Source organism: Mustela nigripes, chromosome 8 (assembly GCF_022355385.1).
Source record: "Mustela nigripes isolate SB6536 chromosome 8, MUSNIG.SB6536, whole genome shotgun sequence".
In the NCBI taxonomy this organism is placed as follows: domain Eukaryota; kingdom Metazoa; phylum Chordata; class Mammalia; order Carnivora; family Mustelidae; genus Mustela; species Mustela nigripes.
In genome coordinates this window covers 75,842,124-75,913,939 of record NC_081564.1, presented here as the reverse complement: position 1 = coordinate 75,913,939, position 71,816 = coordinate 75,842,124, and the positions used below count along the sequence as shown (strand labels likewise).

The window sequence follows — 71,816 nt, the reverse complement described above, 5'->3', positions numbered from 1 at the left end:
CGAGGCACGGCGGGGAAGGGTGCTTGGGCGGGGCCGGGAGCGCTTTGACACAATGGAAGCATTGTGTTTTAATCTTGGTGGTAATCATAGGGATGTAAAAATGTTTCAAAAAGTCATTGAAATACCCCCCCCCCTTTTTTTTTTTTTTTTAGATTTTTATTTATTTATTTGAGAGAGAGACGGAAAGAGAGAATGAGCAGTAAGGAAGGGCAGAGGCAGAGGCAGAGGGAGAAGCAGACTCCCTGCTGAGCAGGAAGCCTGATACGGGGCTTGATCCCAGGACGCGGAGATCAGGACCTGAGCCGAAAGCAGACGTTTAACCGACTGAGCCACCCAGGTACCCCCAGAAAGGTATCTTTTTAATGAATGCATTTTTATTGTGCATAAACTGTACCATAATAGAGCGGACTTATTTAAAAATTGGGGCTTGACTGAGTCCAGGTTTTCCACTATTAGCTGTAGGATTTTTTTTTTTCACTTAATCTCTCTGCGGGCTAACTTTGAAGAATTCTGAATTCCAGCTACTGAGGAAGCATGTTCTTAAAACTGAAAAACAGCAGGTTCAAACCATCCCACAGTCTTACAGTCCCTTCCCCTGCTCAGACTCTCTCTCTCTCTCTGTCAAGTAAATAAATAAAATCTTTTTTAAAAAATGTAAAAACTGTACCAAGAACAGGAGTGACAGTTCAGCCCTACAGGTAACACAAAATGATTAGTCCAAAGAGGCTTTAGGCTTAATCACCACCGGTGGTCACTCACAATGGCCAAGTAGAAAGACAATACAGTTTTTTTTTAAGATTTTATTTATTTATTTGACAGAGAGGGACACAGCAAGAGAGGGATCACAAGCAAGGGGGAGAGGGTGAGGGAGAAGCAGGTTTCCTGCAGAGCAGGGAGCCTGATGTGGGGCTCGATCCCGGGACCCTGAGATCATGACCAGAGGCAAAGGCAGACGCTTAATGACTGAGACACCCAGGTGCCCAAGACCATATACTTTAAAGTTTTAATACTAACATTAGCCCACCCAGAGCCGGCTTATTGGCATGATATTATGACAGCCTTTAGCCAGCACACTTACGCTCACAGCTGCCTTTTGATCTTTTTATTCTGTGTCATTCTGCACCAAGAGAAGGAGGAGGAAGTTGACAGTGAGAAAAAGGGAAGACAAGAGAATAAAAAGGCAACAGCCACAGAAAATAGCATATTTTCTTCCTACTTTCGTGGTCAGAATAACTTTTTATCATTGCCAAAAGGAAAGGCGACTGCATTTGTATTTCACACCTATAAATGTGCAAGGAACATCGGCTATAAAAAGCTCGCTCGGTGCTCCGGCTCCGGCAGGGCGTGTAGCCTTCACTTCCTCTTTCCTCCGAGGTTCATTAAGGCACAGAACAGAGGCCTGGAGAAGCCATCCTGACAAAAGCAAAATGAAAACCCAGACAATTCTTATAAAATGTGAATTTTCTCTGAGTGCAAGATCTTTAGCCTCTTAACGTGTGTTATATCCATCCGCTCTATCAAACTCTGTACAAGTGTGATTTCATTCTGGAAAAAAAAAGAGAGAGAGAGAGACAGAGAGACATTTCCACCCTCCTTAAATTAAAAAAAAAAAAAAAAGCTATTTGAAGTCATTGCAATAGCAAATGATTTATTTGTACTTGAAAAGTCTTTATATGATGTGTATGTATTCGCGAGGAAGTTGAAAAACTTCCTCTCTCTCAAGTGGTTAAAAGGAAAACCACAGGGTCCAAATACTTTGTGACTTTTTAAGTTGGAAGATTAAAGACTTTCTGGTATGAGGAATTTGAGAAGCAAGACAGAGGATCACAGGGAAAGGGAGGGAAAAATGAAACAGGAGGAAACCAGAGAAGGACACGAACTGTCAGAGACTCTTAGCTCAGGAAACAAACTGAAGGTTGGGGAGGGGAGGGGGGGCAGGAGGGATGGGGTGGGGGGGTGATGGACAATGGGGAGAAAAAAATAGTTAAATAATAGGAAAAAAAATAAACATAACCTTTTAAACCCCGCCAGAAAAAGACTGCTTCTGAAAGTTGACGTCAGTCCTCAAAGATTAAGAATCATTTTCATGATTTTTTTAAAGACTGTAGTTATTTATTTGACAGAGAGACACATGAGAGAGGGAACACAGGCAAGGGGAGTGGGAGAGGGAGAAGCAGGCTTCCCACCGAGCAGGGAGGGAGTCTGATGCGGGGCTCGATCCCAGGACCCTGGGATCAGGACCTGAGCTGAAGGAGGACACTTAACCACTGAGCCACCCAGGCGCCCCTCTTGATTTTTATTTTTACCAGCAGAGGATCAAAGTGCCTTTTGCACATTATGGTGGAAAGAAGAAACCATGTTCTCAATATGTTCAAAGTCACAGAACTTCTCTACCAGGATGCAATCTGAAACACGATGGTTATCTCCTTATTGCCCAGTGTTCTTCCAGGAATAACAAAACGGGAGCAAATAAGACAGTTTAAATGTCTACGTTCCTCCTGGTTTTGATTGTTGTGTCCTGAGTTTCTACACTTAGCCTTGTCCCCTGAGGCCTTACTTCATCTGAGTCCCCTTCAAAGTCTCCCTCCATTCTGTCATCCACCACACACACCCTCTGGGCTCACTTCTTGTCTGGGACACGCAGGATGAGTTGTGCCGTGGAGGTTCTCCCCGCAGCGGGCTCCTGAATGGAGCTCCGGAGTGGATGGAGCCTGAGGAACAGGAAGCAGAATGACTGATTCCACACTTCCATACTCCAGCAGATGCACTAGAGGGAAGAGACATAAAACACATCGACGAAGCTCAAATATTTCCTAGGTACAAGCCACCAGTCAGAGACTGATGTATGTGGACAGCTCTATTCAATAATCACAAACACACATTAGGAGGGTTTAATCCTATTAGTCATTCTATTTTAAGTTAACATCCAGTTTAGTTTAAAATGTGGTTTGGGGGCACCTGGGTGGCTCAGTGAGTTAAAGCCTCTGCCTTCGGCTCAGGTCATGATCCCGGGGTCCGGGGATCGAGCCCCACATCGGGCTCTCTGCTCAGCAGGGAGCCTGCTTCCTTCCCTCTCTCTCTGCCTGCCTCTCTGCCTACCTGTGATTTCTGTCTGTAACAAAAAAAAACAAAAAAAAAATCTTTAAAATGTGGTTTGGGGGGCACCTGACTGCCTCAGTCAGTGGAATGTGCAGGTCTTGGCCTCAGGATTATGAGTTCGAGCCCCACACTGGGTGTCAAGATCGCTTAAACAAATAAACTTTTTTTAAAAAGAGAGAGAAAAGAAAAAAATAATAAGATATACTCTTGTCTGTGCTGACTTTGGTAATACGTATACTAAAATCGGAATGATACAGGTAAGATTAGCATGGCCCCTAGGCAAGAATGACTCACAAATTCTATATTTATGTTAATATATATTTTAACATATATAATTTAATATAGTATTTATTATTTAATATATTATTTATTATACATATATCAGACATATTTTTGAATTTTTATTATATATAATATGGAATATTATTCAGCCATAAAAAAGAATGAAATCTTGCCATTTGCAATGGCTGGAATGGAGATAGAAAGCATTACACTAAGCAAAATGAATCAGTCAGAGAAAGACAAATACCATACGATTTCACTCATATGTGGAACTTAAGAAATAAAACAAATGAGCAAAGGAAAAAAGAGAGAGAGAGAGAGTGAGACAAACCAAGAAACAGACTTTCAACTCTAGAGAACAAACTGATGGTCACCAGCGGGGAGTGTGTGGGGGATGGGTGGAACAGGTGATGGGGATGAAGGAGGCACTTGTCGCGATGAGCACCAGGTGTTGTATGGGAGCACTGAACCACTCTATTGTACACTGCATATTAATTAACTGGAATTAAAATAAAAACTTCAAAAGCCGAAAAAGATAGCTTTGTTTGAAAGAGAAGATGAAGTCACAGGCAGGTCTGAATGAAATCTCACCCAGTGGAATTCAGGGTAGCTAATGACATGGCACAGACGAGACACTCGGTAAATATTTCTGAATGAATAAATGAATGATTCAGAAAGGAAAACAGAACTAAGAGACAAACGGCCTTATGAGCAAATTCTCACGTTGGAGAAAGGGACAAGGGTTAGGGAAGCTGCCTGTTAGACCATGTTCGTGGTTGAGAATATCTTCTGTAACAAAAATAAATAACTCTCTCCAAATTAGTCAATAACTTCAATAAAGTTCATTTCAAATTTCATTAAGTTTTTGTGTGGAACTTGGCAGGCCAATGTTAAATTTCATCTGAAGGAAGAAAGGTCCAAGAAATCAAAACTTTTTTTGTGAAAAATGTCCTCGCTAAAAATGTCCTTGCTAAATATCACTATACAGGAAACTACTAAATCACTGCATGTTAATTACAGTGGAATTAAAATAAAAACCTCGCTTAAAAATATCATTATCAAGTATAATGATTAAGTCATTAAGATTTTGACACGGTAAAGACAAAAGGACAGTTAAAACATATTAGAAAGTAAATATGGAAACCTGCTCTATCCCTGAGCTAACAATATAAATCAGTGAGGAAGGATTAATTATTCAATAAATAGTTTGAGGTCAATTGATTAGCCATATGAAAAAAGATAATGTAGGCGCTAAACTCACACCAGATCTAAAAGTCCATTTTAGGAGTATTAAAACCCTAAATATGAAAAACAAAGTTTTTTTAGTTTCAGGAAAAAAATGCAGGAGAATAGCTTTTTTGAATTGTGATATTCGGGAAAGAAGTCTTGTTTAAGATACAAGAAGCATAAACAGTTAAGGGGAAGAATCAATTGGTTTAATGTCATCAAACCTTAAAACCTCTGCATGAAAACGGACACCATTAAAAAGTGAGAATAGGGGCGCCTGGGTGGCTCAGTGGGTTAAAGCCTCTGCCTTCACCTCAGGTCATGATCTCAGGGTCCTGGAATCGAGCCCCGCATCAGGCTCTCTGCTCAGCAGGGAGCCTGCTTCCCTTCCTCTCTCTCTCTGCCTAATGGTGATCTCTGTCTGTCAAATGAATAAATAAAATATTTTTTTTAAAGTGAGAATAACTAAAACCTCTAAATTGCATACTTTTTAAAGGGCTATTTGTATGGCATGCAAATTATATCTGAATAAAGCTAACCTTCAGAAAGTTGAAAGATGGGGTGCCTGGGTGGTTCAGTCGCTAAGTGTCTGCCTTTGGCTCAGGTCGTGATCCCAGGGTCCTGGGATCCAGCCCCGCATCGGGTTCCCTGCTCAGCAGGAAGTCTGCTTCTCCCTCTCCCTCTCCCCCTGCTTATGTTCCCTCTCTCACTGTGTCTCTATCAAATGAATGAATAAAATCTTATTTTTAAAAAAAGTTAAAAGACTTGAAACAATGAATACTTACTGCTTCCCACCCACAAAAATTGACAAAAATTTTAAAGACTCACAATACCAAGTGTATGCATAGATGCGGAGTCCACTGTCGGAATAAACCTAGGGAGGGTATAAAGTGTTACAACCACCTTGAAAAGAAATTGGTCAACTGTGGGGAGCCATCCAGCAGATGCAAGAAGTCACGTAGATGGATGTGCCCGTGGATTGAGGAAATGAGGATGATTGGTTGAGGAGAATGTGGGCGCGCTCGTGATCAGCGCATGAACAGCACTAGGAGCCAAGAGATATATGCATGATCACTGCTAGAGAACAAAAGAATCTTGCATGGTTACATAAGAGCGCACGAGGGCACTGCATGCACGGCATTCTGATTGGGCAGGAAGGGGGGCGTACGCACGTGAATATATACTGCTGTAAGTGCTTGGTGCAGCGCGGCCGCCATTAGCATTAGTACATTAGCATTAGTAATAAAAGAAGTTTGCCACTCACCTCGTCTGCGGGTCGTTCTTGCGGGCCGAGAGCGACAACTGGTGCCGAAACCCGGGACCTCCCACCTTTAAACGCAGAACGAAGGTCGAGGTAAGAGCAACGATAAGGTAAAGTGTGCAAGTGCACTGCACCCATTTCTGTCAGTTGGCAGGCCTGTCTAGCGACAGGGAAGTTCCCTGAAGACGATCGGACGTAAGGGTGTTTATGAAGTTCTTCAGGGACGATAAGAAGTTCCCCGTAGACGATGAGATGTTAGGGTGTTTGTGAAGTTCTACGGGGACGATAAGGTTTAACAGGAAAGCTCTCCGTAGACGATAAGACGTTAGGAGTTTGTGAAGTTCTACGGAGACAATAAGGGAAGTTTCCTCGGAATGGGGAACGAGATCTCTAGGTGTAAGATGGAGAGTCCGCTGAAGGACGTTCTCAAGGCCAATGGTACCCCGTTAAAGACGAAAACGGCTCATACCTTTTTAAGAGAAGTGGCTGAAGTAGCTCCTTGGTTCATAGATGAAGGGCTCTTAAATATGCCTCAGTGGGAGCACTTAGGAGAAGATTTGAAATGCTGCCCATCGGTGACCCCAGGAACTCTTGCTGTTTGGTCATTGGTAAAGGTATGCCTACAGTCCACTAGAGAGCCCTTGAAACAGGCGGTACAACAGGGAGGAAAGGTTCTGGAACAAGTAAGGGAGGAATCTCGTAAGGGGTCCTCTAAGGATTCTGACCCCGGGAGTGAGAGCTCGGAAGGACTTTCAGATAGTGAGTTGCAAGAGAAAGGGGAGAAGGAAGTCGGTGAGAAGAAGAAATCTTACAGTTTTCAGGCCCTTCAGGATTTAGAAATCATACGACAACAGTTTGAGAGCAAGGAGACGGGGTTACAGAAGGTGTTGGAGGAGTTAAAAATGCAGAGGGAGGTCATGATGCAGCTGAAGGCCGAAGTGCAGGCTGAAGCGGCGGCGCAGCCAGAATTGAAAGCGGGAGTCACTGATAAGGCGCAGCTGGAATTGGAGGCGGATGTTACGCCGCCTCCGCTTTCAAACCCCTCAGCGCCGCCCTGTGAGTGGCCCCCCCCCCTATCGGCCCAGCTGCGCCAAGACGTGTCATTGTTCAGAGTGTAAGGCACAAAGCTGGAGAGAAGTCCTTGGCCCGGGAAAAGGCTTTTTTCCAGTGTTAGAAGATCAGAATCAGCAGAGGTAACACCAGCCACTAGATTTTAAGTTGGTAAAACAGCTTAAGGAGGCAGTCAGTGCCTATGGACCTCAGGCCGCCTTTACAGTTTCCTTGGTGGAGTCACTGGGGGCATTATTCCTTATACCAGAAGATTGGGCCAATCTTACTAGAGCAGTCTTAAGTGGAGGACAATATTTAGAGTGGAAGATTCAAAATCAAGACAACTGTCAGGATACAGCACGGAGAAATGCAGCTGCAGGTAACCCGCAGTGGGACCTGGACATGCTCACAGGTGCAGGGCCATATCTTGGGGCCCAGGCTTAAAGTGTTTATCCTCCTGCGGTATACCAGCAGACTAGCCTTAACAGCAGCATCTCCGTCTGCCCACGGGTCCTGTCCCCGTGCTTTAATAAACCACCATTTTGCACCAAAGATGTCTTAAGAATTCTTTCTTTAGTCGTCAGCTCTGAACCTCACCCCACCGAACCTGACTTAGGTTCTAGAACTTCATCATTTTTGGCGAGCCAGCCAGGAGATTCATGAGTCTTTACATTTGGACTCTGAGCTTCGGTGCAAAATTGGTGAGTACTTTCTCTCCTTTTCCTTTACGCTCATTCCAGGGCTTTTCAAGGAGTATGGGCTTATTGGAACACTTGCATGTCAATTGCTCAGGCTGTAATCCTCTAGCCCGTGGCTACTCTACGGGGAGGAGAACGTCTGCCTTTTGGCTGTAAGCTAGTACCCTGGCCGGAATGGCAATAAGACCCAGAAACTTGATGGCCTCTCTTTATTCCTGTTCTTATAGAAAGTTGTCTCTCTTGGGCACGGGACAGCCACCTAAGTCACCAGGACGGCTGCCAATCTCAAGACTCCCGTGTGAGGTTTCCTCCTGATTGATCTAATGTGATCCCCTCCACATCCTGGTCTAGCCACTTCTGGCCGCGAGACCTCCACTGGGAGCCGGCCGAAACCAGTACCCGATTGAATTAAAACGCAACCGGGGACCGTTTCCTAGGGAAGTTGGCTGTAAGGACCACATGTGCTGGAATGTCGCTTAGACCATGATGGATTTCAGTCTTTACTGTTTCTCGTCAGTGTCGTCTGCAAACCACTTAAAGCTATGAAATTGGGTAATTGCCAAACTTTTCTAGTATTTCCATGGGTTAAAATGGCAAAACACTATCCAGTCTTCAGGACAGACAATGAGCATGGCATGGCACAGCATTTTGGTCCATTCACCAGGCACCCATCAGCAGCCTAGGATGCGATGGGGAAGTGGAGGGACGCCGGCACCCCTCCAGGGCCTTTTATGGCAGGAATGTCCTCCCAGGGAAGGCAGGATGGTGATCAATAGCGATATCTTGAGGGACGCCTCTGGTCGCTTTTGACACACAGGAACCTCTGACATATCCTGCGTGGGACGCTACCCAGGAGTCAGGGGGGATTTGGTAATGGACCTTCTTTACTTTTCTGGAAGCATGGCCTCAGTAGGCTTCCTCAGTTCCCAAGGACTCTACCTTGGGGTGCCTTTTAACCCACTGGAAATAATTTGGATTGCAAAACTTAGGAAAGGACTGAGCTCCTGTAACACTGCATGGCCTCAATGGGATCTATCAGTTAGATCTCCTCTTCAGGAAGCAGGGCAAATGGACCTAAGATACCTTCACCGCTCATACCTAGGCCTTCATTGCTCTGCACCAGGACCCCAAGTAAGGGGCTTTTGCGGAATGTGTTTGCCCAAATGAGTCAGCTAGTAAACTTTCTCCGGACATATTGGATGGTAATTACGTAAATAAGCCTTCTTCTAGTAAACCCAGGTTGCTGGGCCATCCCTAGCAAAGGGGACTCTGGCGTTATTCCTGTTTCTCCTAATAGATGTGGGGGCTTCTCCCTCACTCACTTCCCGTGTTAATGGCTATAACTGGAGCCAACTGGGGTTAGTCTAACTCGAGACAGAGACCATAAGGAATATTCCCAAGCAGCTGCCGAAACTCTCTTTGTTTCGGGGAAGTTTCCCTGTGTTCTCTGGCCGACTTGGACTGCTTAACCCCTCCCCCCTTGCTGGTGGGAAAGCATGGCGTCTGCTCCTCTGTTGGGGCTTAGGAGCTCCAAAACCGGGAATCCTTTCTCTGCCTCCTGGCAGCACTTTGTTTCTTCTGTTTCCCCCTTCTCCTGTTTCTGTGCACCAGCGTGCGTGCAGCCTGCATGACTAGCCTCTAGATCATGCACCATGGCTCCTTCTCTCTTCACTGTCAAGGAGCAAGAAGAACACCCCCTAATTGGATTTTACAAAAATACACCCCTCATATGGCCTAAATCCTGCCGATCAGAGCCATTGGTTGATGCCCTCACGGTGTTTACAGATGGTAGTAAATCTGGAACTGGTGCCTACGTGGTAGAAGGAGAGGTAGTTCCAGTTGTTGTGCCATCAACCTCAGCTCAAAGAACAGAATTGTTGGTAATTATGTGTGTTTTACACAGGTTTCAAAATCAGCCCATCAATATTATTTCAGACAGTAAATATGCAGTTGTAGCTACCAGATCTGTTGAGACTGCCATTATCTCAGCCAGTCAATCAGAAATTTCCTCCCTGCTGATTGAATTACAAGACCTCATTCTTTCTCGTGGTGCCCCTTTTTATATCGGACATCTTAGAGCACACTCAGACCCTCAGACCTCCCAGGGCCTATAACTGAAGGGAACCATATAGCTGACATGGCCGCACGCTTTCATGTCTGTAGCGCCTTGGAGGATGCGAGAACTTATCATAAAAGGTGGCATGTCAATGCCCAAACTTTAAAAATGCGCTTTAACATCTCAAGAGCTGATGCACGAGACATCGTGAAGTCTTGTGGTAATTGTGTAACACATTTGCCTATGCCCTCCCTAGGGGTAAATCCCAAAGGGCTCTTACCTAACCATCTATGGCAAATGGATGTAACACATGTCCCTTCCTTCGGACAACAAAGATACGTCCATTTAAGTGTAGACACTTGCTCGGGGATTGTTAGCGCGACCCCCTTACGAGGGGAAAATGTCAAAAATGTGATGTCCCATTGCCTGCGCAGCTTTGCCTGCTGGGGAGTACCAAAACATTTAAAAACAGACAATGCCCCTGCTTATACTTCTGCAAGCTTTCGCAGCTTTATGGCCTGCTACAATATCCAACATGTTACAGGTATACCATATAATCCCCGAGGCCAGGGCATAGTGGAACGCACGCACCTGACCTTTAAAACTACCTTGCAAAGAATTCAAAAAGGGGGAATTGGAGAAGAGTATTGTACACCCAATGACCTCACCAATTTGGTTACCTTTATTTTAAATTTTCTCACGGTTGACAAGGACGGCACTTCGGCCGCGGAACGTCATTGGGGCCAACAGAAAATGCAGCAGTCAATGGTGAAATGGAAAGATGTCCTTACTGGCTTATGGAAGGGACCTGACCCGGTGCTTAGGTGGCACCGAGGTTCCCTCTGTGTTTTCCCACAGGATGCGCCTGCTCCACTCTGGGTGCCGGAACGCCTCACCAGGCTGGTGGCCGTGGAACCTGTGGAGGATGCTGGTGATGATGATGATAGCGACGACGACTGTCCTGCAGCCTGTTCCCATGAAGGCGGAGCCAGTTCAACTGTGGCCGAGACAAGAGACTGCCCAGCTTCAGCCCCTTTTTCAAATAGCTCAGCATAGAGTGCATTTTTCTCACCCGAACTCATGTTTGCTACTGATGCTTATCTTAATGCAACAGGTGTTGGCAGCCCAGGGCTCATTATATTGGGCATACGTCCCCGATCCACCCCTATAGCTCATAACAACTTATCCTTAGCAGTTAACTGTTGCTCAGCTTGCTGAAAACTTTGTAAGCTCCTTGTTTTCTCACTTCCCTTCCCTGACGCACGCATGATATGTTGTAGGAACAATTATAGGAGTGTTAGTGGTAATTGTTCTTTTCATGTGCTTCTTGCCCTGTGCAATTAAAATCATACTCGCAGAGGTTTATAAGTTAAGAGCCATTATACGTAACCATCAGCTAATCAACCGCAGTAAGCTCAGAGAGCGGCCTTAAACGCCGCTCAAGTATCTCTTGGCTCCTCCTCCTTAAGCTGTTATGACAATCAATCTCTTTCCTCAAAACTAGGCAGGCATAAGAGCCTTGATGATTCCGGCTCAAATACTCCTTCTAAAATGCATCTGCAGAATTGTATGACAACAACGGCTACAGCAGCAGGCTTAGGTCTAAGCCATGATGGCTCTAGAGGCTGGTACCCCCCCCCCAGATATGGCTAGTACGCTGGGTCGGTAGCCAAAGACGGGTAAGACTGATCCCTCACCATAGCAACCTAAGACAGGGGCTCCTCGGCCAGGGGGAGTACCCGATGACGGGTAAGCATGTGTGCTGAGGATTGGCAACCTAAGACAGGCACGATCCCTGCCATATAAACAATAAAAAAGGGGGAGCTGTGGGGAGCCATCCAGCAGATGCAAGGAGTCACGTAGATGGATGTGCCCGTGGATTGAGGAAATGAGGATGATTGGTTGAGGAGAATGTGGGCGCGCTCGTGATCGGCGCGTGAACAGCACTAGGAGCCAAGAGATATATGCATGATCACTGCTAGAGAACAAAAGAATCCTGCACGGTTACATAAGAGCGCACGAGGGCACTGCATGCACGGCATTCTGATTGGGCAGGAAGGGGGGCGTACGCACGTGAATATATACTGCTGTAAGTGCTTGGTGCGGGCGGCCGCCATTAGCATTAGTACATTAGCATTAGTAATAAAAGAAGTTTGCCACTCACCTCGTCTGCGGGTCGTTCTTGCGGGCCGAGAGCGACAGTCAACTTCCACCGTATGCAAAATGCTGGGACCCTAACACCCAGAAAGCTCATTTCCACATGTATATGCTATAGAAACTTGAGCCCATGTGACCTACAAAGCGAATACAACACATTCACAGCAGCATCGTTTTAACACCAACAAACTTCATAATCATCTAATCGATCACTAAAAGGGAAATGTTTAGATTTTGAAAATTCATGAGGGAACTGCTGTACAGCGGGTCAAGATGAATGAACAAAGCTGCACGAATCACGGAATCATTGTGGAGAAAATAAGTCGTTACCTCTGGAGAGGGCTGGAGGGGAAAAAAATCTGAAAGATACAAAGGAACACAAACAGAGCTCCAACTTTATCTCTAAAATGTTTTATTTTGTATTTCCAAAATCTAAAAAATCCAAAATAAATATAAATTTTTAAAATGTTGTTTTTAAGATCCGGGTCATGTTACTGGATTGTTATTATGTCATTTTCATGTTTTTTATATTTGGAATAATTTCACAGGAAATAAAATGCCCTTGCGGCGTGTAACAAACATGATTCTGAAATTATAGCAAATCATACTTTTGGTATGAGAGCATCAACTCTATCTGTATACTTCATCATCAAAAAATTTTAAATTAAAGGGATAATAGTAGACAGTTTCAGTTATGTAGGATGGATAAGTTCTAAAAATCTGCTGTACAGAATTGTATCTATCGTTAACAGTACTATATTGTGGATTTTAAAATTTATCAAGGAAGTGGATCTCATTTTGAGTGTTCTTTTTTTTTTTTTTTTTTCCATTTTGAGTGTTCTTATAATAACAATAGATAGGGACGCCCAGGTGGTTTAGTCGGTTAAGTGTCTGTCTTCTGCTCAGGTCATGATCCCAGGGTCCTGGGATCGAGTCCAACATCACTGTCAGTCGTCAGACTCGCAGCTTAGCGGACAGTCTGCTTCTCCCTCTCCCTCTCCCCCTCCCCGCTTACTCCGGTACTCACACTCCATCTCTCTCTCTCTCTCTCAGATAAATAGTTAAAATCTTTAAACAAACAACAAAAAAAAAGATGGGTGAATAGATAGACAGATAGATAGGAATAGTAGCAAAGATTTACAGAATGCCCTAGAAACAGGTCCTATAAAATGAAAAAACTATTCCCTGCATTCTTAGTAAAACATGCATGTAAGGGTGACACACAGAATCCCTAGAATTTAATCCAGCCTATTCATCCCCCTTCAATATGGAACTTACTGTGTATTGATGTCCTGATAGATCATTCCTTTTGTCTTTGAAAACCAGATCACGTTCCTTCTGTGACTTCCCTAATATGTCATAATAAGGTCATAGCCCCAATAATGAAGCAAGTTTTTTTACTAGCCCCTCAATTTACTTTTTTAGATAAAACCCAGCTGTCAGCACCCGGAGGACCCCAGAAGCAGGAACTCATCAGGGGGCAGCAGGCATCCACTGGATTTGTTTCCTTTCTCATTAGGTGACTCCAGCTGTGGTCTCTTTCACCTTGGAGGAACTGTGAGCGAATGAGAAAACAGGCAAAGGGGGCACTAAGATTAAAGACAGATGTGAGCCTGACCAGGCAGTGAGCGAGAAATGCCTGGCAATCTTCCAGCCCTAATGGAAAACCGAGCAAGGAGAGCACATGCATAATGTCACAAGAAGAAGATCTCGACCTAATGGACCTTGCACCAAACCTCACACTGAGAATAGGATTAAGGGTATGGGGCACCCAGCTGGCTAAAGTCCGAAGAGCACGCTACTCTTGATCTCGGGGAGATGGGTTCGAGCCCCACATTGGGTATAGGGATTACTTAAATAAATAAACTTTTTGAAAAAGAAAGTATAAATAAGAGTGAATATCAAAGTCTTTACTTAGATGCAAAAATCCCAGTACTACATTTATAGGATTAGGACTAAATCAATTAGCAGCCATATGTTAATTTTTTTTTTTTAACTTAATGGACCAAATACTTCTTGTCAGGAAACAATGAATTATGGTTAAAAACCAAAAATGCCACTGCAGCTTCAGACAGAATCTAGGAAGAGAGTGCTTGCTGACCAGGTCCATGGGGCCTCATAACGACGTCTGGGGCTCTGCATTTCATTCTGAACACCGTGTTTTAAGAGTTGCTTGAACACATATAAAGAACAGTAAAAATGGTGAGGAAACCAATAAACTCTTTTATGAGGAAGAGAGGAGGAATGATGAACAGAGCTGAGCTCCTATGGCCATCCGCAAGGAGTGAAATCAAAGGGCAATCTTAATCCTACTGGACACAGACAACATCTGTAGTCACGTCACAAGGGTGTTTGATTCATGGTGGGCCCATCGTGAAAACCACCTCTCATGCTGGTATTATAGGGGTCTGGAAATGGGGTGCTGCTCCCCCTGCAACAGTAAAACTCTCAATTCTCCTCCCTACGCCTGTGTCTCCCCCTGGGTCTTCTCAGTCCAGGAAATAACAGAAATAGCCACCAGATTGTTCAAGTCAAACCTCTAGCAGGTATCCTTGATCTCGTATCATAACGACACCCAGTCCATCAGGAAACCTATCAGTTCTACCTCGAAAACATACCCCAATCCCAGCCAATTGTCTCCATCTTTACCGTCACTGCTGTAATAATTCAAGTCGCTCAACCACGTCCTGGGCTCTCCTGCCCTTCCTCCTCTTGCCTGTCTCCCCAACTGGTGATCCTCCTTCGAAATGGCTGGAATCTCACAACTCTCCCCTCCTAACTCACAGAGAATTTTCTTTCTTTCCTTACAAATCCCTGTGTGATTGGAGCCCTGCCAGCCTTGTCCCCTGCAGTGAACTGTGTCCCCCAAAACGATAGGTTCGATCCCTAATCTCCCCCTCATACTTGTAAATGTAAGCTTACTTGGAAATAGAATCTTTCCGGATGTAAGCAAGGTGTGATGTCATTACAGAAAGCCTTCATCCAGTGGCTGCGGTCCCTACGAGAAAAGGAAAAGATCACATGAAGACAGAGACCCAAAGAGAGCATGTGGAAGATGGAGACAGAGACAGGAGGACTGTACCAAGGATGTCTGGTGACCACCAGAAGCTAGAAAGAGGCAAAGAAGTTCCTCCCCTAGAGCCTTCAGAGGAAGTAAAGTCCAGCTGACAGCTTGACTTGAGACCTCTGGGCTCCGAATGGAAAGGCAGTACATTCCTGTTGTTTTAAGACACCCAGTTTGTGGCGATTTGTGACAAAACCCCAGGAAATGAATACACCCATGGAATTCAAGCCGCACTGACTTCTTTGGGTTCCTGATGTAGGGGCTCTGTTCTAACTCTTTTTTTTGCCCAGAATGTTCTCCTTCCCATCTTCATATGACCAGCATGTCTGTTGAAATGTTGAGATGTCACTGTGGAAATGTCCCTTCCTCTGTCACCAACCACTCAGCCTAAAAGAACCAGCAAGTCACTGTCTATCACACCAACTTGTTTTGGTATTTGCATAACTTATAGCTACCTCTCTGATGTTTTACATGATGACATATGGTCCGTGTCTCTCCACGATAACCTGTGCTCCATGAAAACAGGGACCATGTCTGTCTTATTGTGTCTCCCAGGTGCCCAGATAGTGCTTTGTACTTAGTAGGTAGGAATAAACTGGTCGTGGTTTACCCAGAACTGTCCTGGTTTTAGACCTTAGAGACCTGTGTGCTGAAAGGCCCGTTGGTGCCAGGAAAGCTGCGATGTCTAATCACCCCACTAGCAGACACTGTCAATCCAATTACCAAGAACGCTGGAAAATGAATGAATGAATCAACGAACGAACCTTTTAAAGAAATTCTAAAGTCTGGGACGCCTGGATGGTTCAGTTGGTTAAGCGGCTGCCTTCGGCTGAGGTAATGATCCCAGTGTCCTGGAATCGAGTCCCACATCGGGCTCCTTGCTTGGCAGGAGCTGAGCTCAGAATGAACTACCTTTGCCTCTGCCTCTGCCTGCCACTCTGTCTGCCTGTGCTTGCTCTCGCTTCTCTCTCTATGACAAATAAATAAAATAAAATCTTAAAAAAAAAAAAAAAAAGAAAGAAAGAAAGAAAAGAAATTCTAAAATCTAACATAATGGGTGTAGTTGAACCTATTAGTCACAAGGTGGCACTAGACTTCTAGATTTGTGAACATGCCAACTTTCATTGAGGTCGTGTCCGCAGGAGGTAGCATTACATCCTAAAATGTTAAGATCAGCTGTTTCTCATAGTACTCTTAGAGACTTCTTTAAGACTGACATATAGTACTATATACCTTTGAAGAAATTTTAATTCCGATGTAACTTTCTGACGATCATTTAATGTTTCCATGTCGAAAAAAGATAAATGTATAAATACCATGACTAATTTGTGTTTTAAATTTTATTTCTGAAACTTACGTCACAATAACATGAAAAATCTGGATAGATAAAATTATGGCCATGGTTACATCTTTTATCCAGAGATTTAAAAATATAGCAAGGAGGAGCGCCTGGGTGGCGGTCAGTTGAGCGTTGGACTCTTGATTTCGGCTAAGATCCGGGTATCAGGGTTGTGAAATAGGGCCCCACGTGGAGCTCCATGCTCAGCGTGAGGCTGCCTGAGATTCTCTCTTTCCCTCTCTCGCTGCCCCTCCCCCGACTCAAGCATGCACTCTCTCTGTCTCTCAAGAAGATGAATAAACTTTTTTTTTTTCCCAAGATTTCATTTATTTTTTTTTTTGAGAGAGAGAAAGAAAAAGCACAAGCAGGGGGAGGGACAGAAGGAGAGGGAGAAGCAGGCTCCCCGCTGAGCAAGGAGCCAGATGTAGGGCTCCATCCCAGGACCCTGAGATCATGACCTGAGCCGAAGACATGCTTAACCGACTGAACCACCCAGGGGCCCCAACAAATACATCTTTTAAAAATAAATTAATTAAATATAGCAAGTATTTATGTGTTCACCATAGTTACCATCTGAAGATTTTGATAGTTACAGGAAAAAAAAAAGGCATGCCAGAAAAATCTAATGTCAGAAATGTTCCAAGAGAAAACTTTCTCAAGTTTATAGATTTTAGGTAAGAAATACTCCCAAACGAGGGTTAATTTCCTAGCAGAACCTCATAGTCACAAAGTCAAAAGAGTTTTCCCCTCCAGCATTCTTGTTTGTGGTAAAGATTTATTGCTCTGATTATCCCAGAAGTTAAAGTCTGCTCCAGGAAGCCGTTTCTAAAACAGAGGTTGCAATTTACGGAGATTTCATCCTGTCTTATCTCCAGCCATCAAGGTAGTTCATTCTGAGCTCAGCAAGATTGTGACACAGCGTTTGTAAATTCATAAACATATTTAAGCAATATTTACATGCTATTTGTAAAGGATACATGTTTGTAGATGAAGGAAAGCCATGGGCTGACATGATGCTATCCTTATGGCAGTGGCCTCTGGGGAGAAATCAAGGCAGATAGGGCCAGGGAGGAATTCAAGGGGGCTTCAACTTTATCACTAATATGTATTTGTGGGTTTGTTTGTTTTTTTTTTAAGATTTTATTTATTCATTTGATAGAGAAAGAGAAAAAGAGCACAAGCAGGGGGAGAGGGAGAGGGAGACGCAGGCTCCCGCTGAGCAGGGAGCCTGACCCGGGTCTCCATCCCAGGACCCTGGGATCGTGACCTGAGCCGAGGGCAGGTGCTTAACCGACTGAGCCACTCATGTGCCCCTATTTATTGGTTTTGACTAAAGTTTGGTACATTCTTGCGTGTGCGATGTTTGTTATATTACATACATTCTGTTTTCTTTCTTTTTAACTTTTCCGATGACGAAAAGAAGAAAAATAAATTAATTAATTGGAATTGTCCCCAAGAATCAGTTGACTTTTCTGCAATAAGTCTGTCAAGTCAAGGAATGAAACAGACAGAGTATGTCCAAGCTGAGGCAGCCCTTGGCCTCCTTGTCTGAAACCTTCACGACCGCGTACAAACCCAGGATGGATTGCTTTTATTGGAGGTTTTAGTGAGTCTGGGTATAAGTAAGTTTCTTTCTTTTTTTTTTTTTTTAAGATTTTATTTATTTATTTGACAGATGGATCACAAGTAGGCAGAGAGACAGGCAGAGAGAGAGGAGGAAGCAGGCTCCCCACCTAGCAGAGAGCCCGATGTGGGGCTCGATCCCAGGACCTTGGGATCATGACCTGAGCTGAAGGCAGAGGCTTAACCCACTGAGCCACCCAGGCGCCACTAAGTGGGTTTATTTCTTTTTTAAACTTGTTATTGGGTAAGAATGTTTTGCAAAACATAGTTCTGATGAGAGTATTTTATAGATAACAGCCCCCACACTAGAGAGAGACTGAGGGCGCCGGAAATGAGGGGGTGCAACTGGCAACCACCTACCATAAACCAGCAGAAGATGACAGACTCCCAGGGAAATCTCTGGCATGTTTAAAATGTTCTTCTCACGGTAACGGTTTCATCTTTCACAAATGCAATGTAATGCAGGAGAGAAACCCAAGATCGCCAGCTTAAACAATGCCCGAAGAATTCCAGGGGGTTCTTCCTGCGTTCAGTACCCTTCCAGAAACTTTTGATAGGTTTGAAGTAGCTACTTTTTAGAGAAAAGAGCTTTTTTTAAAAAAGTAATTTCAAAAAAATAATAATAAATAATAATAATAATAATAATAAAGTAATCTCTACATCCATCATGGTCTCAAACTCATGACCCCAAGATCAAGAGTCCCATGGTATGGGGCACGTGGGTGGCTCAGTTGGTCAAGCCACTGCCTTCAGCTCAGGTCATGATTCCTGAGTCTTGGGATGGAGTTCCAGATTGGGCTTCCCGTGCTCTGCAGGAAGCCTGCTTCTCCCTCTCCCTCTGCTTGTCACTACCCCTGCCTGTGTAGTGTTTCTGCACTCTTTCTCTCTCTCTGTCAAATAAATAAATAAAATCTTTTAAAAAAAGAAAAAAAAAAAAAAGAGTCGCATGCTGTACCGACTGAGCCAGCCAGGAGCCCCCAGAAGACATATTTTAAAAGAGTGAGATTTTTTTCTTTACTATTCTCCAATATGTTTATATCATTTTTTAGATGAATTCAAACTCAATGAAAAACTGCCATCTTGGGGCACCAGGCTGACTCAGCCCGTAGAGCGTGTGACTCTTAATCTCAGGGTTATAAGTTTGAGTCCCCACACTGGGGTGTAGAGATTACTTAAAAATAAAGTCTTTTTTAAAAAATTGCTATCGTGCCATTAGTAAGGTCCACATCCCCAATCAGGAAGCTAAAGCACACACAGAGGTAGAAAAAATACAGAAATAATACCGGGATCCAGTCTTTCCCAAAAGCTCAGCAGGGGTGAATACACGAAGTTTCCATATAATGAAAGTTTACTACGCATATACCATAACTTTGCATTTATTTCCAAACCTTGAATGAAATGCTTTGCAAAATTTAGTTTGCACTTGACTCTTACAGTACAAAATCCAACTTAACCTTTTCTTCCCATTCAAGAGGCCAGTTGTTTTCCAGGGATAAACAGAGTGGCTTTCTCAGCTGATTGCCGGTTCACTTGTTTGTTTGGGAACTTAACTGTTCCTCCTCTTGAAGACTGTCTTTTATTGGAACAGAGACAGGAGTAGTTACTTCTTGATTTATTGTTCATTTATTGTTTATTTCTTTGTTTCTCAGATGTGTGTACCGTTCAGGACAGGAACCTCCACAGGCACATTGGACCGTGGCAAGGATCCATGGAGTTCTCCATAAAGCTGACAATTAATTTAGTTTTCTCTCTTCGAAGATGAAAAAAATTAGGTACACGTCAAAACCGACATTTTCCACTAATAGGGTGGTGCAGAGGCATGGAGAGAAGGACCCCAGTCTTGTTCGTCTTTGCAAGGGCCTCACTGCAGCAATTAGAAGCATGGCTTGGTCGGGCCAGCTGAGCTCTGTGGAATACAGGGCAATTCACATACCCCCCCCTCCATGCCTCCATTTCCTTATCTATGTGAAATGCCCGTGGTAATAATAGTACTTACCACATCAAGTCCTCAAACCACTTAAAACCACATCTGACACCTATAACGTATAAGAATTTTGATGTAAGCTATATTATACTTGAGGAAATTTTAAGGTAACATTTTGGATCCATATTTCTTCAGGGCATATATGTTCTTGCTGTTTTCTACATGATTCTGAGAACAAGTGTGTGTCTGGAGATGTAAGTCTGCCCAGGGCCAGTTTTCTGGGGCCTGTGACCTGTTCTGGGCCTCCATATCCTTCTCAGAAGGACCCCTGGCTTGGTTTCATGCTCTGCTGTCACTGTCTCAAAATTCTTTTTTTTCTTTTTTTAGGAGAAAAAAATAATGGATTTTATTCTTTTTATTATGTTAAGTTAGCCACCACACAGTAGATCATGAGTTTTTGATGTAGTGTCTTGAAATTCTTAATGACGGCCCCGATTCTATCTGAACTCTGTCTTCTGTCCTAGGTTGTTTCAAGTCGAGAGGCCCAAAGCTGGTCGTCATGGCCTCTCTTGGCTCAAAGGTTTGGGGTCAACCTTTTTGGAGGAGTTTGAAAGCTCTGTCAGGCACATTGTTCTGTCTCTCCACACCCAGCAGGTTGCTGCTGGGGCGCAAAACCCTTGCTTTGCTCTCTTTTCCTTGCGTCAGACGTGTTAAGGGGAACACATCTCTAAATAGGCATTGATAGGAGAAAAAAGAGCTTGGTCTTTTGGCAAACACCATTTACATGCCACAAGGCTTTCTTCAGTCCCATTGCCCTCAGGAGTGAAATGATCAAGTCCAGAGTTTCTCTTCTTCCTTCGGATCGCTTTCTTCCTGAGCAAAGTGTCTTAGAGGGTACAGGATAGGGCAGGAGCAGAGTCCCTAATTCTAGGTACATGACCTCGCACATGCAGGTCATGTACGCTTCCCTGATCTCACTTCCCAATTGTTTTCAGATGAGAAGAACAATGGTTGCCAGATACAGGAATAATGTGAGATCAGAAGATCATGTTATGTAAAAGCACGTTATCCTCTGGAAGGCACGGGCAGTTCTCACTGCATGAATTCCTTCCCTTCTGCTTTCTTCCCTAGGGTGACAGCTACAAAGTAGCGGACTCCATTTTCCCAGTGGAAAAATTGAGTGCCCAGCACACTGAGCTGCTCCATGAAAGTTTCTTTTTTAATCTTATTCATTTGAGACAAAGAGAAAACACAAGCAGGGGGAGGGGTAGAGGAAGAGGGAGAAGCAGACTCCCCGCTGAGCCAGGAACCCAAAGTAGGGCTTGATCCCGGGACTCCAGGGTCTTGACCTGAGCCGAAGGCAGACGCTTAACCCACGGAGCCACCCAGCTCCATAAAAATTTAAAGTAAAGGTTAGGGGCGCCTGGGTGGCTCAGTGGGTTAAGCGACTGCCTTCGGCTCAGGTCATGATCCTGGAGTCCTGGGATCGAGTCCCACATCAGACTCCCTGATCAGCGGGGAGTCTGCTTCTCCCGCTGATCTCTCTCCTCTCATGCTCGCTCGCTCTCTCTCTCTCAAATAAATAAATAAAATCATCTAAACAAAATTTAAAGTAAAGGTTAAACAAGGTGCACACATACTAAATAATTACTGATTCACCTCTTCTTTGAGTTAGTCCCAGAGAAGGCACCAAGAAGTACATTAGGAAACGCCTTTTCCTCAAAGGGTTCATACGATAGGATAGGTAGGAGTGACAATTAAGGTGGGGGAAATAAATGACCACCACACAGAACCGTACATATTTTAATGAGGGAAAATGTGGAAAGTGCAGAGTCATCATCTGTTCTCCCAGGGGGTCTTGGGGAAGACCTCAAAGGGAAGGCTCGTGGGGGTTCACCATTTAGAGAGGGAGAAAAGTATTCTGAGTCAGTGGGGTCTGTCCACATGGGGACTTTGTGGAAAGAAATTAAGACATGAGGACTCAAACAGAAGGATGCAGTAAGGATTCCTTCTGCAGGAGAGCCTTTGGGGCATTCCCACGGGTTTCTGATTCCAGAGTGCTGCGATCAGAATTGTTTAAGGAGATCATCTTGGGCAACGAAGATAATGCACTGGTGTGAGGAAACCAAGGAGGCAGGAACATTTATCAGTAAAGAAACTCTTCCCAGGTGTCCATCAACTGGTGAATGATAAACTGCTGTGGTTTATCGACACCAGAGAATATTATACAGCCGTAAAAAGGAATGGCATGTTGATACGTGCTATGATATCGATAAACCCTGAAAACATGATGCTTTGTGTAAGGAGCTAGTGACAAAAGACCATATGATGACATGTATATGGAATGTCCAGAATAAGTAAATCTCTAGAGACAGAAAGTAGATTCCCAACTGCCAGGGGCTGAGGGAACGGGGAGATGGGGCATGACTACTCATGGATATAGAGTTTCTTTGGGGGTGATGAGAATGTTCTAGAATTTGATAACGGTGATGGTCTATAACTCAGTGAATATACTAAAAACAACTGATCTGGACATCTTAAAATAGTACAGCTTGAAATACAGAAGAATCTATTGTCTTTGTCTGATACAGAAATAATGAAAAACTGAACAGAATTAGCACCAAATAAAGAAACAGGGCAGGTTTCAAAATATTTAGAAGATATGGCACGAAGAGAAAAATAGAGCTTTCCTCAAGCCTTCTAAGCAAAGGCAAGAACTGAGTGGGGCTGAGACAAAGGTAAAGAGGAAATATTCTTGCAAATACAGAGCCGGGTTTCAGATGCCCCGGGACAGACAGTAGAAATGCTGGCAAGTTTGCACGAAATTACCGCAGTGTGGAGATGGAGCTCACTAGCAGGCAGGAGACAACTGGCAATTTTTTATGGACCTTTTAAGAAGGATGTATTAAGGAGAAGTATATTTGTAATGATTACTTGCTTCCTAGTCTTGTTTCAAAGGATTTGAAGCCATTTATAAAAATGCATATGATACAAATGTAGGATAAAAGTAGAGAATGTGATTAAGGCAAAAGGATGTTAATAACAAAAAGGGTCAAATGAAGCTGGGGGCGGGAGGTGGCTGGGGTAGATACCCTACAGAATTATGTATCCAAAAAAATCTCTTGTACTTTCTGAAAGTGTGTGCAAATTGAGCTCTAGGTTTTGGAGGGTTGTTTTTGTTTTGTTTTGGTTTGGGTTTTGTTGTTGTTGTTGTTGTTGGTTTTTTGTGTGTGTGTGTGTGTTTTTTAGCAGCAGGAACATGAAGTACAATTATTTGAGAAGACTAATCAGTTGGTTACAAGAGTCACTGGTGAATGAGGGGTTTGGATTCGCTGGCTTCCTGTTAGCTGAGGTTTTGCTATATAAGGCTTTCTTGTTTTACAGATGAAACCGCCACTGCTGTTGGAGGCCAGGGGTGTCTGGAGGTGCCGTGCTGAGCAGACTATGCGGTGAAGTTCTCAGCGGCTCCCAGGCACCCTGTCCTGAGTAAGGAGGGCGCAAGCCTTGGACACCTGCTGTTCATCTCCAGGGGCAATGTGCGGCCAACCCCTGCATCTGACGCTGGGCATCAGTGGGGCTTCTCAGCAGAAGGGGGCCTCTGGAATATGCCAGTGAATTCCGTGCCTTGACTCTGGGAGTCTGGGCATAAACTGCGTTCAGATATGAGGATGCACCTACTGTCCGGTCCTTTCCCACCCCACCCATGCCCCCAGGCCCTAGAGTGCAGCAGCCACTAACCTGACCGCTGCAACTTAAAAACAAAGACGCGAATCGGCACTGAAAATAAAATTTAAATACATTGAATGGGGCACCTGGCTGGCTCAGCCAGGAGAGCATGTGATTCTAGATCTGGGGGCCGTGTGAGTTCGAGCCCACATTGGGTGTAGAGATCACTTTAAAAAAAAAAAGTTAACTTTAAAAAAGAACAAGAAAATAAAATAGATGAGACAGCAATAGTAAATATGGGGAAAATAACAAAAGGCAGCCGGGCCCTCATCTTCGCACTCAAACACAAGTAAGAGTTTGGATTTCTCACAGCTAGTCCCAGAACGAAGGATTGCTATTACTAAGGTGGGTTTGTCTTTCTTGTGTTGAACTTCTACTTTGATATCTCCAGCAGGTCCAAGAAACATTTTTTTTGAATCAGTTGACACCGTTATGCACGCCCAGCATCGCCTCTGGGATGGCATGTCTTGCTGTTACAAGGCAGCGGGAGGAACTAGACGAGACGGAGGAGGAAGGGAGGAGACACGTCAAGCAGGATGAGATGGAGGGAAAGAGTCCCCTGAATGCAGTTTACACCTTGAAATACCAAACCACTTCAACACTTTCTAAAACATCATACCTGACCTCCCAGCATCTCCTCCTCCAACTTACTATTGCATGTTTTAATATTTAACCAGAGTTTTGGGTGGTTTTTGGTTTGGTTTTGTTTTGTTTTGTTTTAAGATTTTTTTTTTTATATTACTTAAGTAATCTGTCTACCCAGTGTGGGGCTGGAACCCACAACCCTGAGCTCCACCGACCAAGCCAGCCAGCCACCCCCTACTCCACCCCCAGACTTCTGACCTCTAAGCTGTTGGATATAAAGCATTTTACAAGAAAACATAGGAATCTTATATGAAAGCACGTGGGTCCTCTGGGGTGGGGAGTCCCAGGCAGGGTCTAACCCTGCAATTAACCAGCTCACTGTAGCAAGGAGCAGAGTTGATACCCCTCGTGGCCTCAGTCTCCTGAATCATAAAACCAGGTGGTTGACCACATAGTTCTAGTCACGCTTCCATGTTGGACTTGCTCTGATAACCTGAGGCAGTGGAGTCCTAAGGATGAGGTCACTGGCATTAGGTAATGCCTTCCTTAAGCTATTTACTTTGTAACCAAACTAAGCCTTAGTATCCTCAGTCTTAAAATAAGTGTCATGATAAAGAATCTGTCATCCAGTCTTAAAATAAGTGTCATGATAAAGAATCTGTCATCCAGTCTTAAAATAAGTGTCATGATAAAGAATCTGTCATCCTCAGTTCCTCAGTCTTAAAATAAGTGTCATGATAAAGAATCTATCATCTAGTTCGTAGAAGAGTTACAAACATTAAGAAAGGATGTGTGTAAAGTGTCTACCCAGGCGTGGGTTCTTCACTGCTCCCAGTATGAGTAATAGCCCACAGGAAGGACAGACAGTTCTTCTACAGAGAGCACAAGTCCCTTTACAAGGACTCACAAAAGTGAGTCTTTCCATGAACGTGTTTTCCCATTTCAAAAATAATACTGCTCATGGTAAGAACTTCAGAAAACACTTTTGAAGCAGGTATCCCATTCTTCAGAAAAAAAGAGACCAGCGGAGTGAAGCAGAATTTCTTTGAAAACACAACAGCTCTTGGGGTAAAACGACCACAGGACTTAAAACAACAGATTTACCAAATCCAAGTCTTTTAAACCTCAAAAGTCACCCATTAAGCAGCAGAATGCACAGTTATGAAAGGCTACATCCAGTCACTGTGATTCAAGATCTCTCCTTGTGGGACTCTGTCATTTTAGTTATTTGTTTGTTTATTTATTTTTATTTATATTTATTTGACAGAGAGATCACAAGTAGGCAGAGAGGCAGGCAGAGAGAGAGGGGGAAGCAGGCTCCCTGCCGAGCAGAGAGCCTGATGAGGGGGCTCCATCCCAGGACCCTGAGATTATGACCTGAGCTGAAGGCAGAGGCTTCACCCACTGAGCCACCCAGGTGCCCCTGCTCTGTCCTTTTAAAGACTGTTTCCTTCCAAGGAGGAAACGGAGAGAAACCATTACCCTGCAGGCCTGGCCCCACTCTGGTCAGCACGCAAAACCTACCTCTGATATCCAGCTGCCATCCTCCCCTGCACCTGCCCGGCCCCGCCTGGCACAGATAATTTGTAGTCAACAGGGCCTCAGAGCTGGGAGCCTGGCAGCCTTCCAAGATCTCGATGCTTGGCTAGGAACGAGGTCCTGCCTTCCCGTATAAATTCAGGATGGTTCGTAGGCGGCATTAATAAAATGGCTTCCGTTTATGGAGAAGGATTTTGTGCTAGGGTCTGCGGGAGACCCTGAAGAGGAAGACAGGAGACATCCCCAGGGTTTTTTACCCTTGTGCCCCTGCACCCACGAGATGGCTGTGGCAGTAAGTTTTTGTGATACTAAAAGCCTGCCAGAAGGAATGAAAGTTTGATATATGTTCCAGCGGGGACGAACCTTGAAAACATTATGATCAGTGAAACAAGCCAGACACAGAAGGACAAATCCTGTGTGATTCCATTTATCTGAAGTGCCTAGAATAGGCCGATTCACAGGACAGAAAGTGAAGTAGGGGGTACAGAGTTTACATTGGGAATGGTGAGGAAGTTCTAGAGTTAGGTAGTGCCTCTAGGAGGGAAGAATCCAAGTTGTACAGCAGTAACTTGAACAACACGCTTGGGTATCGTGCCCACCGGCTTGGAGGGAGTGGTCCACCTCTGGGAGGCTGGAAAGGGCAAAGTGGTCGGTGGAGACTTACTCTAACCATCTCTTAAATCTTTTTTTAAACAATCTGAACAGAGCCTGAGAAACTGTCATCTGTTTGATCTCCGGGGTTGTTGACGAGTAGCCGTTACCTAATTTTCGGTACTAAACAGATATATGGATCAGCCCTCGGACTTCCGTCTCCAAACTTCCAGCACCTCTTCCCCCATCCTCACTTTCTGAGGGTGTTCCCGCTCCCTGCTTTCCAGAAAGGACTGACACAGTCAGAAACCCCCAGGCCTCCTCAGCCACACCCGCCCACCCGCCAGTATCGAGACCCACGCAGTCTGCTGGTCGACTCACATCCAGGGAAGGACAGCGTCTGTCTGTCAATGGGTCCCACTGCCATTGTCTGCTCGAGGTTATGGCTGCAGTAATTCTTTATTATCTGTCTCTTCTGCGAGAACATATTCTTCATAAAAGCAGGGATTTTGTCTTGCTAACTCTCTGGTGTATCCAAAGCATGAAGATCAGTTGCTGGCACGGAGGAGATCCTGAACAGACAAGTGCCTACCTTCCTTTCCTACATGTTTGAAAAACACCAGTATTTTTTAAAAAGGGAACATTTGAATAGAAAAACTAACTCGATTGCACGAAATATTTAGAATACACGATCCTTGCCTGTCATTCCTACAAATGAATCAGATGTTCCGAAGTGCCAATATTTCTACATTCAAGCGGCATCTCCCAGAAGTCACACACAGAATATTTTGTCATCCGTATCTTCCCAATGTGATTTTAGAAATAAGTCTGTCTCTCTTTCTGTGGCACGGTGTCTGTAGCCCTCCAGTACCAATGAATTAATGCAGGAAATCGCATTCCAGACCTGAAGAAACATGAAAGTCATAAAATCGGAACCATCAGAATACCATGGGTTAAAAGCTGAATGCGATTTGGTTGAGGCACCTGGTTGAACCTCCAGCTCTTGAGGCTCCGGTCCTGATCTCAAGGTCGTAAGATCGAGCCCCGCACTGGGCTCTGCTCTGGGTGTGGAGCCTGCTTAGGATTCTCTGTCTCTGCTCTTCCTCCACCCCTTCTCTGCATCTAAAAATAAATAAATAAATATTTTATTTAGAAATAAATACATCAAAGCTGAATGCATTTGGCTAGACAGCAAGAATTGCCAAGGTAAATTCCCTATGATTAATTACAAGACTAAACGCCCTCAGTTCTGAATTATGCACGCTGTCTTTCAAAGCACTAAACGGAATGCAGGTTTATGGTAGAGAAGCAGGTTCTTTGCTTGGCCTTTCCACTTCCTGTCATCAAAGGAGAGCAGGAAGGTCATCATTCGAGATTTTTTTTTCTTCTGACCTACTTGAGAACACTGAAATGATCAGTTGCCAACGTTAGAAGAGTCATTGAGGATATATTCTAAATGACCAGGGAGAGCTTTTTTAGCTTGCATGTGAACTAACGAAAATTAAATTTTACTTTTAAGTACTGTATGTTTGAGCTCTACTGCTAGTTACCACCTTGCACCTTAAATGTAATAGATAAGATTGGGGGAAAGATTTGGAAAGATGCTTTCCCTCTAGCACTTGGTACTTCGGTGTAGGAGGAACATGGGTCCCCTTGGGGAGTGGGGATTAAGCTTTAAAGTTAAAGAATAGGATTTCCCTTCTAGGCAAAATTATGTTCCATGACCTAAGTCAGGGGAAAACCAGACCCAGGGATCAGAACGGCTTATTAAGACTCAAGTATTCTAACCATTTGTCTGGGCTTGTCCTCAGTCTAAAGCATTAATGATTGCTTTCACTTCTCCATGGCTTGACTTCTGTATCTGAGTTCACCACACAGATGCCCCCAGAGTTGGTAAGGTAGTGGATTTGGAGCCCCTTAGCATTCCTGTAGCTGCTCAGCTCAATCTGGACATTCGGGATTGAGGTGGTCAAAAGTTAAAGTCGGCCCTTGTTGGTGCCACCAAGTGACTGTGTTCACAAACTTTCTTGTTCTTGGCACAAGAATGAGTAACTTTTTTTCTATTTCTCTTTTATAAAAACAAGTAAATATTTACTAAGGCAATACAAGTACAGTGTTCATTATAGCATAAGGCAGATATACAGCATGAAAACCAAATATTTAGAGGAAGTTAAAAGTCAGCAAATTTCTTTTCCTATCTTAAAATTTCATCAAGTGCTCATTTGTATAAATCTAACCGGATTCAATGAGTCATTATACGCCCTTCAACGGTTAGTGGTTTTTTTTTTTAAGTTAATTGTCTTTGTCAAGTACTATTAAAGTGGAAAAACATGCCATGTTTTCATTGATAAAGATGAACTCATTTTTATACACAGTTGATGCCAGAGTACAATAGATTAACAAATGAATATTAACTATTATGTTGGAGATATATGTATTTCATTATGGGGTTACTAAAAGCATTAGATCTGTTTCATGTATATATTTTGTCTTTGCTGTACAATGACATTTCCCCAAAAATGTTGGTTTTTTAATCACTGAAATACCCTTTTGAGATTGTTAAGACATTTATTAATTTGTGTTCCATCTTGGCAGAAATTAGGTCTCTTGCACTTTTGTGTTTCTAAAGATTAACAGAGGGGTGCCTGGGTGGCTCATTCGTTAAGTATCTGCCTTCGGCTCAGGTCATGATCCCAGGGTCCTGGGATCGAGCCCCACATCAGGCTCCCGATACTTGGTGGGGAGCCTGCCTCTCCCTCTCCCCCTGCTTGTGTTCTTTCTCTCGCTGTGTCTCTCTCTGTCAAATAAATAAAAATTAAAAATAAAAAAGATTAACAGAATCCAGGGGAGATATTTGACAATGAAAATATATGCTGGATGAAAATGTAGGTACACGCTAACTCTAGCAAATCATGTTTGGAGATCCGTCTCCCTCTCTGGTACACATGTTTTTGATACGCACAACTGAGCACCAATTTTATTTGGAAAACCTGGCCTTTAATGTATTTCCTTTAAGGTTGATTTGTCATTTATCTTGTTGCTTCTAATGAAGGTCATTAGTGGATTTGGCTTTTTTTTTTTTTAACCTCCCCACCCCTTCCCCACGGTCTTCCCCAGGAGTCACCTCCAGGCAGATGCCTGTCTGTCTACATCTGCTTATTCCATCTATACACAGATGTCCTGAAAGTGTTCCACCAGCGGGGGCTGCAGGAAGACTGTCACTGATTCAGGGAAAATCTACTACTAAATGAGATCTTCCACCTCCCAGGAAGACTGATGCCCTAAGAACCAGGATGGAATCGTGGAAACCATCTGAAAACTGGAGAAACCCAGCAAGTCCTTATAGGGCGGTACGTGCAGCCCCTGCAGTCAGAGGACATGAACGTAAGTTCTCATGTTCACTGCCATTGTACGCAGAAACACCATTCTGGGGCACCTGGGTGGCTCAGTCATAAAGTATCCGCCTTCAGCTCAGATCATGATCCCGGAGTCATGGCGTCGAGCCCTGCATCAGGCTGGCTACTTGGTGAGAAACCTGTTTCTCCCTCTCTCCCTCTCGCTGCTTGTATTCCCTCTCTCACCGTGTCTCTCTGTGTCGAATAAATAAATAAAATCTTTAAAACAAAAAAAGAAAGAAACAAAAGTAACAAACCCAGCAACTCCGCTCACACTATTGAGGATTAAATCCGACTGCACAGCACTTGCCAAATCTCGTTTAGAAGCAGGTGCTGGGGTGCCTGCGTGGCTCAGTCGGTTGAGCATCTAATCTTGATCTCAGGTCTTGGTCTTAGGGCTGTGAGCTCCAACTCCACACTGAGCTTAAAAAAAAAAAAAAAAAAAAAAAAAAGTAGGTTCTTTTACAAATTACTGCATCTCACTAATCAGGGGGGAATTATCTAGAAATGAGTATTCTCGAAGCATTTTGTTGAAAAGAAGCAGTGAGGCTTGGAAAAATGTCAGAGTTTTGTTCACTCCTGTTTTAAAAGAACAAGAATAGAGGGAAGAGAGTTTCTGATTAAAAACACAAAAGTCTGAGCCTATGTCCATTTCGCCAGCCTCCTAGACTGCGAGGCGTTCCAGAGGTGGATTTCGTAGTTGCCTTGGATGCTGCAAAGGCCATATGCCACCTTGGTGCCACTTCTGTTTCTGAGGTTCCACCTAAGTTTGTTTTTATAGAATACAATCTCACATACCCCATAAGACTACACCTCAAACAATTCTAGAGTCCCCTCTCCTCCACTTTGGTCTGAAGAGCAAAATATACCCTGGGGGCTTCATTAGGAAAGACATTTTGCTCTTCCCTTGACCTGGAGACTCTCTTAGCCTCAGCTGGTTTTATTGGCTTTCCTAAGAAATATTATGTGTGCTGAGACAGTGAACTCTCCTGCCAGGTTAGACTTCAGTCTCAATGAAGGAAAAGCAACCGTATTAAGATAGATCTGTTTGTAAAAAGAGTATTTGAAATTAACATCCTAGGGAAACCAACAGAACTTTCTGGTATCTGATTTCCTTCCACATATGGTTCAAAGCAGCACTAATGGTTTCCATTTGAAAAAGCAAATTCATTTAGGAAGAAAGCTGTTTTATAACACATGTAAGAAGTCTTAATGTTTTAAGAATATACCAGTTCAAAAAAAAAAAAAGAATATACCAGTTCTTTAGAAGTTGAGTGATTGAATCTAAGAATTGCCAGTCATAAGTTCTGAATAAAATTAACCAGTACTTTAGTTTACTTGAAGCTGTAAACTTCATTGGTCATTGGTCCACAAAGGGGGATTTGCAAACACATTGATCAATGACCTCTTACAAAAGTTAAAAGGATAAGCAAGCACCAATAATTTTGTGGGAATAACATCATTTCCTAAAATGCCTGTGTAAGAACCACCCAGCATATTCAAACCTATTCTCCAAGTCTACATCCCAGACACAATAAACCTTCTTTCATTTTACAAAGAAGGAGCCTACCTTCCATTTGGTGCATTTCTTCTAGGACTGAAGATCTCTATTAAATGTATGGGTTCTGAGGAAGCCTTATTTAATGTTAAATCAATTCACTCTAAGCCTGCCTTACTACGTATATTTCCATTCAGACCCAAGTGTGACTTTACTTTCAGAGTATTTTGGCTGTAGTCGGGCTGATCTGAACTCCGATAGATGGCAAAGTGGAGTGCTGGGAATGGCTCTTTTTCAAATGCTATGTTCAAATACTATATAATTTTAGGGGAAGAAACCTTTTTGAGCAAAAGCAGAGGAAACTTCAAACGGAAAACAGCTTCCCCAGTGTATTAAATGCAATCTGATAAAGGATCTATTTCAAGGTGTTATCAATATGGCTTCTGTCCATGGACTTGCCAGCTTGATTTTGTAATAGTTAACATACACCCTGGTGTGCCTGGGTGGCTCAGTTGGTTAAGGGTCTGCCTTCAGCTCAGGTCATGAACTCTGAGTCCTGGGATCAGGCCTCGGCAAGGGCTTCCTCCTCAGTAGGGAGTCTGCTTCTCTCTCTCCCTCTGTGCCTTCCCATATCACATAAATAAATAAATAAATAAAATCTTGAAAAATAAAAATTTAACACACATCCTAATCTCTCTTTGTGCTTTTGAGCTGATTTCATTTGGGGGGTTTGGTATATTAATAATTAGATCACAAACCAATTTAACGTTTGAGGTTCTAGCAGAATAATCATGACTTAAAATAAGTGAATAAACTGTTAACAATTCAGAAGAGTTTATTATAATTGTTTCTAATTAGGGGGTCCATTCTATTTCCCTTCAAAAAGTAATACCCCGTTACATTTACCTTGCAATTTATAATACCTAAGGATTCCTGACCTATATAAATCTCATTTGATGCTTATAACAATCCCACATGGTGAGCAGGGTTTTACTTTGTTGAGGAGACCAGAGCTCAGAGAGGAGACCATGGAGCTCAGATCAAACTCCGGTCTCCCAGCTCGAGGCCCAGTGCTCCTTCTGTTCTAGCAAATTTACTTAACAGTCAGATGAAAGCCTTCAATGTCTGGGGCCTGTGCCTTCCTCCTCTGAAAAAGAATGCCAAGTACAAAATGTATCAATACCAATACAATTGATTATGGAAAATTTCAGCCTAATAAGCAATTGTTTTGTTTTTATTAAGACTTAAGTTTATTGGGCACCTAGGTGGCTCAGTGGGTTAAGCCTCTGCCTCCGGCTCAGGTCATGATCTCAGGGTCCTGGGATTGAGCCCTGCATTGGGTTCTCTGCTCAGCAGGGAGCCCGCTTCCCCCTCTCTCTCTGCCTACTTGTGATCTCTGTCAATAAATAAATAAAATCTTTAAAAAAAAAAAAAGACTTAATTTTATTAAGACACAATTTTTTTCAGACTTGATTTTTTTTTTTTTAGAGCAGTTTAAGGTTCAAAATTGAGACAGAAGTGTGGAGATTTCCCACCTACTTCCAGTATTTTCCTGTGTACTTCCCATACACTATCCCTTATACTTTCAGGCTTTACATATGTTAAAGCAATCATTTTAGTTCTTTATTAAAATATGAAATTTAGAAAGTAACTTGAGAATGGATGATTAGGCTGCCATCAGTACTGCCATTAAATCCTTGTGCTCTTTGAGACTTAGAAAGATACCATGGAGTTCCAAAATGAGTAAAAATAATAGCACATAAATTGTATCTCTAACAAGTGGTTAAGGCCACATACCCATTGTTAGGGACTTAATTGTGTCCTCCCCACCCCCACCCCGGCAAATTGCTAGGTTGAAATACTAACTCGGGCACTACACAGTGTGATGATATTCAGAAATAGCGTCTTTGAAGAGGCAAATAAGTTAGAATGAGGTCATTACGAAGAACCCTAATCCTATGACCGGTATCCTTGTTGGAAGAGAAGATTTGGACACAGACGCACAGAAGGAAGACCATGTTAAGATACAGAGAGAAGACAGCCTGCTGCAGGCCGAGGAGACAGGCCTTGGAAGAAACCAGCCTTACCAACACCTGGATTTCAAACTTCTGCCTCCAGAACTGTGAGAAAATTAATTTCTGCTGCGTAAGCAGAAATAATGCCTTGGAGTATCTGTAGTGCTTTATTATGGCAGCCCTAGCAAACTAATATGAGCCCCCCAAAACATACATACACACACAGTACTATGCTACCTAACACAAGCTATATGAAAATCTGCCTTTTTGAGTAGCCTTGGATTTTTACTCATGGGATGCTATTACTCAACAAGTTTTTTATGCTTAAACTTCATTTATTTATATTTTGATGTTAATTATGACAGACTTTAATAATGAACAACCAAAACTCAACACACAACACTAAGAAGTCCAAATCTAATTAAAAAAAAGAGAGAGAGAGAGACTAACCACCCTGCTATGTGGTGAAGAATGACTTCTCCAAGTGTCCACTGTCACTGGTGGACTCCTTCAGTACTGGGAGCCAACATCCAGGCATCTGAATCTTTATTAAACACTTAATGTTTTGTTGGGGGGGCTTCCCAAAGAGCTGGACCAAAGAAAGAAAAATGAAGTTCCTGCTACACAATCCAGGTAGAGTTCACATGATTCGAGAGCATAGAAATGATGATACAAAGAAGTAAACACTATTTCTTATTATATTTCCTCTTTTTAAACAAAAAGATTTTATTTATTTATTTATTGGAGAGTGAGAGAGAGCACAAGTGGGGTGAGGGACAGAGGGAGAAGCAGGCTCCCCACTGAGCAGGGAGCCTGAGGTGGGGCTTGATCCCAGGACGCTGGGATCATGACCTAAGCCAAAGGCAGATGCTTAACCGACTGAGACACCCAAGCACCCCTCATATTACATTTCTTAACAGTAAAAATTTCCCTTGTTTCAATTCCCTTCTTAATTGTGTACCACAGTGGTATGTTTCAGTACAGTGAGATCCTGAAATGACTGAAAAACATTGACATTAAGTACTGTTTTTAGTCAGATGAGTTGTAGGTTGGGCAGCAAGAAGTTCAACATCAGCCGCCACAGGACATCTCGTTCGTGTGTCTGTCCTCGCAATCTGTTGACAGGCTGGGATGCCAAATGTGCATTTCTGGATTCTTCTTATAACATTCCACAGGATCTTTCTTCATATCACGTTTGCAAACTAAAATCTAACCTGGTATTAAAGAGGGATATAAAGTCGAAGAACCAGGGATCCCTGGCTGGCTCAGTCCGCTAGAGCCTGTGACCGCTGATCTCAGGATTGCGAGTTTGAGCCCCATATTGGGTGCAGAGATTGCTTAAAAATAAAATACATATTTTTTAAAGTCTAAGGACCATCTTAAAAACACAAACACACACCGTCAGTTGTAAGAAAATAATTAATTTGTTTGCTATAGAAGTTAGAAAAGAAAAATGTCCCAACAGATGGAACGTGATACTTTGTAGGAAAAGACGATCACCAATCCAATGAAATGTTGGGTGGCGTTAAATAACCTGGATGTCTGTAGCTCCTGCTCTTTGTTTTACTCTTTCTTCGTGCCTTTATTTTGACCACTCACCTCTATTCTCTCTCAGAGTCCTCACTATTGGTGACCTATGAGTCCATCTGCCTCTAAGACAATCACTCGTAAGCTGCCCAGTGTTCAAAGCTACCATCCCACAGTACTGGCTCCCAGAACTCGGCTGGCTTTCTTCTCATGTTCTCTGGATCGACAGTATTTAACAGCCACCAGTTGGAGCTGCCATTAAAAAGCGTGTATACATGAGACTCCAAATCTCTCAAATTCTAAAATCTTGACTATGTAAATCTAATATGTTTCCTGTGTCAGCTGGCTGGCAGGTTTAAACTTGGATGTTTACTTTATCTCTATGAAACCTATCTGTATTTCCAAGGACATGGCCACCATGCGTAGTCTCCTCACACGCAGAGCAACGTTTCAGATGCTCTAACCAGGCATCACAGCTTATGCAATCTTTTCACCTTTCCAAAGCATTTCCAAAAGTTGTGACCATCTGGGCAGACAAGCACCAGCTCCATGCTTACAAGATCAGCCCACAGGATAGAGAAATCAAAACGTGAAGCCAGCTATCAGACCAACCTTCCCCATGCTCCAGGGTAGATGTCACCAGAAGGCAAACATCTAAGCTTTTATGATCATGTAGGTTAACGGCCAGACTTAGTCCAATGGTCTGTAGTTTCCATCTTGGCTGTAGGTCAGTATAGGTCTTGCTCTGCCATTGTGCCTTATTTCCCTGCGCTGATCAAGGGGGCCCATTTCCAAGAACAAGTTGGTTGGCCATTTTAGGGCACACGCTTATGAGCATGGAATTCCTTCCTGATACAGAAAGGAAACTGGGAGTGACACAGGATGAGATTTGAGCTGAGAACAAGAGGGAGAGCTTGAGGTAACCTCAGGAGAAGACTCACACAAGGGTAAGAAAAATGCGATGCTAAGCAAGTCCTTTAGTCCATTAGGTCTGTGTGGAAAAGGAATCATAATACTTCCCTTTTTATACTAACACACAGAAGAAAGTTCATAAAACGGTATAGTGTATCAGGACAAAAGAAGGAATGGAGGCTGATGAATGTCCCGCGAAAGACCCGTGAGCAAAATGATGAATTAATTTTCAGTTTACAGTTCTATTGAAATGGAGCATCGCTTTTTGGCTTAAGTAGTCTCTGTACTCTGATCAGCATGTAAAGATATTGTCTCAGCCTCAAAAAAAAAAAAAAATCACAATAAAATTCATGGTCTTATAAAGTTTGGTAAATAAGCAACAGAGTGACTTGGAGCGCGTTCAGAGGACACAGAAACAGAGCATTTTTAAGGTTAGCTGAAAATAAAATTAAATATGATGTCCTTCTGAGGCTGACCTTGGAGGTAAAGGAAAATGCAAAACCAAATTATGAAAAGTAGTATTTTCAGGTCCTGCAATGCATGAGGTTTCTATGCAGAGTTCAATTTCCTGAAGTTAAAGATACCATGAAGTGTACTATAAGTATATTTAAAATAGAAAATTATTTCTCTGTTCGAAAGGAAATCTATCAGCTCTGCTTTAGTAAACTCTGAACCCAAGAACCTGTGAGCTGCCCTCTTCCAACAGGAAGCTTCTTGGGTTGGTTCAGTCTGTACTTTAGGCTGATCATTACAAAATTGAGAAAAAAAGGTCATTGTCACCTCCATATGTCAATCAACCTAACCATAATGGTTTCCTAGGGCTCCCAGAACAGAGTACCACACCCTGGGTGGCTTCAAACAGCAGAGATTTATTCTCTCACTGTTCTGGAGGTTGAAGTCTGAAATCAAGGTATCGGTAGGGTCATGCTCTTTCGGAAGGTTGCCTGGAACCTGGAGAAGCTTCTGCTTCTCTCCTGGCTTCCAGTGGCTGCCAGCCCTTCTCAGCCCTTAGGACCAGCCCTCCAATATTTTCCTTCATCCTCACAGAACGTTCTTCCTGTACCTCTGTGTCTCCATGAAGTCTTTTGATAAGGACACCAGTCATCTCATTTAGGGCCTAACCTCATTCAGTATGATCCCCATCTTAACCTAACTAATTGCTAAGTACCCTATTCCCAAATACGGTTAGATTCTGAGGTTCCAGGTGGGTATGAATTCGCAGGGGAAATTGTTCAACCTAGAGCATGAACCAATGATAAAAATCTTGTAATTTTAGTCATTGAACATCCTCTGGGAGTCCACGATTCCTAAACACAAGCACCGTGTTTGGAGGCCAGACAGAAAGTGGACACCAGGCCAAGTTATCCTTTTAAAGACAGATTTTTTTTTTCCCCCCTTGGTGCTCAACTGACTGAAATTTTATCTTCTCTGGGTACAATGATGCAGAGTGTTATTATTCTTCTTTGCTTCGTTTTTTTTTTTTTACATCTTTTTTGTTTGTTTTTAGACCAAAAGTAGTTCCTTATTTAAAAAAAAAAAAAAGAAACACAAAAAACTTCAGGCTGTTGGGGAAATCATCATCTGTTCATCCTCATGGAACATGACTTTCACAGGGAACCGGCTCTCATTATGCCCCCATTTGTAGTCAAAAACTGGATTTCATTTTTCTTGTGTCCCCTGTCATCCTGGCTTAATCTCACAATACTTGTTGGCTTCAGTTATTACAAACAAGTAATAGTATAGAAAACAGGTGATACTCCTCATTTTTCCTTTTTTTTAAAAATTTAATTTTATTTATTTCACAGACAGAGATCATAAGTAGGCAGAGAAGCAGGCAGGGGATGGGGAGAAGCAGGCTCCCCGAGGAGCAGAGAGCCCGATGTGGGGCTCAATCCCAGGACCCTGGGACCACGACCCGAGCCAAGGCAGAAGCCCCAACCCACTGAGCCACCCAGGCGTCCCAGTCCTCATTTTTCTAAGATAAGGAGTAAAGCTATGAGGTTAAAATACAAATTTGAAGGGGCTCCTGAGTGGCTCAGTGGGTTAAAGCCTCTGCCTTTGGCTCAGGTCATGATCCCAGGGTCCTGGGATTAAGCCCCGCATCGGGCTCTCTACTCAGCAGGGAGCCTGCTTCCTCCTCTCTCTCTGCCTGCTTATGAACTGTCTGTCAAATAAATAAATAAAATCTTTAAAAAAAATACAAATTTGAAGAAGTCTGCACTTACTGTTTTGATGTGGGGAGAGTGGTAATCTTAGGCATTTTATGTTCAGAGACTGAATTTACAATGATGCTTATGTGAACTGGAAAAAGTGTACATTGGAGATCTTTTCTTGGAATAACCTAACCTAAGTTTTGGACTTGACCTTGAAGAAAAATAAAAAGGAAAAAAAAAAAAACAAACAAAGAAAAAGAAAGTTTTTTATTTTGTAAAAAATGGGAACTTTGTGAATTTTTGTATTTTTAACATTGTTTTTTATGAACCGTTTAACCTTTTATGCACTTGAACCCAAATGTGTTCCTTAAAGAAGTTTTAGTCTCTAAAATAGGAAGGGATATTCTAAGTCGCAGCGAAACCTCTGATTCCTCATGAACTCAAGTTTGTGCAAGGGGAAAGTTACCTGCAGGTGTGGATGAGAAGTCCTGATTGGATCAGCTTGACCTTCTCACGCACCAACAACCACCTGGAGAGAAGGAAGCAGGAAGTAAAGCAACCCAGCCGCCGGTGTTTGGGTGTTTGTGTTTGACTGTCAGTCGTCAACTTGGATTCTGTTTGTGGCCCAAATGATGAAAGATTATCTATCGGAGCCAACACAAATATTTTTTGCATTGTGTTTTATGTTTTAGATTTTATTTATTTATTTGACACAGAGAGAGAGAGAGCACACAAGCCGGGGAACAGCAGAGGGACAAGCAGTCTCCCTGCTGAGCTGGGATCCTACATGGGGCTCAATGGCGCGGGGTTCAATCTCGGGACCCTGAGATCAAGACCTAAGCTGAAGGCAGCTGTTTAACAGACTAAGCCACCCAGGGGCCCCTGCATTTGATTTTAAACCTATGCTTTAATGCAGTGACCAAAAGCCCAGCAAAGTGTGGATAGAACCTTCTAAAGCAATCTCTTTATGGGCTTCCTCCCAGTCCTCATACCTGATTGATACAGACATCACCTAACAAGTAGCCAAATAATTACATCAGTTGTTTCTGCCTAGAAGGAAGACGACTTGGATACGATCCTATAGGGAAAGTCTCCCTATCTGACACCTGGAAGGCCTTATCGAAAAGAGGAAATTTGACTACCTTTGGCTAAAAGTATTTTTTTTAAATCTTTAGAGTTTAAATCTCCGTTTCTGTATCACGATGCTAACCATACTATCTAATAATACAACACCAGGTATCGTACTTTAAAACTGTTGTTCTTAGTTTTCATTTGCCATTCACTTAAAACCATGTGGATTATGACAGGTACAGTGTAACCACACGAGGCTGAAAAAGGCTGAGTTTCATTTCCAACCAAGAAGACAGAGCTTAACTTTATATTTTGCTAAATTGATAGCACACCTGCCTTGTGATGGTATCTTTTACGTTATTATCTATATACAATATAATGCATATATACAGAAAAGGAACTGTTAACATAATTGCTCAAAAAGGCTATGTATTTTACCATCTTTTTTCATGGTATACAGATCTTTATCACTGAAAATTGATTTTTTAAAATATTTTACACACAAAATCTACAGACTAATCATTTTTACCTGCTTTTGATTCAAATCATTTAGCCTTCTGCTGGCCAAGAGAACAGGTGTGTGTATTGGGACCCAGCACCCGAATGGGTGATATCTAGGATAAATAAAGAAGAGAAAAGATCATCTTCACTACAGTTTCCCACCCCATATCCCAAACTTCTTTGGCCACATATTGCATCTCACTCTACCCAAGGCTGTCCCAGCTCCAAAATCATAAATTCAAGTGCACCGTCTTAGTCCATTCTGGTCACTATCACGGAATAGCATAGACTGAGTGGCTTATAAACAACAGAAACTTATTTCTCACAGTTTTGAGGCTGGCAGTCAGAGACCAGAGAGCTGGCAAGTTCAGGTTCCGGTGAAGGTCCTCTTCAGGGTTGCAGATGGCGTTTTTTTCTTGGATCATCACATGGAAGAGAGAAGAGAGAGAGAGAGAAGCAAACTCTCTTGAGACACTTAGGAGACATGAATCCCCTGCATGAGGGCTCCACGCTCTTGGCCTTACCACATTCCAAAGGGCCCCCATTCTAATATCATCACACTGGGGGGTAGGGTTTCAACGTATGTATTTGGGGGTGGGGAGCGCACACCCTCACATTCAGTCCATGACACAGCCTTCTCGGATGACAAGCCCTCTCCCCTTGTTTTCACAGCCTTTCATCTACTACATGTCTCTCTCTCTCTCTCCAGGTTCCCTCAGACCTCCAGATCCTAGAGCCCTTCCTTTCCTGCCAACCATCTATGTCCTCTCTCCTACTTCTCCACAAAATATGGGTGGATCCTCACCTCAATTCTTTCCTACCAAGATCGTCACCTCCCCTGTTCCCTTGCCCTTCTGTCATGCCTAGGCCTCCAAACCCCAAGCTAGATCTAACCAACTACTGGCCTGTTGTTGTGAGCTGCTGGAGGGAAGCTCACCACTGCCCCTAGGCTGGAACTTGACATCAGTGTTTTCCTGACCAGCTGTTCCTCTCATTCTCTCTAGTGGCTATTTTCAACCTTCTCAGCTTTCTCCAAACCTTCTACTCCAAGATGGCAGATACAGCCAGCGCAGGAGTCAACCAGAGTCCTCTTCTTCCAAGATACTCAGGAAAACTATATTTAACAGCCCCCCCACCCCCACCTTACACAGGTTGTGGCCATTCTACTGAGATCTAGTCATAGAATTTGAGCAGAATGATGTTCCCTTTCTCCCAGTTGTGGCCTATCCAAACCTCCCACAAATACTCCTTTGTCTTCCCCCAGCTGCACTACGGATGCTAAGACCTGGGGCAGATATGATGTCACCCATTAAACCATGGGGGTTATAACAGGCACAGGGTAACCACATGAGGTTGAAGTTGGCTGGGCTTCACTTCCAACCACACCGGAGACATAGCTTAATTTTACATTCTGCTACCTTGGTATCATACCTGCTTTGTGATAGTATCTTTTACTTTGCTACTTCTACAGAATATAATGCATATACATAGAAAAGGACACATAAACACAATTACCTGGAAAAGGCTATGTATTTTAACATCTTTTTCTTGTTAATCAGAACCTCTATTTGATGTGGTCCTGAATGACTTTGGGAAACAAATCACACACACACACACACACACACACACCAGCCCGATCACAGAGGTAGGAGTCAGGAGAGACCAGCTCCTCTTCTGTCCCACATCCGTCTCACCCCCTTGCCTCCTGTTCTCCTGAAGAAGAAAAACGAAAATTTATTTTGTTCTCCTTTAAGTATTGGAGACCAACCTACTATAGCTTGAATAATCAGGGTTTTTTAAAGAATGTATTTATTTATTTGAGATAGAGAGATTGAGCACAAGAGCTCAAAGAGGGGGAGTGGCAGGCAGAGGGAGAGGCAGAAGAGACTCCTCGCTGAGCAGGGAGGCCAATGTGGGGCTCGATCTCAGGACCCTGAGATCATGGCCTGGGCTGAAGAGAGACGCTTAACCAACTGAGCCACCCAGGAGCTCCCTGAATAATTAGGGTTTAATGATACCTATCGTCACTTGGAAGATGACCTCAGAGAGCCTGAGAACAGCAATCATCACATGGCCTCTGGCATCTAACATTCAGCATGGATAGGGAGAAATGAGAACAGACCCTGGCTCTGTGCCTTTCCGTGTCTCCCACAGAATTTTATCCCAATGTAATGATTTTAGGCCTGAAAGTCCCGTGTTGATCTTCCCTATATGTCTAAAACAAAAGTAAGTATCTAAATGGAAATTTAAAAAACTATTTCCTTTGACCATAAATAAAAATATTATTTGTTTCTGGATTGAATTATCTTTACAATTGTTATCAGTAAACATTTGAGCAAAGCACCTAAATATTATATATTTTAAGTCATTAAATATCAAGTAAACATAAAGTAAGATGTAAAAAAGAAATTATAACTTAAAAAGTAAAACGCACTGAGAATGAAGCTCTTACAGATGAATGGGACTATTTTGTCAAATGGTTTTGAGTTTGGGGCTTTTTTTTTTCAATTACTTACAAATCTGTGGGTGATAGACTGAGACTAGTTCCTAAAAATAAAACAATTCTTATTTTCATTTTTTTAAAACAATTGTGAAAACTTTGTCCAAATAAATAAATAGAAATAGAAGGTATCTATCTATAGAAATGTACCTCAGATATTTGAACAATTTCTCAGCATTCCTGATAAAATTATTTTGATCATTTACCATGAAAAATAAGTTACTTTTCTGTTGTCGATCAACTATCTATCGTGTCTATTATTGAATAGTCCTCTGATTAAAGGGTAACCACAGGCTTACCTACTCTTCAACTTGAAAACTCCCTGATTTGCAAAAGAACCTACCAGAGCATCTCTCGGCATTCACTTGATCAGCTCCACACCTCCAGCTGTCCTTGGCCTTCAATGCAGGGTTCACACCCAGGGCCAGTAGCCTCCACAAGATTCATAGTAAATGGGGAACGGATATTTATAAAAGAGGACAGGAGAGCAAACTCTCAGACAGATAAATTTTAGGAAAATATACACACGCAAGATGAACACCATGAAATTCATTCCTTAAAACTACCCAGGTATATGTGCTCCTGGGATATACATCGAGACCGTGTACTGAAGAGCAAGAACCAAACGCACTGACAGGGTCCCCAGAGGAATTCTCCTGGATTCTGTGGGCCCTGAAAAGCAAATGCCATTTTGTAAACATACTCTCTTCTCTTAAGGGCAGAGACTGTTCTTTTAAATTCGTTAGAACTTTAAAGTATAAACAGACTGGTGACATTTGCATATAGATCAGCAGTTGGAATTTTATCTGCACATAAAATGTTTGATTGACTCTGTGCTGGTGTTTTTTGGTTGTTTTTTTGTTTTGTTTTTTTTTTAGATTTTATTTATTTATTTTAGAGAGAGAGAGTGTGCGTGACAGGAGGCGGGGAGGAGCAGAGTGAGAGGGACAAGGGGACTCCGCACTGAGCACAGAGCCCCCCATGGGACTTGATCCCACAACCATGAGATCATGACTTGAGCTGAAATCAAAAGCTGATCCATTAACTAGCTGAGCCACCCAAGTGCCCCAGGGCTGGTTATTTTAAAGACAGGTGTGTTACCCATGCCAAGCTAATCAGGCAGCCCCATCAAAGAAGGGCTCTGTGGCCATCTGTCCTGGGGCAGCCTGGAGTAATAGCCACTCATCCCCTGAGGGCACCTGGCAGACTTGCTGCTTCTCCCTAATTAGAAGAGGCTACACCTAGTGTCCTCTAGGCCCCAAGTCTAGGAGGGAACAGCAGTGATTGTCTCTTTCTCTGCATCAAGTGACAGCTGGGCCCTGACCACAGTGGTAGGAAATTCCAATCCTCAACTTGCTTTTTTTTTTTTTTAAGCTGGAACTTTTTTTTTTTTTTTAATTTATTTGACACATAGATCACAAGTAGGCAGAGAGGCAGGCAGAGAGAGGAAGGGAAGCAGGCTCCCTGCTGAGCAGAGAGCCCGATGTGGGGCTCGATCCCAGGACCCTGGGATCATGACCTGAGCTGAAGGCAGAGGCTCTAACCCACTGAGCCATCCAGGCGCCCCCTCAACTTGCTTTTGACCAGGCACACTACTCTCCTTTCCTCCCTCCGGGTCTAGGGAAGAAAAGAGGCAGCATTAAAACTTACCTTTATATTCATACTGTTCGTCTGTTGGGTTTTTTTTTTTTTTTTCAAAATTTTATTTACTTATCTGACAGAGAGGCAGGCAGAGAAAGAGGGGGGAAGCAGGCTCCCTGATGCAGGGCTTGATCCCAGGACCCTGAGATCATGACCTGAGCTAAAGGCAGAAGCTTAACCCACTAAGCTACCCAGGCGCCCTTTTCCATCTATGTTTAACATGAAGAAGGATTCCAGAACCAGAGAATGACTGTCAGGCAAATCAACACACTAGATTCTTCTTCTTTTTTTTTTTTTTAATTAACATATAATGTATTATTTGTTTCCGGAGCACAGGTCTGTGATTCATCAGGCTTACACAATTCACAGCACTCACCGTAGCGCATGCCCTCCCCAATGTCCACCCTCAGCCACCCCATCCCTCCCATCCCCCTCCCCTCCAGCAACCCTCAGTTTGTTTCCCAAGATTAAGAGTCTTTTATGGTTTGTCTCCCTCTCTGGTTTCCTTTTGTTTCATTGTTACCTCCCTTCCCCTATGATCCTCTGTCTTGTTTCTCAAATTCCTCTTATCAGTGAGGTCATATAATTGTCTTTCTCTGATTGACTTATTTCACTTAGCATAATACCCTCTAGTTCCATCCGTGTCATTGCAAATGGCAAGATTTCATTTTTGATGGCTGCATAATATTCCTTTGTACATATACCATATCTTCTTTATCCATTCATCTGCTGATGGACATCAGGGTTCTTTCCATACTTTGGCTATTGTGGACATCACTGCTAAAAAGATTGGGGTGCACGTGCCCCTTTGGATCAGAGCTCTTCGTGTCGTGTCACTCTGTAGGCTGCTTGTGAACTTCTGGAGTGGAGCCTGACTCCAGTCTTCCCAACTGAGCTGGGGATTGTTGGGATGGACAGAGCATCACAGACACAAAGTGCGGCTGCCGAAGACTGCCATTGACTCAGGAACATAAGAAAAAGTCATTTTCCCTGAAAAGAGAGTGAGACTGTGGCCCCCATCCTTGACCTCCTCTGTCCCCTCACAGGGCTCCACGTGTCCTCCTCCCGGTCAAGCCTAGCTCCTCAACTGGCTCAGGAAACCATGTCCCGGAGCTTCAGGAATCTTCTGTCTACACAGCACCTCTCTGCTCACACCTTTCCCTCACAATCCGAAAATACCAAAGATTCTCTCTAGAAGCTCCTTTTGCAGATAGTAAAACATAAAATGCAGATACAATGATGAAAATAACCTCAAAACTGCAAAAGACTTGAGAGTATAGTGTTAATAGTATTTATACCCTAGTTAATAGTATTTTATAGTATAAATGATAGTATAGATTCCAGAAACAGAACTAACTACATTCCAGAATGTAACTTGGTCATCGGGTTGGCATTTCAAATCAAGGGCGTAAAGAGCCTTGTTTAGTAAGTTGTGGTGGGACCACTATGTTGAGGATAAGTCCATAAACATAGCAGAACCTCCATAAAAATCCCTAAATGACTGGGCGTGGGTGCTTCTGGGTTGGTGACCACGTGCAGCTGCGGGGAGGACTCTGTGCCCAGAGAGAGCCTAGAAGCCCCACGCCCCTCCCCCATGCTTGCCCGACACATCTCCACCATTTGACTTTTCTTGAGTTGTGTTTTTTAATAATATGCTGGTAAATATAAGTGAAGTGTTTTCCTGAGTTCCCTGAGTTGTTCTAGCAACCGTGGAATGGGAGGAGGAGGTCGAGGGAATCCCCAGCTTCTAGCCAATGAGGCAGAAGTACAGGTGTGAGGACTTTATTTATCTGACAGGGACTCAGGGACTAAGTCTTTCTCCTGTTGAGTCTTCACTAACTCCAGGGACATTATTGGCTAAACTGACACTCCAGAATTGAACTGAATCAAAAAATTAGGTGCACCTGGCCAGCTGAGTCAGTAGAGTGTGTGACTCTTGATCTTGGGGTTGTCAGCTTGAGCCCCAACATTGTGGGTAAAGAGGTTTTTTTAAAAAAAATTTTTATTTATTTGTCAGAGAGAGAGAGCAAGAGACAGCACAAGCAGGGGGAGTGGCAAGCTCCTCGCTGGGCAGGGAGTCCCACACAGAACTTGATCTTAGGACCCTGGGATCGTGACCTGTGCTGAAGGCAGACCCCCAACCGACTGAGCCACCCTGGCACCCTAGAGAGTAATTTTTAAAACATTTTTTTTAATGCAGAGAATTGGAGAATTGCTCAGCAGGAGGAACAACGCCCCCACATTTGTTGTTAGAAGTGTTGTGAGTTGCACAATTCAGAAACCAATTATATCATCTGCCAGTAAACTGCTGAGCCAGTGGCCTCCACACACACTTTCTTGGGGCATTTGGGCAATCCCCTGTCTGAAGTGGAGAGAACTGGGAACCTCTTTTCTCCCTTTCCTTCTGTCCTTCCCTACTGCTCTAGGAAAGACCAGGCAGCGTTCAAGCTTGATTGCTTGACTTCTACCCCAGGCAGCTGGCTTCTCGGTGTAGACACCCATTCACTTGGAAGAGAAGGACTGTGCCTCTCCTTCCACCTCCACAATTAGAAGATATGCCTTGCATTCAACTAGTTTATCAGAATTTACAGTATTTATTTTTCAAAGGAGAACACTGAGACTTTGACATTTTCAGCTGATTTGCCAGAGTTCACACGGCAACTCGGTGTCAGGACCTAAGGGTCCCATGTCTGTGTTCTCTCCTCCGTTAACTTCGAGGTAGTTTGCTTCAGGAAGGATTTCTGCTTTAGGAGGCCACTGAGGCTGCCTCAGCCCTTGTATAAGACCTTTGATTATTCTCTTCATTCCTGAAGGCACCCACATTTGAGAAGTTCTTCTGGTTCAATATTTAGTTGGGGAGGTTGGGAATACTCATTTCATAAGGTGAGGTTAGAACAGGCCAGAAGGGAGAGAACCTTCCTTTGAGCATGAAATGAGAATTAGAAGATTGGCCAGAGCAGGGTATCCCCAAACCTGGAGTCTTCTGGATGTGTCCTGTCAGACCCTGCAATAATTCTTTGTGAAAAGTCACAGAGAAGGGACCTGGTAAATATGTGGCCTTTCCCGCTGCCCCCCATCTCATTCATCTACTTCCAGAAACAAGGTTTATTCTGACTCAGCCCCAGAATCTGAGTCATGGACACTCCCACACATGCTTGGCAGGCCTTGGCCTTGATGGTCTATCCTCTCAGACTGCCAGACTTTCCTCACCGTTTGGACACTAAATGTGGTCTTTCTCACCAATAATACAGAGTTCCTTCCTCTGGTTAAAATAACAACACTCTCGGGGCACCTGGGTGGCTCAGTGGGTTAAGTCTCTGCCTCTGGCTCAGGTCATGGACTCAGGGTCCTGCGATCAAGTCCCGCCTGCTTCCCCCATCTCTCTCAGCCTGCCTCTCTGCCTATATGTGATCTCTCTCTCCGTCAATTAAATAAATAAAATCTTTAAAAAAAATAACACTCTCACTCAGAGATGGAATTTCACCATCAAGCCCAGTCTTTCCTGTTGGGCTGGTATGGAAAACTGGGCTGTGATTGCAACAGTGGGTTTGAAGGGCGGGTCTTTGCTAAAAGAGCGAGCGGACTTCTGAGGCACCTGTCAGGAAGCACGCTGGGACTTGTGAATCTCCAAGAGAAGAAGCTCATTTTCTCATTTCAGCCTCTTGTACAATTGTCCTCATTTTTTTTTTTTTCCTAAGTGAACACAGAGCTTGAACTCACCACCCTGAGATCAAGAGCTGAGCTAAGATCAAGAGTTGAACACTTAACCAGCTGAGCCACCTAGGCTTCCCTGTCCTCATTTTTTTAAAGAACATATTATCTTCCTTCACATGGATAGTTTCTGCTCTTGTTGGAGTGCGATGCTAAATCAGAACAGCAGTAGCCTCTTTATATCCAGGGGTGATGACAATACTTAGCTGGGTATAAAATAACAGTAATAGTAAACACACGTAGCGCTTACTTACACGAGACACTGTGTTAAATTCTTTCTGTATAGAAACTCATTTTATCCACACAGCAGTCCTGCACAGTCAGTTCTGATATTACCCCCAGATTATGGCTGGGGAAACCAAGCCACAGAGTGGTTAAGTGAGTTGCCCACTCTTTCACACGATGGCGTAATGGGTTCAAAACCAGACCTCATGTCCTTGGCCACCACCCAATCCTTCTTCTCATATTTCTGAAGAGTGTATTTCTGAAAAGTGCTCACTGAGATCGACGATCTCAGACATCAGCTGAAAGTGTAATTCAGACCTCAGGAGTCTTCCCGTCTCCAAAGATATGACAGGCTCCAAATACAAACAGAAAAATATGAGAAAGGGTTTTGGTCAACTACTCATTTCTGAACATCTTTACTGCTAAATGAAGGAAATGAGTGTGTGTGCGTGCAGGAAAACACCAATTCTAAAACATCATTGGGAAAAGGGTAATTCTTTTTTTTTAAGATTTTAGTTTTTAAGTAATTTCTACATGCCATACATGAGGCTCGAACTCACAACCCCAAGATCAAGAGTTGCACACTTGATCGACTGAGCCAGCCAGGGGCCCACAAAATGTAATTCTGTTAAAGAAACACATTTAGCTATTTTCAGAACAACCTTATAGAGAACCAAAACAACTTAAGTCTCTTCTTAAAAAAAAAAATATAATTCCTCTAATAACAGAAAATAATAATCTGCTCATTATTTTTATGAAATGACTCTCTTAATCATTGTTTAGTCCAGCCTTGTGAATATAGGACAACAACAACAATAACAACAAGAAAAACTATGCAAATTTCACACCATGACAGACTTCTCTAAAAGAAGGTAAGAAGCATGTTTTTCCTTCCCTACTTTTGATCTAGGATCCCTAATATCCAGTAAAAAGGAAGTAAGTAAACTTTCTATTAGACAGGTAATGCTTTTGAGGTGCTGAGATGGGACGATTCGATTTAGTTTTTTTGGTTTTTAATGGTTTCATTGTAATGCACACCATCTGTATCCAAGTGTTTAAAACATGTAAGAAAAGCTTAAAGAATTATAAGTGAGCACTTCAAAGCCACCACCACTGTGACCAAATTCTGGGCCCAGGAATACAGATGGAAGAGGGAACTTCACCATCAGCTAACACACAACACACAGAGAGCTCCCAGAAGGGGCTTTTGTCCCTCTCCCCTCCTCTGTTCTCAGGATGACGATGAGGTGACTGTGTTGGTTTCCTAGGGTTGCCATGATAAATACCACAGACCAGATGCGGTAAACAACAGAAATGTATTTTCTCGAAGTTCTGGAGACTGAAGTCCAAGATCAAGTTGTCAGTAGATCTGGGTGTTCCTGGGGCCTCTCTGCTTGGATTGCTTGGCTTCCCACTGTGTCCGCACTCAGTCTACTCCTCTGTGCGTTGCACCCTTCCTGCCTCTCTCTGTGCCCAAATGTCCTCCCTTTATATGCACACCAGTCAGATGGGGTTGGGGCCTACCCTCACAGCCTCATTTCAACTTAACCACCTCTTTAAAGGCCCTGCCTCCAAGTAGAGTCGTGTTCTGAGGCACTAAAGTGAAAGGTTTCAACACACGGACTTTCAGGTGGGGGATGACACAATTCAACTTATAGCAATGACCTTGAAGCCAAGAGATGGTGGAGGCACAAGATGGAAGAATCTGGTCTCGAATCACACCTTGGAAAAGAGAAGCCTAGAGCACCTCTCAACCAGAAACGTATTAGACTTTATGTGACCAACCAATGAAGTTTTCATTTTGTTAACTCACTTATATTTGGGGATTATTTTTAGCAGTTAACCTACACTGAACAATACTCAAATGAAGGAGAACCCAGCCATCCTCTATTGAGCTTATCTAATTAAATCAGTTAATGTACTAGCTTCAGCTGATGAGGAAAGAGGGCGGATGAAGTGCGGCACCTGGGGGGCTCAGTGGGTTAATAATCTGCCTTTGGCTCAGGTCATGATCTCGGGTCCCGGGATGAGTTCCCACATCCGGCTCCCTGCCCATTGGGGAGTCTGCCTCTCCCTCTACCCGTCCCCCTGCTCATGCTCTCTCTCTCTCTCTCTCAAACAAATAAATAAATAAATAAAATCTTTAAGAAAAAAAAGAATGCAGATAAAGAGAAATGATTCTCCAGTCATATCCTTCCAAATTAACCATGTACGTTGGCTTCTAAATCACTACCTCCATTAACAATAAATTGTATGACTAATTTGAACTAACATTTTTTAGGTGCAATGAATAGTTCTGGTTTGTTATATGTGCCTAAAAGGAGTACAGAATTAACACATCTGAAATCACTCATTCACGATTGTTCAGTAAATGGATCCATCCCCGCATTCTGACAGTTCTGCGATCTCTACTAGATCTGTTGAAGTAGGAAGACTGCCAACACCCAACATTCTTCTGTTCGGATGCAGCATATTAGGATGTTAAGGGAACGACAAAAGGAACTAGACAGACACCTTCCTGACAGCTCACACAGCCTCCATGGCTGAAATGAGCTTCCACCGCCCACCGCGTGGTGAGCAATAAGGAGATACGCATGCGCAAAGATTCGATATCCGGGCAGGTGTTGCTTGTGGCCAGCCTCCCTGAAGGAAAGGACCCCTAGGGAGAGGAAGGCTGCTTTCTCGGGGCTTCCTGGTGCTGGTGACAGACAAGGCTGGCTTCAGCAGACCCTGCTACCGTCCACATGCCGTCACATTGTCCCCAGCCTCACTGAAGGCTCCTGCTCTTCCAGTCCTTTCTGTCTTGGGCAACTTTATCTGGTCTTCACTTGCAGGAGAACTGGCTCTGCTTGACCCTCCGTTCTTCCAAAACTTTTTCATCTTCCACCTGGAAACGAAAAGCCAGGAGTTTGGCCCTTGTTTCTCTGATTCTGTGATGACAGCTCTCGGATGAGGCAACAGAGCTTGGTTTCTTGCTTTCTTTCCTTTTTTTTTTTTTTTTTTTAATTTTTTAAATTTATTTAATTGAGAGAGAGAGCGCGCACGCAAGAGAGGGAACATAAGATAAGCACGGGGAGTGGGAGAGGGAGAAGCAGGCTTCCCGCTGAACAGGGACCCCAATGCGGGACTCAATCCCAGGACTCTGGGATCATGACCTGAGCCAAAGGCAGATGCTTAACACCTGAGCTACCTTGGCACCACCAGAGCTTAGTTTCTGTCTGTCCAACTGCAGGAGGTTCCTGGAGTAACCCACTTAAAATGCAGTTAATATATCAAGAGCATCTTTCTGCCATGCTGTAAAAACAAAAAGCTAGAGAAAAACGTCACCCTCGTTTATGTTTGGGGGCAAAAACAATCAAAGATAGCTGTAAGTTATCAAGGAAACGATTTACAGCGAGAGGCCATCTGTCATCTGGCGGAAAAATCTGGCAAGGCATCGGGTGGATGGTGTGGTCACACTGGACCTGAGAGAGAAGTTGCCTGCTCTCGGGTAAAAGGAAACACCCCTCAGAGACCACACAAGGCCTACGGGTTGCCGGGCACTGGCGTCCTCCTGCAGGTGAAACGTGTTTGGTGGCATTCCAAAGGCGTGTGTTGTCTGGGGCGGTCAGGTCGGAGCCACAACCACGGAAAGGAGCCTCCTATTTAGGTTCCAAGGCAATATTAAACACGGTTTAGAAATACCACATTGGGCATAATTAAACATTAGCCCGTTCAGGAAGGCTTATTTCCCTGTTTCACAGCAGACTGAACAGGATAAAATCAACCTCATGGCATGTTTAAAGTATTAAGAACTTGAAATGATTCACAAGCAGCAGGAGCTGGTCAGGCTCCCTGCTCAGTGGGGAGCCTGCTTCTCTCTGCCTGCTGCTCCCCCAGTTTATGCACTGTCTCTGATGAATAAATAAATAAATCTTTTAAAAAATATTGCCTCCTTGGTCATCATGGGCTTTATCTGAAAAGCTCCCTACTGGCCAGGAGCCAAGACATCTTAACCATTGCCACAACCATGACTTCTGCATGATGGCCCCCTTCAACCAACTCTGAGGAAACTCATTTGAAGGATGACACCACATCACTGTGAGGTCCTGAGACCGGGAACTGTATGCATGGCACACAGTAGGTGCTGAGTAAGTCGTGTGTCAACGAGTCAATGCACGAACATGTGGGTAAAGTGGCTGTGTTGTTGGGGCATGGTACACATGCTGATCAGCCTAAGTGGGTTACAGGTTTTTTTAAGTCTAACAGCCTCAAAATATTTGGTTGACATAGTGGATAATGCTAAACTCATTAATGAGGTTAAGTATAAACCCAAATTCAGGTCACTCTACTGTTCAGATGCTTTAAGTAAAACATCAAAATTCAGAACATATAGGATAAGGGGTGCCAGGCTGGCTCAGTCAGTAGAGCATGCAGCTCTCAATCTTGGGGTCGTGAGTTTGAGCCCCACCTTGGAGTGCTTAAAAATAAATAAATAAAAATTACTCTATCAGTAAACTTTAAAAGAAAAAAAAAGAATGTATGGCTAAAAAGAGAGCTGCTTCATCTTTCTAATTAAAATACTATTAAAATTATAGTAAAACAGGTGTGCCTGGGTGGCTCAGTTGTTAAGTGTCTGCCTTGGGTTCGGGTCATGATGCCAGGGTCCTGGGACTGAGTCTCGCATCGGGGTCCCTGCTGAGCGGGGAGTCTGCTTCTCTTGCCTCTGAAGCTCTCCCTTTTTGTGCTCTCTCCCCGACTCAATAAATGATTAAAAATCTTTTTTTTTAATTTTTATTTACTTATTTGACAGAAAGAGACACAGCAAAAGAGAGAACACGAGCTGGGGAGAGGGAGGGGAGAAGCACACTTCCCGCAAGCAGGGAGCCCGATGTGGGGCCTGATCCCAGGACCCTGGCATCATGACCTGAGCCGAAGGCAAACGCTTAACAACGGAGCCACCCAGGTACCCCAATGAATAAAAATCTTTTTTTTTTTTTTATTCTTTTATTTTTATTTATTTATTTATTTATTTAATTTTGTATTTTTTATAAACATATATTTTTATCCCCAGGGGTACAGGTCTGTGAATCACCAGGTTTACACACTTCACAGCACTCACCAAATCACATAGGGATTGGGAGGGAGACAAACCATAAGTGAATAAAAATCTTTTTTAAAAAAAGATTCTATTAAAACAGTTCAGAACGAGGGGTGCCTGGGTGGCTCAGTGGGTTAAGCCGCTGCCTTCAGCTCAGGTCATGATCTCAGGGTCCTGGGATCAAGCCCCACATCGGGCTCTCTGCTCAGCAGGGATCCTGCTTCCTTCTCTCTCTCTGCCTGCCTCCCTGCCTACTTATGATCTCTCTCTGTCAAATAAATAAATAAAATCTTTAAAAAAAAAAAACAAAAAAACAGTTCAGAACGAGCCCAGCTGGAAGCCGGGGTAGCTTGTGAGACGTAAGTGAAGCTTCACTTTTCCAAGCACTTTACTTTTCAATACGCTGTCCCAGTCCCTTCTCTGGTCTAGCAAGCAAGTCAATAGTCTTGCTATCTCCATTTCACAGCTGAACCAAAAGGAATTGTGGACTAAGAAAATGAACCAAGGTCACACCACCGGTGAGGCAAAGAACCAAGATTAAAATGGACATTTCCCACCATATGTAGGAGCTCGCGATGCCTAGCTAGCCAGAGCCAGGCGTTTCAACACTGGCGTTCTCCAAAGCGCCTCACACATCGTAGGCTCTCAGGAATACTCCTGAAATTAACACCCCACAGGCAGAGGCCAGAGACAGCTCCGCCACGAAGACTGAGGACTCAGGTCTAAGGCAGGTCTAAGGCAGATCTAAGGCAAGTCTCTACCTCCGCTGAGTCTTCTGACTTAGAGCAAGCTTCCAAAACTTCTAAGCTTCAATGTTCCCCTTGTTTAAAAAAAAAAAGTGGGGATAATCACACTTAGACCTGAGCGATGCCGTCAGGATTAAATGGCATCCGACTTACAAAGCACCTAAAACAGTAGCCGGCCAGCGTTGCACGCTCAGAAGAGTAAACTAGTATTGTAACAGGGGCCTTGAGAGAGTGGTTTATCCCTCCTCATTCTCCAGCCAACACTGCAGTCCTACCAAACCTGTTACAACACCCTGCGGCTTAAAAGAAAGCAACTGGGAAGGTCTCTTGTGTCCAACTGCGCTGGGCCCCACCCTGCCAGGCCCCACTGTGTTGGCTGAAGAACGTGGTCTGAGTCATCCCAGCAGCTGGCAGGGGCAATTTTAAAGTCCCATGGGGCCGTGTCCCTGATCAGATTCACCACACCCCACACCCCGCTCTCCTGTCTTTGGAGAGATAAATGACAAGGCGGAGGCCATGTGTGTTTCTGCATGTCTGGGCAGTCAACTGTGGACCAACGTCTTCTCTGAGCGTCCAACCTTGATTTGTGTGTGGATGGCACAGACCCTGGGCTCCCACCATCACAGCTGGCGTGGAAACGTAGAGAAGCGTGGGTCATTGCATTCTTTCTGGGAGTAGCAGTTTCTGTCCCCCTGCTTTAAGAAAACCACCATTTTGCACCCTCCCCCAAAAAAGAAGTTCCTTCCATATCTGACAGAAGAGGCTGATGTCTTTTTCAGTCGTCTGAACTTAACTGTTCTCCGGTTTGCCTTCAGTAGCTCGTTTTAAAAAAAGACTGTCCTGTGAACTTAACTGTTCACCGGTTTGCCTTCGGCAGCTTTTAAAAAAGACTGGCAGAAAGAAAAAAACACTTCCTGAAAATTAGCTGCTGAGTCACCCGACAAAGGTGACTGTGGCCCTTGTCAGCATCCACTGGCCGGTGAGCTGACTCACTTTTTCAGGCTTTCATTAGAGGCCTGTTCTTGCCACCACTCCCCTCCCCCCTTCCTTCCTGCAGATATCCCCCCCACCCCCGCCTAGCCCGGGGGGGTTTCCATGGCCGCCCCCTCTCACCGCACCCCCTTGGAAGCTATGCAGTGTCCCTGTCTGTGGCTCTGATTCTTCTGGAAGCATGAATGTATGGGAGGTGGGGCAGAGGCCTCAGAGGCTGGCTGCCTGCGCCCACTCCTTGCAGCTGTAGAATCCACCAGGAGCTTAAAGGAAGTTCTTTAAACGTACACCAGAGGTTACCCTAAATCATGATACACATGGGCCTTAGCAAGCCCTCCCCCATAGCACTGATGGTTTTGACAGATAGGCCCTATGGCTTAGGTAAAGAGCAGAGGGGTCAGAATCCCAGTAGGAGCACAGAAGGAGGTTGGAGGAGTGGGAGCCATCTGGTCTGGTGGTACCCAGTCCAACGGCACACTGTGGTCGACTGGGGAGCTTGGAACACACAGCCCACCTCGGGCCAATGGAATGAGAATCTCTGTCCTCAGGGTTGGGACAAGGCATTTAAACCTCCACAGGGAGTCCCCCGGGGACGAAATGGCTTGCAAATACTACCGAGTCACAGACTCCCCCACTGCGGAAATAGACAACCTCCTTGAACACCATTTCAGGGGAGATCCTGACCCCCTGAGAGTTCCCTGTCAGGTCAGACTCCTCTTTAGGCAAACGGTGAGTAAGGTCAGGCAATGTAAAGCAGCCCCCCTCTCGTCCCCCCCGACCCAGCGGTAAGACCCTGAGTTACAAGAAGCACGTTTGATACCCTTCTTTCTGTCCTAGTGGTGAGTACTCGTCAGAAATAATTCTCTCTGACCGAACCTACCAAGGCATCACAAATAATGAGAAAGGCAATGGTTGCTGTTTATCTTAACCCATGCATTGACGGATCTAATCTCAGGTAAGTCACGCCATAACACTTCAATCCATAAGTCCATTTCCACCACCTTCTTGAAGTTTACTAATTATCCTCAATACCCCTTCCTAGGGTTAAAGTGTGTCCCCCAGATATGTTGAAGTCCTGACTCCCCGTCCTTACGAATGTGACCTGAATTGGAAATAGGGTCTTTCCAGGACGGGCCTGAGTCCAAGATGGCTGGTGTCCGTTTAAGAAGAGGAAGAGGCCATGGGAAGACCTGAGCACACAAGGGGAATGCTGTGTCAGCATGGAGGCAGAGCCCGAGGGATGCCTGCATCTAGACATCAAGGAGAGCCAAGGATTGCCAGCAGAGAGAAAAGGCCAGGAAGGATTCTCCCCTACAGGTTTCAGGTTTCTGGTCTCCAGAACTGTGAGAGAATGAGTTTCTGCTGTTGTCAGCCGCTGAATTTGTGGTACTTTGTAAGGTGGCCCTAGGAAAGTGATACACCTCCTATTGTCCCATGGATATAAAGGGCAAAGGTGACTCAGGACTGCTGCTGGGGCTCTGCGTGCCAGCCTCCCACACTGGCTTGGCCAGGAGATGCCCCACTGGGAGCTCCGAGACTACTCTCTGCTTTTTAGGAAGCGTCCCCTTCACTCTTTTGCTCCCTGTGGCTTCTCTCATGGCACCCTCTTTGCTTTCTTTGGGCACTTCCACCGGTCTCCGCTGTCCATCTCCCCACCTGGATCGTGACTCGTGACTCCCCTGGGGCAGGGATAATGTCTGCCTGGTCCACGGCCCACACCTATCTCAGTGCCTGGCATGAAGTCATCTCTGAGTAAGTGAGTGCATGAATGTGCAAATGGCATCCAATCTTAATCTTTTTTTAAAAAAAGATTTTATTTTTTAAGTGAACTCTGTACCCAAAGTGAGGCTCGAACCCCCAGATTAAGAGTCGCATGCTCTTCTGACCCACCCAGCCAGGTGCCCCTATTTAACTTTTGTCTTGGACTTCCCTGCTGAGTCTCACCCCATCTGTCCCCTTCCTGCCTCACCTGAGTGAGGCCAAATATTCTCGACCATGATGATTATTCCTTTACTGGCCTCTCTTTCTCTGCACCTTCCTAAACTTTCTATTCCCAGGTTCATTTTTTGTTTAAGCGTATTTATTTATTTTAAGTAATCTCTACCACTGGGTGTAGACCCAGTGTAGGGTTTGCACTCAAGACCCCAAGATCAAGAGTTGCATGCTATTCCCACTGAACCAGCCAGGCGTCCCCCAGGTTCATCTTTTACCTCATTTTCTATCTAACTTTTTTAGTCGTAACTACCACTGGTATTTATATGAATCCCCAACTTCAGGCCAAGTTCTTCCCTGAGCTTTAGGGTTATATATCCAAACTGTCTGCTACATGCTTCTACCTAAACATCCCACAACTCCAGCAAAAAAAAAAAAAAAAAAAAAAAAGTCAATCCACTTTCCCTCTTCTTCATATCTGAGATCTGTCCCTGATTCTCCTACCCTAAACTGCTGCCAGCATTGAGGCCTTCATCATCCTTCTACAACAATATCCTCTATACTGCTCCAGATTTTATACTTAACATCCCTCATGACCATCCTTTGTATAGGCACAGGCTGAGATATTTAAAAATCAACTTTCCAATCACTCCCTACTTAAAGTAGCACATTCATTCTACAAGATAGAGTCCAAGCCCCTTCATATGACAAACCAGACCCTAGTTATCTCTCCTACCTTCAACTTTAAGACCCCGCAGCCCCAAAGTGTTTTTACAAGCCGTGTTGTTCTCCTTATACTATGTTTGCTCTTGTTGGTTCCTCTGAAAGAAATGAACTAGTTAGCTTCTCCTTCTCACTCAATGTGCCAGGGGACAGTCTTTAGAAATAGGTATCAATAATCCCTAATTCCTAGTATGTGTGTCCTATGTAATCCCCTCCCTTGGAGTGTAGGTTGAACCTAGCAACTTGCTTCTAACAAAAATAATAGAGCAAAAGTGATGGGATGTTGCTTCCATGATTAGGTCATAAAAGATTATGATTCTGTCTTGTTTGCTTTCTCTTTCTCTCTCACATATTCTTCTCGAATGCTTCTCTGATGAAACAAGATGGGGAAGTCCATGTGGCAAGAAATTGGGGGTGGCTTCTAGCTGATGACCAGTTAAGAACTGAAGACCTCAGTCCAACAAGCATTAAAGAACTAAGTCCTCTTAGAGAGCTTAAAAGTAGATCCATGCCCATCTGAGTCAACCTTATTTAACACCTTCATTGCAACCTAGTGATTGGCATGAGAAACCCTGAAGCAGAACATCCTCTATTCCTTGCCTAGATTCTTGACGCTGAAACCATGAGCTAATAAATGTGCATTGTTTTAACCTGTTAAAGTTGGGCGTAATTCGTTACATGGCAATATACAACTGATGCACTCATTTCGTACAACATATATTCCATGAAGACTTCAATACCTCCTGCCAAACACTCACACACACATGCACACACACACACACAGACACACACTTTGTGAGCCTCAGAGCAACATTTTGTGTTCACCTCTTAACACTGTATTTAGCAGATTAATTGTAACAATGTATTTAGCAGATTAATTGTAACAATGTGTTTTTGTCTTGGTGTCTCTACTATGCCTTGAGACATTTGCAGCTGTGACATGTGTTCTTGGTTATTTTATCTTTCTATCTCTAGTGTCAAATGTAATTCTTGGAACACATGGTCAAAAATTCTTTCATGGGGGTGCCTGGGTGGCTCAGTGGGTTAAAGCCTCTGCCTTCAGCTCGGGTCATGATCTCGGGGTCCTGGGATCGAGCCCCACATCAGGCTCCTTGCTTAGCGGGGAGCCTGCTTCCCTTCCTCTCTCTCTCTGCCTGCCTCTCTGCCTACTTATGATCTCTGTCAAATAAATAAATAAATCTTAAAAAAAAAAAATTCTTTCTGGATGAATGATTAAATGAGTGAATGTGTATCATTTTGCTAAGTGATACACAGAGATTAAAAAATCAAGTAAGATCATGTTATACCTGTAGGAGCATTAATCAAGTTAGAGGAGCTGACATAAAGTCAATTAACATAAATATGAATTAAATAAGTGTTGGGTCATAAGAAAAATATGCTATGGACATATAGAAGATACAATGTCCTTTCTGATCCGGGCAATCTGAAAATATTTCCCGAGTAAATGGCTTTTGACATTGGCCTTGAAGGTTAACAGAACTTTGAGCAGCAAAATTGGGAAGGAGAGGAACCCAAAATTAATGAAAACAATAAACAAATCCTAGAAAGTGAAAAGGTCTCACAGAGTGACAGAGTCCCGCCTGGTGCCAGGGTGAGAAGCCAGATGGAGATGAAGATTGAAGATCAGTTATAGCTTAAAGGGTGCAAGCGAGGTCATTGGTCTTAGAGAACATGGTGAAAGCAGAACCTTGGGAAACTGACATTTAAAGACCAAGAGGAAAGAGGAACTTGCTACGAAGAGTGAAGGGGACTCGGGCACATGATGTGGTATGCTAATCACTTCACAGAAGTTTGAAGGAGGAGGCGGTGCTCTAGGGTCGAGTATGATGCAATCTTAAGAGGCCTTGAGATGTGGCAATTAGGCCACTATTAGCTTTTAAGAAAACGAGTAACCTTTAAGAAAATGAAAAAAAGGAGATGCAAGGCAGAAGTAAGATGATAAAAATAGATATGTTTGAGGAAGTCAACCAACCTTTGAAGAAGCATCCGAGTGATACATAACTTGGAGACCAGCCTGTTAAGACTTTGGAGTCATTGGCCATTCTGACAGTGAAATGATTTATCTTATAAACAACATCTTTCTCTGAAATAAAATACACCCACGCAACTTTCAGTCTCAGGGTCGTGAATTCGAGCCCTACCTGAGAAGTGGAGATTACTTTACAAAAAAAAAAAAAAGATCTTTAGAAAAAAAAGAAAAAAGAAAAACCTGACCCTCCTCCCCATGTGACTTTTTCCCTTTCTCCAACAAACACCTTCGTGTTTTTTAACTGTTCATTCTGGACCATTTACATGTTACATCTGGCTGCGTCATCTGTCCCCTCAGCTAAACTGCAAAGCCAATCAATCACGACTTTCTTCATGTCTTCACTCAGTATGAACTGAGTAAGTCCAATAAAAACCATGATAACCTTTGGCTTTCGTAAACTCTTTGTAATCAGCCAGAGCATTTCTTTTCCAGCAGTGTTTACTGGAAGCTTGCTAACTGGCAGATTCTGCGCTGGGAGCCTTGTATCCATGTATGAACCCTGGGATTCTACAGGGCTAGGAAGTTGTGATTATCTGCTTTTCACAAATGAGCCAAGAGTGGAAAAGAAAAGTGAGATATGGTTTATTTCAACGAAGATCCTCAGAGATTAATTTGCCAAAGTTATACATGCCAACACATTACAGCCACACAGGGCTGAGCGAACCTTCCCGGATCACCCAGGCTGGAGGGCATTTCCAGAACATGAGACGTTCAGTTTTAAAACCAGGCAAACCAGGGCTAGGAAACTTTCCATAGACTTTAGGGATGAAACAGTAAAATGCTGTAAAAAAGAAAGGGGCTAATATCTATGCCTGGTTAGCAATATTTATAGTGACGAGAATTCCAGTTTATCTATAAGATGATTTGGGTTGAAAATGACAGCAGATGGGGTGCCTGGTTGACTCAGTAGGTTGGGCCTCTGCCTTTGGCTCAGGTCATGATCTCGGGGTCCTGGGATCAAGCCCCACATCAGGCTCTCTCCTCAGGCTCTCTCCCTCTGCCTGCCTCTCTGCCTACTTGTGATCTCAATCTCTCTGTCAAATAAGTAAATAAAATCTTTAAAAAATATATTAAAAGAAAATGACAGCAGAGTGTATTTCTAAACGTTTGAAATACACTTATCATTTCCCAGCTTAATCTTGAAAGTGTGGTTAACAAGTGAGCCACATCTAGCATCTCAGCAGCCTTCTTCCAACTTGTATGTCAATTTCAAGTCTAGAAGAAAAGCCGAGACTTATCATCCTGGCCGGTACTTTCTGAAGTGTTAGCCTGACTTCCTTATATTCTTCTAGATCTATATTATGAGAGTTAAGTAAAAGTTTAGTGCTAATTCTCAGAAATCTGTTCTAATGCAACACCAATACAAGTTTCAAGAAGAGGAAAGGAGCATTTTTATCACTTTACTTACAGATGCTGTATTGTGGTGTGTCTTTTCTTTCTTTCTTTCTTTCTTTTTTATAAGATGGACAAAGGAAGATGCTTCCCCCTCTGCTTTCTGATAAACATGTATGTTTCTTTAACACAGAGGATCCGGGAATCGCTTAATAAAAAGTAACCTTCGTAAAACAAAAGGACTTCATAATCGTCACAGTCACCCACTGCTCCCGGCCCCTCCTCCAACACTTGTCCAAATGAATCATCAAGAAGGCAGACTGGTTCATTTAGATGTTCTCTATTGTTTGGTTAAAAAAAAAAAAAAATGGTGGCAACGACTTCTTCCTAAGGCTGCTTGGCTTTGCTGAAAATAGGGCGGATGCTGTGGGGCAGCCGACAAAACACACAAATTGCTGCTTTGACTGGCTTCTTTGAATCCTTTTCTTTCCCATTACAAATAGCTCCTGCGGGTCTGCTCCAGTAGGTGCTGTTTCCGCATTGACCAGTAAAAAGCAAGCCAGCAGGGAGCGTATCTTTCAAATTAATTCCATGTTCAACCACTACAAACCCTTCGGGAGATGAGATGCCTCAGCACCTTCCCTCCAGATTCCCTCTCATTCAGTTTCTTGGAATAACGTGACTCCGTTTCTGAGGTCACGTTTCCATCTCTGGAGGTTGGAAATCACCTAGAAGCAACCTGCAGCAGTGCTGTGTTAGAGGGGTGTGAACTGGCGGGCACTTATCAGGATCTTTCACATATCAGCTGGTTTAATCATCAACCTTACACCCTCGGAAAACCCAGGGGTATAAAACTTGGCTGTATTTAATGAAGCACTGGAGTGGAAAACAAACCAGCTTTGCTTTGGGATGGGGCCCTTCCCTGTCCCCCTTGGGAGGCAGCTGTATTACAATGGCAGGGGAAGACTGCATTGGGGTTAGAAAGGCACAAGTTCAAACCCCATGTGCGTTCCACCCGTCTGATAATCGACTTTGGGGAAATTGTTGATTGTCTGAGGCTCGTTCCTCTGCTATGAAATATGAAAGCTAATCATAATTTCCAAATATGTGACCACAAGATGATACAATAAAACTGTTTCTAAAGTGCTTGGCACATTGCCAGTGATAGCTAAGAAGTGTTTATCTTGTAGAAGTACTGTTCGGCTGAATGCAAAGTCAGAAAAGCTCTAGGGAGAAACCTTGGGGGTCAATGCAACTCGGGTTTCCTCCCGCCGAAAACAAAAGCAGCCAGGATACAACTTCTGTCCTCCAGATGAACATGTTTTCACAGATTCATCTCAGGGGAGAGGCTGCCCTTTATGATTCCCTGCTTAAAACAGACTTACCCAACTCCAGCCAAGTCCAACATAACTACACAAGACCTTACCTATTTTTTGAGGCAGAATTCTGTAAATCAGGACCTGAATTTTTCCATGAATACCTGCCGGGGGCTTTGGGCAATTCAATGGTATTCATGAAACCTATTATGTACGGGGTGAAAATAAATGTTTTGCCTTCACTAGAAGGTAAATTAGAAGCAGATGGGCTCCTCAAGGGAAAAACTGCCACTTCCTCTCCAGCCCCACCACTGCCCTGCTACCTTTTCTCAAAAGCTTTCATTTTAGTCTAATAATCTTAATTGGGCAAGATCTTCCCATAGCTCTGGAAGGAAGCTAATATCTAACCCTCTGTCTTGAAGTTATCTGACCTTTACTGAGCAGGACTGTGAGCCGGACACCCTGCACATTCTCTCCTTGTTCGATTCTCAAGATGCTTTGAAATCGGTGTATCTTACACCCTTTTATAAGAAAACCGAGATCGAGCCATTTATCCAGAGCCCCGCAAAGAAGGAGTGGCAAAACGTGGCTGAGTCCGAAGTCCAAAGCCAATGCTAATTGCAGAGAAAGAAAGTTTGTGGTTTTAAAAATAGACGTGCAGTTGGAAATGGGCAAATCTCACAGCTCCATTAGAGGTCATTAGTGAGAGAACGTGCTGAAAAGAAAAGAAGCCTTTTACTAAGACACGAGAAATACCAAAGGGCCATTTGTACATTCCTTTTCCAATCCAAACCCAAACCCAGGTTCCACGCACCCTTCGGGTTCTAATCACAGACAGTGTACAGTTCAGAGCACACCTACGGGGACCCAGACTTACGAAGGAAAGGAATCCTAAATCCGCACCTGTCACTCATCACTTCCCTCATTTTTCTGGTTTTTACAGTAACTGATCTGGAAGAAGACTGTAGGTGGGTGTGACTGTTTCAGTCTGACTTTGTTAAACTGACTTCTGAAAGTCCTTAAAACAGAAGCTGAAGTGAGGGCCTGGATTGTATTGACAAAGGTTTTGCTCTTGAACCATGACCTATTACGTGAGAGACTCGGACGGTAGGGTGTGTCCTGTCAGGTGACCCCAACTATTTTCACCTACATATAAGAAGCTTCCTTGCAACAGGGACACCACCATCAGGGAAGCCAGAGTCCATGGGGAATTTTCACGTCCAGGAAAATACTTAGAAGTCCAAGATGTTTCTGCCCAGCCTCGTCCCAAACTTAGAATCAGTGTTTGGGAGAAGAATTTGGGAAACAGATTATTGGAGGGGGAGTTTTAAACCTACTCTCCTACTTTTTGCAAACCCTTCAGTTTTCTCTTACACTGTGTGCAGGATGGGGCTGGTGGGACAGGGAGTGGGTCGGGGATCTTCCCATTCTCTGTCTCAAACCACAAATGACCTAAGAGGGGATGCAGAGGAATCACTCGGGTTCGGACAGGTTCTGCTCAGTCTCACAGTTCACAGAAGGCTTGGCTTTGATTCCGAAGCAGGGCGCTCTCCGCTCTCCATCATACTCAGTCGTAAGACTGTCATCAAGATTCCAGTTGTCTTCCCCGAGGAGCATTCCCTCGGACAAAGGTTCAAGCAGTTTGGCAAGATTTTCACAGTCTGTGCTGTTCTGGCCCACAGGGAGCTCACTCACACACACTCTCTCTCTCTCTCTCTCTCTTTGTGTGTGTGTGTTGTGGGGGGAGAGTTGTTGCAAGGGATTAAAAAGCCCAAATCACAGCACACAGAGCCTTCAGACTAAAGGAAACAACTTATCTTGTTCACAGATACATTGCTAGATGATAAAGAGATCAGTGATAGATGATAAGTGACTTTTTTTTTTCCCACCCGCTGTAGTATCAGTCCTCACGTTCTTGCCCCAAGCATTACTCCCAGTTTTCCCTGTGGAAGCACAGGCTAGAATTTAATGAACTGCCAAGTTCTGAGGGCTGGAAAGTGACAAGGCCGTGATTGGAGTGTTTGCTTCCTCTTCTGCATTGTTTCTCTGGAACTGTTTCTCATCTACTCGATTTACACATAAAAAAAATTACAGTATTCAGGGGTCCCTGGCTGGCTCAGTCGGTAGAGCACGTGCCTCTTGATCTCAGGGTCAGGAGTTGGGCCTAGAGCTTACTTTTTAAAAAATTAAATTAAAAATTACAGTATTTATTAATGAGTACCATGACCACAGATTTGTATGGAATCAGTTGTATACATGAGATAATGGAGTAAGTATAAATTCAAGATGGTGACACTTGAACATTTCTAAAGTTTTTGATTAGATTTCTGTATCCTTTAGTAATTGCACATTGCAGCACAAAGAGATCTCTGTCCCTCTTCTCTCCTCCCCATTTCTGACCTGCATCCTTCCCCAGCCCCCACAGTCCCTGAAATGATCAGTAACTTAGGCAGATTTAATAACTGTAGAGAGACAATACAGGCATTTTCCCTAAGGACAGGAAAGACACATACACAGAGATAAATAAATTCACCAAACAAGAAAAGCTTGCTTTGGCAGAGACTTTGATAAAGCTCTATAAGCTATACTCTGTTGAGTATCCAAAATCTTGAGTCGTTACTGGTTTTTCTCTTAAATTGTGTAAATGTAAATTACACAATTAGATACATGTATTCTTGATTAATAATGGAAGGAGAGCTGATAAAAAACATGTCAAAATAAAACTATCAACACAGGAGGGGCACTTGGCTGGCTCAGTTGGAGGAGCCCACAAGGCTGGCTCTTTGGGTCATGAGTTCCACCCCCACGTTGGGCGTCGAGATTACAAAAATAAATAAACTTTAAAACCAAAAAACCTACCAGCATAGGACAGCTTACTAAAGCATGTCACATTATTCCTTGACGTGTAGCCCATTTGTTACCTGACCATATTTGTTTGGGGGAGTTTAATTCCTTTACACATTCAAATGATACAAGGAGACAGCTCCAGAAGAAATTCTGTCCAGTTTATAAAAATTAAAAATAGGGATGCCTGGGTGGCTCAGCCTGTTGAGCATCCCACTCTTGGTTTCTGCTCAGGTCATGATCTCAAGGTCGTGGGATCCAGCCCCCTATTGGGTTCTGCATGGCATAGCCTAGAGCCTGCTTGTCCCCTGCCCTCCCCCCAAGCTCTGGCCCCGAATAAATAAAATCTTTTTAAACAAGTGAACAAAATATAGTTCTTGAAATTTGAGGCCCATTTTTTAAATGGTTTGGAATATTTAGGATTCAGAATGAAGCTTCCATGGGTTTAGACCTTCTTCAGTTACTTCAGTCATAGCCTTAATTCTGGTATTATTGCATTTCTGATTTTATTTTTTTCCTAAACGTCCCATCATTTTGCCAAAGTTTCAAATATGAGAGACTGTGCTTTGCTAAAGTGATTCACTATTGTTTTAATCCAAGACACAAAGCCCAGGAGGCCTTCCCCTCTACGCGCTGTGGACGGAATGACGGTAACTTTAATGTGAAGGACTACAGACATGCCGGTGCAGAAGATAGTGATTTTTTTTCTTGTTCAATTTTTAAACTAAGTCTAAGAATTACACTTTTTGTATGCATTTTACTAACAGCATACATTGCCATCTCTAGGTGACTTTTCAAATATAAAGGTTATGGAGATTTTCTCTTACATATAAATGCAAGCCAAACTATTTTTTTAATTCCCAGTAGCTTTTCGTTAGTCAATATTTACAATTATGTGGACATCCTGGGAATTTTTTGACATTGTTTTTCTGGGGTGCCTGGGCGGCTCAGTTGGTTATTGGGCTCAGGTCCTGATCTCAGGGTCCTGGGATGGAAGCCGGCATAAGGTTCCCTACTCAGCAGAGAACCTGCTTCTTTTCCCTCAGTCTCTGCCCCTCCCCCTCGCTGGTGTTCTCTCTCTCAAATAAATAAAGTCTTTTTTAAAAAATAATTCTTTGAGGGCGCCTGGGTGGCTCAGTGGATTAAAGCCTCTGCCTTCAGCTCAGGTCATGATCCCAGGGTCCTGGGATGGAGCCCAGCGTCGGGCTCTCTGCTCAGCAGGGAGCCTACTTCCTCCTCTCTCTCTGCCTGCCTCTCTGTCTTCTTGTGATCTCTGTCTGTCACATAAATAAAATCTTTAAAATAATAATAATAATAATAATAATAATAATAATTCTTTGAAAATATATAGTCCTCAGACCTTAAGATTGTGCATGGTGCCAAAGCTTTCCTATGCTACTCCTTGTATTTAAAAAAAAAAAAAAAAAGCAGCAAGGGTACTCTTAGGAAAACTCATTAACACCAACAGAGCACTTCTGGCTACGCAGAGGGGCAGAGGGAGAGGAAATCCTCTTCCAGAGACTCTCAAATCAAATCACCTTTACGGAGCCAATCTCCCCCACCCTCCCTCCCCCAATGGCCTGGGGCAGCCCTTCATTTCCCCCTACCCAGGGTGCCACCTTCCTGCGGTAGCCTCTCCTCTTAGCCTCCCCTTCGGAGCAAGGTAATTTACACTCTGGGGTTTCAGCCTAAAGAGCTACCAACTAGGAGTTCTCACCCTCTAACAGGAAAGCCACTCCTGCACGTGACTAGCTTCAGATGAAGCAATACTAGATGCTCAGGGTTGGGGCAGATGAGAGAGAACTGTGAGGCCATCGTCAAGGAAACCACCCAGAAGCTTCTCTAGCTGGCAGAGGTCCCCAAGCAGCCAAGGAAGGGACACATTGTAGCCCCATGGATATTGACTAATCTCTATAGGCAACTTTCAATAAATCACTCTCCAGGAACTAAGACATTCAAGATCTCTGCCAGGCATGAATTTCTTCTTTTTCACTATTTCCTCTCCTCATTAAACAGCAAGTCCTTTGACAGCAGAAATCATGCTAAATGTCCCCGTATGTTCCACTCCAGGCAAAAGAACTGTGACTGAGGAGGTGGTGCTCAGAAAGGACCTGCTGATGGAAACCTGTCAAACCATTTTGGTTTCGTAATGAATACTGGGCCGGTGATGTGATGACAGAAAGGAACACGCAGAGAAACGGTGATGATTCTAGTAGTTTATAGCTACAGTATCCAATTTTGTATGTATAAATACAGTTACAGACCATAAATATCCTAACAGCAAAATATCTGCCTCTAGACAGACAAAAAGCATTTTTGCAACTAAATAATACTGAGGAAAAAACAGATACTGAGGTAATGTTTCATCTAAAGTGACCACAGCCTAGGGCAAAACATTCTTACTGTTAAGTTCAAGTGGTTATGAAAGCCTTGTCTCATAACCTAAAAATGTGACTTTAATAGACATTTTCAAGCAAAATGGTATTTTCATCATAAATAGGTAAAATAAATATTATTATTCCTGTTGAAATTCAATCATGACATTATTTTTTATCTATCTAGGGATGCAGACTGGCCTTTTAACAATAAAAAAAGGGAAATTCATGAAACTTTTCTCAGAATCTACATATTATTCTAAAGCAAATTATACATATATGGCATTTTTATTCCAGGCGAGAAATCCAAATCCAATCCCCCTTAAAAAAAAAAAAAAAAAAAAAAAAAACTATGTAAAACATACTTAATTTCTCTTAAAAGATCACTTCCTATGAGACATACCCTGACCAGTTTGAGAAAGGCCTTTTACAGATTTTAGAAACTTCTCTAGAAACACATTCATCTTATCAAGTTACTTTAGTATATTTGTTTTACTAAGTATTAATTACAACAGTAAAAAAGCCTAAATCACCTTTTTCCCTCATTATTTCTGATTCTAGAAAATCCCTGTGCTCTTTATCTTGAAACATTCTACCTTCAAGAATCTTACTGGAGCCAACTAATACCTCTATCACATTTTTTTCAAGGTACAGGCTTTCCCATTAAGATTCACAGAAACATAATTCAAGGATCATCTGAACAGAAGCGATACATTTTTGAGTCAGAAGAAACAAAGCTTTCAAATCATTTTATATTTTGTAGTGACCTGTGGAATCCACACTCTCTACAACATTCAGTGTTCTGAGAATGAAATGTTTACTTTTAACAAGATAATATATAAACCAAGTCTTATCCCTCACTCTGGAGTTGTCATCCCAAAATAAAACCCAACACTGAAGACATATGTTTCTTTGCCTCTGACCACTGTCCATTCATCTGCCAACTCCGCTTACAGTAGGCTGCACAGCAACCTTCAGCAAAATTACCGGAATAATTTCGGAAGTTAAAAACAAAATGTTAAGTAATTAAGTCCTTATTTTTCAAAGCTCCTCCATTCTTGCTTTAAAATAAACAAAATGGTTTTATAACATCCTCACGAGCCAAAACAAATGTCTTCTGGAAAATCAACAAAAATCCGTCTTTGTTGTATCCCATCTTCATTTCCAAGGACGTCCAAAAAGCAAGTGAGATCTTCTCCATTACAAGGCATTTCCTCTAGATTAAATTTGCACCTACTGGGGAATCTTCCAATTTAAAGCAATCTCCTTGTTCAAGCTTCCGAGGCAGTCAGGTTCCCGACCGAAAGAGTTTAGATATCAGATTCAGAAGTTTCTGCCGGAAATTCAGTTTGTCTCCAAATTTCCTGAGTTGAATGGCACACTCCATTTCGGGGTCTGAAAAGGAAGGCTAAACATTAAAATCACACTGGTATTACCAACTGCAACCAGCAAGAGTTAATGTGCCCATCCAAGGGACAAGCTGAGTATTTACTCAGTGAACATTTACCTTAACTTTAGCTTTATGTACACCCATTTTCTCAATGCAAGAAAGGTGACTTAGCATGCATACCCTCCCCCCAACACACCATATACAGACACACTGTGACTCATAAATCAATAGAATAGTTAAGAATAAAGATGTTTACTCTGAAATGTGTGTGTGTGTGTGTGTGTGTGTGTGTGTGTGTGTGTTGAAGCACACTAAATGAGGCAAATGCTCCCTTTCAACAGGGGAACTTCCATCATACACCACAGAGTTAAGGATTAAGGAGCCTTGGCCAGCCTCAGGTGACATCATCCTCTTCTCACTCACTGAGGGTTGGTTGGGGGAACTGAAGTCAAATCCTGGAGTATGCTGTTTTTAAGTAGAATGTTTTTTAAATGGCAATAATTCACACCTCGTATTAGACCTTCATCAATAGACAAATCTAAATGTATTTTCCCCTCCTTTTTAAAAGATTTTATTTGACAGAGAGCACAAGCAGGGGGTGTAGCGGAGGGAGAGGGAGAAGCAGGCTCCCCGCCAAGCAGGGAGCCTGATATGTGGCCCAGAACCCAGGATCATGACCTTAGCAGAAGGAAGATGCTTAACCAACTGAGCCACTCAGGTGCCCCTCTAAATGTATTCTTAACCTCACTGAAAAACTTTGAAATGTTCTTCTAAGACTCATAAAATCTTGCAAAAATAAGACCACATTCTCTAAAATAACTTATAAATTTACATTACACTGTAAACCAAATTCTTCTTACAAACCCAATTTGTGCAACTCCACTGCCTTTATGAGTGAAGCAAAAATGTTTAATTCACAAGTTTACTACTTTTTAGAAGCGATATATTGTCATTAAATGAGTATTAATTTAAGAAAAAGGATTACAAAAGGATTTTAAAGGGGAAAAAATGATCTCTTTCCCCAAAAGAGGGGGCAGAAACTAGCTGCTAGTTGTTTCCTTCATCTCTGTTACACTTCTATAAAAGCGGTAATTTAAAAAAAATTAAAACTACCTGTGGTGAGGGATGTTAACTAGCGCTATTTCACAATATATACGTAAACCGAATCATCCTTTGATACATACATCAATCAAGGCTAATACAATGTCCTAGGTCACTTGTATCTCAATTAAAAGATGTATTACTGTCCAGTCGAGTTTAAGGGGGCCCTTTCTGCTGTCCTGTATTATTAGGAATGAAGTGGAAAATGGCAGAAAGGTATGCTCAGCTCAGGCCTTCTGGAAACCAGAGATTTCTTGGACATCACAAAAGGTGGGTCAAACTTTTTGGCCTCCCAAGAGCGACCCCGAGGGAGCACCCCGGTGCCCACTTAGGCAGGATGGTCACCCCACTTCCTTGCAAGCCTCACAGGCTCTATAAATCGAAAGTTAAAAGGGGGCCATCAGCGTCTGATGCAATAGCAGTATGACGAATTTTGAGCTCCGAGCCTGCAGCCGCCTTCGCTACACCCCCTTAGCGGATGGCTGCCCTGTGTGTTAAGATTTATAAGGGAGAGGGCGGGTCTAAAAACTTACTCGATGAGGCTTTATGGAGGGAGGAAGAAAGAATGGATGGATGAAAAACCACTACAGTGACCATCTGCTGTTCTCCTATCCATCTCCACAACCAATAACGACTGCTAAAATGTTACCACTCAAGACAGCACAACTTTCCCGGCTCCAGTGGTCCTCGCGGGACCTCCGTAACGCTAATCGGCCCTCGGTGGCAGAGCCCCCATAGACCGAGGCGTAACGGACCGTTTTGTGTTGGGGGCCCGAGAGTGGCTACACTCAGAGCGGGGGCCCTCCATGGTCCCCGACTCCGGAGAAAGAGGGCCGGTCGCCAGGCCGCTCCCAGAGGAGCCTCTCCCGTCCCCACCTGCCGCGATCAGGACTTTCTCCTCGCGACTGCACTTGCACTTTTTCTCCCCGTGGCCCCGGGGCAGAGAAAGTGGGGCTGGAAGGCAAGCAAGGCGAAAACAAGGCTTCGTGCCTCCGCTAAGATCCCAATGTGCATCCCATATCGCGTTTCCTCCCTCACCATCTCCACCATCCGCGGTAAAAACCCTGAAAAACTTCCCGGAGGCGCCCCCAAAGCATGTCCAAGGGCGCAGACCTGCCGGGCCCGGAGGCCGCGAGCTACTGGGAAGACCCCGCCGGGACCGGGACCGAGACCTCGACCCTGAACCTCGCCCCGGCCCCGGCCCCGGCCCCGGCCCGGGTCAGGATCTCGGCGGACCCCAGCTGCTCCCTACCTGCCGGGGCCCGCGCTGGGCTCGGCTGCGCGCTCTTACGCGCCTTCTTCCCAGGCATCTCCACAGGCAGCCACCGGAGCTGTGCGGTAAAACCCCGGGGACCTCAGTCCAACCCGAGCCCCCTTAGGGCAGCAGGAGGCGAGCAGCACGCGGGTCGCGGACGGGCAGGAGCAGCGCGCAAGACCGGAGCGGACCGAAGACTGCCCTCTCCGGACGATTCTCGCGCCCCGCTCGCTCCTTATAAAGGGACTGTCCCGGGAACCGTGACGTAGCGAAACTTGACTGTGCGCCCGCCCCTGTCCCCGCCCCCGAGGGCCGCCGCACTGGGGGATATGCCCGGACTCGTTAGCGCTCCGCGGCGGTGGCGGCGATCCGCGTCTACACCCCGTCTCGCCTCGCCGTGACTCCCTTCGCTAGCGGGGCCCGCGCGGAGGGGGTCCGGGCCGAGAGCGCGCCCCCGCCCCACGTGGCCTCGGTCGCAGCTGTGGCGGAGCCGGGAAGTCGCGGGAGGGGAAAGTTCTAGCGAGAAAGCGGCGGCCTTCTTGGGGAGGCCGGGCGCCGGGTCCTTATCGTAAACCGGCAATTAGAGACTCTAACGAAGCCGACCCCGGAACCAGATCCGAAAGGGGGAGCTCGAGCTCGGAGGGCACGGGTGGTTGCGGGGAAATGAGATGAAGAAAACGTTCCCAGCAGTAGAGAGGGTGCCAGAGGCAAAGGGACTCACGTACCAGACTGAAACCCTGGGGAGAGCAAGTACACACGAGTTTGATCTGGAAGGGGGTTGGGAACGGTGGGCAGAGGGCTTAGTCCCCCGCCCCAGCTTGGGCTGGTGGAGCGTATTCCCTCTGGAGAGATCGACATTAACTCATTGGGTTGCTGCTTAGTAACGTGAAAAGAGTAAGGCATTATATGGGACACTTTCAGATGCTTTCGTGGAAGGAGAAATGAGGTATATGAGGCTACCTACACGATGTTTGGCGGGTCCCTGAATAATGCCATTATTAGAAAGAGGAGTAGTAATTGGGATTAGGTTATAGGTATTGAGAACCACAAAGTGAGAAGGGTCTGAGCGGGTATTTTCGCATTCTGTCCTCAGAACGATGCTGCGAAGCTGCCATTCTTACTCAGAAAGGCCAGTTTACAGGTGAAAACTTGTTTCTTGACATCAAGGGAATTCTGGAGCACCTGTTGGCAGAGAGCGGTGCCAGGATCTGAACCTAGTCAGGCCCCCTGCGGAGCAGGAGCTCTAACCCATCTTGGCGTTCCCAGTAATAACAGTTTTGGGGGGAAATGAATGTTCATCATACGCGCTATT

At 43.8% G+C, this 71,816-nt stretch overlaps 1 protein-coding gene, 1 long non-coding RNA gene and 1 other non-coding gene across 3 annotated transcripts; 1 reads left to right on the top strand and 2 right to left on the bottom strand.

Annotated features, from left to right (window-relative positions):
• Nucleotides 1–3,312: 3,312 nt before the first annotated feature.
• Nucleotides 3,313–3,422, top strand: LOC132024030 (U6 spliceosomal RNA). The gene has a single exon (XR_009406147.1). It is a non-coding gene; the product is annotated as a U6 spliceosomal RNA (small nuclear RNA).
• Nucleotides 3,423–26,054: 22,632 nt separating this feature from the next.
• Nucleotides 26,055–60,922, bottom strand: LOC132023966 (uncharacterized). The gene is made up of 5 exons (XR_009406111.1): nucleotides 60,300–60,922; nucleotides 39,620–39,708; nucleotides 39,322–39,406; nucleotides 38,188–38,250; nucleotides 26,055–27,343 (listed from the first exon to the last, which is right to left on the bottom strand). It is a non-coding gene; the product is annotated as an uncharacterized LOC132023966 (long non-coding RNA).
• A 5,662-nt stretch (nucleotides 60,923–66,584) lies between these two features.
• Nucleotides 66,585–70,725, bottom strand: PMAIP1 (phorbol-12-myristate-13-acetate-induced protein 1). Its single transcript, XM_059410070.1, has 2 exons — nucleotides 70,502–70,725; nucleotides 66,585–68,153 (listed from the first exon to the last, which is right to left on the bottom strand). Exons 1-2 carry the CDS (start codon nucleotides 70,557–70,559, stop codon nucleotides 68,047–68,049), a joined length of 165 nt encoding a protein of 54 aa, XP_059266053.1. The 5' UTR covers nucleotides 70,560–70,725; the 3' UTR covers nucleotides 66,585–68,046.
• Between the last annotated feature and the right edge of the window lie 1,091 nt (nucleotides 70,726–71,816).

Excerpts from the sequence above, each read along its gene's own strand:
- PMAIP1 (XM_059410070.1), bottom strand. The coding sequence starts at position 70,559 with ATGCCTGGGAAGAAGGCGCGTAAGAGCGCGCAGCCGAGCCCAGCGCGG. Across the intron at positions 68,154-70,501 it reads CCCAGCGCGGGCCCCGGCAG|ACCCCGAAATGGAGTGTGCC; the intron begins GTAGGGAGCAGC and ends CTTCCTTTTCAG.